The sequence below is a fragment of the Stenella coeruleoalba genome (assembly GCF_951394435.1).
Source record: "Stenella coeruleoalba genome assembly, chromosome: 9".
Lineage (NCBI taxonomy): Eukaryota > Metazoa > Chordata > Mammalia > Artiodactyla > Delphinidae > Stenella > Stenella coeruleoalba.
This window is the reverse complement of record NC_137155.1, coordinates 42,090,510-42,162,598: the sequence shown is the minus strand read 5'-3', so window position 1 is coordinate 42,162,598 and position 72,089 is coordinate 42,090,510.

Below are 72,089 nucleotides of genomic sequence, written 5' to 3'. Positions count from 1 at the left end.
GAGTTCCGCATGTACATGTACTAGGCCATTTCCAGACTCAGTATTCAGTTCATAGAAAATATCCTTTAAGTCATGCTTTAATATATTTCTAAAATCCTATGAATTGCTAATGCATTCTTCAGTGAGACCTCTTGTATGTGCCAACACCATATTCCAGTCTGCTCAATGACTCCACAAGCACATCATGAAAGCTTGTTAAACCAATGAGTCCAAAATTGAATTCATCTATTTCCCAATAGCTGCTTGAATATGGTTCCTTATCTCAATTAGCGGACAGTTGTTCCTATTCAAAATATTCATTGGACCAAATGTCCTGCAAGGCCTTATCTCTGTAGAGTTCACCATAATGCCATCCAGTTTCACAAAGGATCCCACACCACGCTGGCCACCTTCCTCTCATTCAACCTCATTGGAAAATTCAACATCAAAGCATTTGGTTTCACCTCCTGAATGTATTTTAGATTTATCCAATTCTCTTCATTTCTTCCACCAATTTAGGCCAAGTCACTATTATCTTTCACCTGAACTCTTCCATACCTTTCTGACTGACCTGTCTCTTTCAGTTTTCTTCTTCTTCCAAATAATTCTTCATGCCACATACCAGAGTGAGATCAGCCTCCTCTAAGACTCTCACGTTACTTTAAGGGAAATACCAAAATTCTTAACTTGGCCTGTATGGCTCTGTGTGGTCCATTTACTGCCACTCTCTACTATTTTGTCTTAAACTGTGTGCCCATACTATCTGTTGTAGCTACATTAGCCTTTAATCAGTGCTTAAACAACCCACATAGCTTCCATTGCACGGCCATTGACTCAGTTAGGTTTTCTCCAAATTCTTGTCTAGGAGTTTTACAGTTTTGGGTTTACATTTAGGTCTATGATCCATTTTGAGTTAGTTTTTGTAAAATGCTAATTTTACCAAAGGAATAGAGAAAAAGAACTTCACAATAAATGATGTGGCAAAAAAATGAACTGAATATTAATAAAGAGAAAATAGACCTATTAAACACACAGAAAGATATTCAATATAATAAAAACTTTACGAAAAAAACATATAACATTTTTTACCTATGAAATTATTATAATGTCAGAAAAATCAGAAAACCCCATGTTGATGGACGTATGATGAAAGGAGCACTCTGTTACTACTATTTGGAAAGTCAGTTTTCAGTACAATGGAGAAAAGAGAACCTCTTCAATAAGTGGTGCTGGGAAAACTGGACAGCTACCTGTAAAAGAATGAAATTAGAACACTCCCTAACACCATATACAAAAATAAACTCAAAATGGATTAAAGACCTAAGTGTAAGGCCAGACACTATGAAACTCTTAGAGGAAAACATAGGCAGAACACTCTATGACATAAATCACAGCAAGATCTTTTTTGACCCACCTCCTAGAGAAACGGAAATAAAACAAAAAAAACCAAATGGGACCTAATGAAACTTCAAAGCTTTGGCACAGCAAAGGAAACCATAAACAAGACGAAAAGACAACCCTCAGAATGGGAGAAAAAATTTGCACATGAGGCAACTGACAAACGATTAATCTCCAAAATTCACAAGCAGCTCATGTAGCTCAATATCAAAAAAACAAACAACCCAATGCAAAAATGGGCAGAAGATCTAAATGGAAATTTCTCCAAAGAAGATATACAGATTGCCAACAAACACATGAAAGGATGCTCAACATCACTAATCATTAGAGAAATACGCATCAGAACTACAATGAGGTATCACCTCACATCAGTCAGAATGGCCATCATCAAAAAATCTACAAACAATAAATGCTGGAGAGGGTGTGGAGAAAAGGGAACTCTCTTGCACTGTTGGTGGGAATGCAAATTGATACAACCACTATGGAGAACAGTATGGAGGTTCCTTATAAAACTAAAATCAGAACTACCATATGACCCAGCAATCCCACTACTGGGCATATACCCTGAGAAAACCATAATTCAAAAAGAGTCATGTGCCGCAATGTTCATTGCAGCTCTATTTAAAATAGCCAGGAGATGGAAGCAACCTAAGTGTCCATCGACAGATGAATGGATAAAGAAGATGTGGCACATATATACAATGGAATATTACTCAGCCATAAAAAGAAACGAAATTGAGTTACTTGTAGTGAGGTGGATGGACCTAGAGTCTGTCATACAGAGTGAAGTTAAGTCAGAAAGAGAAAAACAAATATCGTATGCTAACACATATATATGGAATCTAAAAAAAAAAAAAAAAAAAAAAAATGGTTCCGAAGAACCTAGGGGCAGGACAGGAATAAAGATGCAGACGTAGAGAATGAACTTGAGGACACGGGGAGTGGGAAGGGTAAGCTGGGACGAAGTGAGAGAGTGGAATGGACATATATACCCTACCAAATGTAAAATAGATATCTAATGGGAAGCAGCCGCATGGCACAGGGAGATCAGCTCAGTGCTTTGTGTCCACCTAGAGGGGTGGGATAGGGAGGGTTGGAGGGAAGAGTTATGGGGATATATGTATATGTATAGCTAATTCACTTTGTTATAAAGCAGAAACTAACACACCATTGTAAAGCAATTATACTCCAATAAAGATGTTAAAAAAAAAATCTTAAAATATACACTCCCATTCATTCAACAATTCCAGTTCTGGAAATCCCTCCTGAATGATTCTATATACTGAAATAGATAAATGCTTGAATTTATTTTTCAAAGCGGTATTTAAAATACAGAATTTGGAAACAACTTAGATACTCAATAATAGGGAACTGACTTATTAAATTATCACATATTCTAACAGGGAAGTGACAAGTTATGACATAGTCATATAATAAATACATATTTTAAAATAAATAAAAATTTAGTCTTTATTTTCAAGTAATAAATAGGAGAAATTCCTACATTTAATCTAAATGCAAAAGCAGAATGAAAAATTATTAAATCATATGATTGCTTCTATTTAAGCCATCATCACTAAATCCACCACCCATATGAACATCTTTATGCCATACATTCTTTTTTTTTTTTTTTCTTTTTGCCGTACACGGGCCTCTCACTGCTGTGGCCTCTCCCGTTGCGAAGCACAGGCTCCGGACGCGCAGGATCAGCGGCCATAGCTCACGGGCCCAGCCGCTCCGTGGCATGTGGGATCTTCCCGGACCGGGGAACGAACCCGTGTCCCCTGCATTGGCAGGCGGACTCTCAACCACTGCGCCACCAGGGAAGCCCCATACATTCTTTAAGTATAACAAAACTGCTAGTGTTTGCATTGGATTCAATAATTAGATGTGGTTTTATTTTTATTTATACAAATTCCAGAAAAGGGAGAGGCATTTCCTCTCTTTCTCATGGAAAACAGTATATTCTGGATCATCATGTACTTGAATTTAGTATGTGGCAAGTATTTCTAAGATTCTATCCAAAAAAGTCTTTCAGTTTGTAAAAATATAAAAGGACATCACTTTAGTTTGTATCAGTTAGAAAGTGGTCTCACATGAGAAAATAATTTTAATTTCAACTTAGTAATGAAAGATCTAGGACCATTTATCATAATTTATAGATAATAATATTAACAGCTAAAATGTGTTGAGACAACTGTGTTACGTTCCTTACATGCATTTCTTCATTGAATCTGCATACAACCACAAGAGATAAAATACTATTATAATCCCCCTATTATTAGTGAGGTCACTGAGTCACAGAGAAATTAGGTAATGTATACAGGTCACAAAAATGGCTATTGAAATAAACACCCATGACACATTGAAAGCTTCAGTTTTCAGAACTAATATGTCTCTAAACATTTTAGTTTATATTTCTTCATAAATGATGTACTAACAATTATCAACATCCCCTTTGAACAGATGAATATTCTTCGATGTATTTCTGCACTGAGTGCCAAAACTGGGACTGCAAACAGATTTCCTGACTCCTGGTCCTGTAGTTTACTCACTAGGCTCTGATGAGCTGGATAAGCTCTCTTGCAAACTAAGATGAATCCTGCTACGTTGCACAGCTGGTACTCAAAAATGTCACTGTTGATTAGATATTTTTAGTCATTTAATTTTTGCTCTATAAGCTAGATTTCACTTCTTCTTCATGACTGACACATATTGTTTCTTTTTCTTCTGTCCATATTTTTCTTTAGGGGATTCATTATAAGAAACACAACATGTTATTTTTAATAATACATCATCTGCAGACGGAAAGCAGTGAGAATAAAGGCAGAGTCTTACCCACTAAAAATATTGCTTTAGTTAACTTATCCCAAATTGAGTTAATTTTGTAAAATTTTTGCTCCAAGCTTAAAAAAAAGAAAAGCCCTAAATCTGAAGTCTAAGTAGCAATGTAGAATAAAAGCATTATAACTTAATAGATTCATATAGGAAAATGTGAAGAAAACTCTAAAAACTTACAAGGGAATATTCTGTTTTTTCAACAAATATCTGGACACTTATTATGTGCCAAAAGTCATAGCTGAGAGTTTCACTTGTGGGAATATATGATGCTTTGTGTAAGAAGCGGGCACAATTTGGATTCATATATCAATTTTATTAAAAAGGAAGAAAATAGTCATTTCAATTCCATAATGCTAAACTCAATATGCATCATACTATGAAACAGGATATGTTTTATAAGTAAATATGACTAAAGAAGTTGAAATAAATTGAATAAAATTTAAATTCTCTTGATTTGAATCTCACTTTTTCATGCAATGTACATTTTCAATGTACATTTCAATGTACATTGTTTGGTAGGAAATAATTAATAATAACCAGTAAATTTTCAGAAAATATTTGTAACTGTCAGAAACACTACTCTCAGCTAATCATTTTCATTTTTATATATAACCTTAGTCACTTTTACGATTTAAAAGAATGCTCACTGTAAACAAGTCAAATAATATATAAACCTTTAATATGAAAACCATATCTTGATACCAGAGTAAAATCACTTTATATACTATCACATGCATATGTATGTTTATTTCCATGAATAACATATATATATGCACATAAACATTTATAGTATATGACAGACACTGAACTAAGGATTTACATTTATTATCTAATTTAATCTTCACAATATTACAAAAACCCTGTGAGCTAGGAAACTTTGACAATATCCACAGAGTTCTCCACAATCTTTAAAAATTTAACAGAAAAAAAGGGATAACTGAGGCAATGTAACCTCATAATTTTATAGCTTATTTAACAAAGTAGTCTATTCAATTTATATATATATGTATATATATATATATATACATATGAAGGTTTTGATAACTAAAATCTCAATTTAAAAAGGCTAGGGAATCTATAGATGAGGGTCATCCCTCAACACCCTTTAGTTCAACTCACAAATTATATGAAACACTTCAATGAACTTTATTATACTGCTGTACTGAGCAGGTAAAAATGGAAAAATGCTTATGCTTTATTAGATAAAAAGAAACTTTTGTTGCATCTTCCTAACTCTTTCAATATGATTTGTAATCCTTGATATTCATCTGATACTTCTGTCCTCAGGATAATCATAAGCAAAAAGTAAATGACAGTGCTTGTTTTAGCTGCTGAAATTTCAGTATGAAGCAGCGGAATGATGTGGAACTAGATATCCTAACATTCCTCAATGAAACACCTGAATTTGTGTTTCCATTTATATCAGGTAAGTACCTTTTCACGGAGAGCACTGGCTCTTCCAGCTCCACCCCTACCAAGTCACCTACACCACATTAAATATGTGTGAAGTCTTCCCTTTTAAATCGAAATGAAACCAAGCTAGATCCCATGGCTATTACTCTTTAACTCAAGTAATTATATACTTTCATTGGCCTCTGACTAGTGCTGGACCCAGGGCAGTTCAAAGTGGAAATTAGTCTCATTAATTCCCATTTCTATGGTTTGCTCCAAAAACTGTGGGATGGCAACATTTTCCCCCCCGCTATTAACTAAAACAAATCATACAGAGACTCCAATCTATTTTGCCATTTAAATGATCTACTATTGCCAGAATAAATGGATTAGAGAAACATTAATCAATTATATTCAGCACCACCACCTAATCTTGCTACACACCCCAGACAAATGGATTCTTATTCCCTCTGGCTGGGTAGCAGAACAATCCTCAACAGTTGGGACCATTGCTACTCAGTCCTGCTTTTAGTCTCATTTCACTTTGCATTGAACATTTAGTACTTAAGAATTAGGTCCTCTGAGCTACTGTTGCCAGAGAAATGTTTCATGATGTTACATAGGAAGTGTTAAGTTTGATTCATTTTATCTCACTGCATGTTATATATCGCATTGACCAGTAGAAGTATATGAACTACGTATGTAATTTTCCATTTCCTAGTAGCCGCATTAAAGAAAATAAAAGGGAAGAGGTGAAATTAATTTTAATAATTTTTATTTAACCCAGTGTATCCAAAATATTAACATTTCAACATGTAATCAATATAAAAACTGTTAATGAGATATTTATATTCATTTTTATACTGTCTTTGAAATCTGATACTTATTTTTCACTTACAGCACTTCTCAATTCAGACCAGTCACATTTCAAATATTCAAAAGCCACATATGGCTAGTGGCTGTCATGTTAGACAATGTGTCTGTCTGTCTATCTATCTATCTACCTATCATCTATATCACCTTAAGTCCTCTCTAGAACAGGATAAAACAACTATTTAAAGTATAAAAAAAAAAAAGAAACAATAGCTAATATTTGTGTGGCAGGTAACAGTTTGCTAAATATTCTAATACATACAAATATATTTGATTTGCAAATTAGCACCATTGTTTTTTGGCTATATCATAGCAATTCCTAAGGTAGAAAGTGTGATATATGTATACAAGAGAAAATTAAAATTTATTTAGACCTAAAATTGACAGTAGCTATTTCTCCATTGAAAGATGAATTACATTATACATAATTTATATAATTAGAAGGTAAATAAGTCTTTATCCCAGCTTCACCCCTTAGAAAGACATAAAAATATAATTCCAAAAAACTACTAGAGCTCAACAATGAATTTGGTGAAGTTGCAGGACACAAAATTAATATACAGAAATTTGTTGCATTCTATACATGAACAACAAACTATCAGAGAAACTAAGGAAACAATCCCATTTAAAATCACACCAAAAAGGATAAAATATCTAGGAATAAACCTACCGAAGAAGGTAAAAGACCTGTACTTAGAAAACTATAAGATGCTGATGAAAGAAATCAAAGATGACACAAACAGATGGAAAGATATACTATGTTCTTGGATTGGAAGAATCAATATTGTCAAAAGGACTATACTATCCAATGCAAGCTACAGAGTCAATACAATCTCTATCAAAATACCAAGCAGATTTTTCACAGAACTAGAACAAATAATTTTAAAATTTGTATGGAAACACAAAATACTCTGAATAGCCAAAACAATCTTGAGAAAGAAGAACAGAAGTGGAGAAATCATGCTGCCTAACTTCAGACTATACTACAAAGCTACAGTCATCAAAGCAATATGGTACTGGCATAAAATCAGACACATAGATCAATGGAACAGAATACAGAGCACAGAAATAAACACATGCACTTATGGTCAATTAATCTACAACAAAGGATGCAAATGTATAAAATGGGGGAAAGACAGTATCTTCAATAACTGGTGTTGGGAAAACTGAACAGCTACATGTAAAAAAATGGAATTAGAACATTCTCTAACAACATATACAAAAATAAACTCAAAATTGATTAAAGAATTAAATGTAAGACTAGTAATCATAAACCTAACCATAAAACTCCTAGAAGAAAACAGACAGAGTTATCCTAGAAGAACACCCTCTGACATAAATTGTAGCAGTATTTTTTTGTATCTCTCTCTTAAGCAAAGGAAATAAAGCAAAGATAAACAAATGGGACCTAATTAAACTTAAAAGCTTTTGCACAGCAAAGGAAACCATCAACAAACAAAACGACAACTTGATGAATAGGAGAAAATATCTGCAAATGATATGACCGATAAGGGGTTAATATCCAAAACATATAAACAGTTCATACAACTCAACATCAAAAAAAAAAAAAAATTAAAAATGGCAGAAGACCTGAATAGACATTTTTCCAAGGAAGACATACAGATGGCCAACTGGCACATGAGCAGATGCTCAACATCATTAATCATCAAAGAAATGCAAATTAAAACCACAATGAGATATATCACCTCACACCTGTCAGAATGGCTAAAAAGGGAACACTCATGAACTGTTGCTGGGAATGTAAATTGGTGCAGCCACTGTGGAAAACAGTATGGAGGTTTCTCAAAAAACTAAAAATAGAATTATCATATAACCCAGCAATTCCACTCCTGGGTATATATCTGAGAAAAATGATAACACTAAATTGAGAAGATACACAAACCCTGATGTTCCTAACAGCATTATTTACAATTGCCAAGATATGGAAGCAACTAAGTGTCCATCAACAGATGAATGGAGAAAAAGGTGGTATGTATATGTGTGTGTGTGTGTGTGTGTGTGTGTGTGTGTGTGTGTGTGTGTGTATAAAATAGAATACTATTCAGCCATAAAAAAGAATGAAATTTTGCCATTTGCAAAACATGAATGGAATGGACTTGGAGGGTATTATGCTAAGTGAAATAAGTTAGCAAAAGACAAATACTGCATGATAGCACTTACATGTGGAACCTAAAAAAGTAAAACCAACTAATGAAATATAACAAAAAAGAAACAAGACTCACAGATATAGAAAACAAACTAGTGGTTACCAGTAGGGGGAGGGGGAGGGGAGTAAGAGGTACAAAATACTATATATAAAATAAATAAGCTACAAGGATATAATGTAAAACACAGGGAATATAGCCAATATTTTATAATAACTATAAATGGAATATAACCTTTAAAAATTGTGCATTACTGGGCTTCACTGGTGGTGCAGTTGTTGAGAGTCCACCTGCTGATGCAGGGGACACAGGTTCGTGCCCCGATCCGGGAAGATCCCACATGCTGCAGAGCGGCTGGGCCCATGAGCCATGGCTTCTGAGCCTGTGCGTCCAGAGCCTGTGCTCCGCAACGGGAGAGGCCACAACAGTGAGAGGCCCGTGTATCGCAAAAAAAAAAAAAAAAAAAAAAAAAAAAATCGTGCACTACTATGTTGTACACCTGAAATTTATACAATATTGTACGTCAACTAAATCTCAATAAAAAATAATAATAATTACAAAAAATTACAATTCCAAGTTGATGCCTCTTTGTTTACCAAGGCATAGAAAGAAGTTCTGGATCATGCCCATAAACCCAGCTAAGTCTGTAGACTGGAGTTGGAGAGGAATGGCTTGTTCTACATCAGAATGTGTGTTGTGGTTAGTTTGCTTGATTGATGGTGGGTGTTATTGCTCAGTAGAAGGGGCAGGTGCCATAGGCATGAGCAGAGGGCAAAGCTCATTTTGGCAAAAATATCCAAGGGGATTCTCAGAACCAGACCTCTTAGTCTTCTGTTCCTTGCCTTATTAATAAAAATAACTTCTCTCACTACTTTCACAAGAACTAACAAGTCCATATTGTTTCATTTTTTAAAATTCTCAATTCTTATTAGAATATCTCTGTATATTACTTGCCACATATCTTTCTGCCTTTTTCCTCACCCATTTTTCTGGCGTTATTTTTTAATTGTTTTCTTTAGTCAAAGAGAACTCTGGTGTTAATAGGCTTCACTAATGATTGCCCACTATTACATTGTTTAAAATTATAATCTATTACATGAACTGCTGTAAGTTTTATTTGGTTTGGTTGTTGTTTTAAGTATCCAACCTCGGAGCAATTCTTCATCTAAACAAAAATAGAATATTTTCATAAAAAACAGCAATAAGTGTATAGTTGCTCAACTCCTAGGAAATAGAATATTTTCATTAAAAAAACAGCAATAAGTGTATAGGTGCTACCAGTCTCATAAAAGTCTCACTAATATGCTTACTTCATCCTTTCCTTTTATTTATTTTTAATTCTAGCTCTCTGTTATCACTGCCTTGAGCTCTGCTTTCAATATGGGAACTACAGAGATGCAATAGAGAACTACAGAGATCCAAAACAAAACAAAAAAAGTTGCCATTTGCTATTTCTACAGCCTGGGTTCCTCATTCTCATTTCCCTGTGGTTATTTAGCAACCACAAGACAGGTCTTTGAGAGCAGGCAAGGGTGGCAAGCTCTATAAAGGAACAGGTAGATTTCAGAATGATCTTGTGGGGTTTTATACCACATTAGAGCTGACCAGGATTGGAGTCTTCTCCCTGGTACCTTATTTTTGAAGGTATGGTGGCATGTAGGATTCCACTTGGTTATTGATCGACCTCTTGAGAAACCATGCTAATTGTAGCAAAAACACAGCTGTTGGCAAAGAAACACATACTGGCTCTGTGGGATTAGGACATAATTTTAGATTAGAACCTAAAGTGGAGGCCACACTTTCCAGGGATGAAACAAAGCACCCTCTTGGGGGAAATAAAAAGAATATTAAAACTTAAGATTTAAAAAAAATCTAAAATTAAAACAAGACTGATGTATTTAATATAAAAGATGACATATTGTATATATTTAATTTATTAACAAATATAAATATATTAAGGATGCCAGTTCAAAAATGTTCAACTGATGGGTTCGTGACCCATCAAAAATCTTGGAAACCACTGGTTTTAAAGCTTATCCTTCTAACTGGATTGTGTTAATACCCACCATAAAAACTGCTGAATTTTTAGTAGTTGGGAAAATTCAAGGCCAGTCCAATGGAATAGAGAAAATGCACCCAAATTTTCGAAGAGGTGAACAAGTAAATGGAAATACTCTTTAGGACTGTCTCTAGTTTGGGATAAATGCTTCATTTAGCTATTTATTACTTTCCTATAAACATATGACTGAGCTGTCTAAATCATTAGCAATTCTTTGGCTTCACAAAATTAAGTCAAAATAAAACTTGGAGCAATATTTAAAGAAACACAAAGAGCCAGGGCTGATAATCCAGTCTCAATTAAATCAACTATTAATCTTTGACTCATTATACTTTGCTTTTTTTTCCCTGTACTTCGGAAATCTTTTCTTTCTCTCACTGCTAAGCTTTTGAAACACTCTAGACTATTACTTTCCTCACAGTTTCCTAAAAGGCATTTTGTTTCTGATTAAAGAAGGTTCTTATAATTCCTTCTACTTCCATTATTAGATAAAAGTTATTGATGTCATAATTAAGGTGAACTGGTGTCTTCATCAATAAGCAGATCTTCTCCTGCTGTGGTGATGTTTTGCTAATCTCTTGGGTGACAATACGCTAACTACCTTTGTAAGAAATAGATTCCTTGATCTTTCTTCTTCGAGATCCAGGAACTAGAAAAGATAATTGGCTCAAATCACCCTATGTCATGAAAAACTAATATAATTTGTGATAAAATTCTAGTCCTGAAGAAGAATATTAAGCTACCAAAACACTTCTTTGTTTTTATTAAAGAAAATCACATATGTGACAATTCAATAGTATACAAAGACTTATAGTGAAACACTGGTTTGATGGTTTTTAAGTTTTATAATGTTAATGATATCATACTATGTGTACGATGTTTTCAACTAACCATTAGGTTTCTAAGATTCATCCTGGTTGACGTGTGAAGCTGTTGTTCATTCTTTCGCTGATGAATAGTATTTCATTGTGTTAGAATACAACAATTTATTTGGCTATTCTTCCTGTCAATGGGTATTTTAGTGGTTTACAGGTTGTTTGTTTTGCTATTAATAGCAATGTATCATGAACATTTCTTCCTGTGTTTTTCATTCACACATGGAACCGTTTCCCTAGGCAGTGTAGTAACCTTCAAACCTTTTAGACCACAATACAGTACAGTTTACATTTTAACACAGACTGTATATATGGGCATGCATACAAATAAAACTGAAGCAAGTTTCTACAAATAAGCTTACTACTTAAAAGGCATTCTAATATCTTCTATTATATTTCCATATTATATTATATATATATAATTCTATATATTACTTTATAGTCTATTTTTGTTCTATTTAATTTAAAAATGCTTGTAAGATCACTGAAATCAAGACCCACAGTTTAAAAATATAGCACCAGGTTATATACCTGGTAGTAAAAATGCTCAGTTTTAAAATACTCACTTCTTCAATCTTATAAGATGACAACAATAATTTTCAAAATATGATTGAATCAAATCCAAATTCACTACTACCATGAAACAGTTCATACTGTTCCACATCCTGGAGACACCTGATACTATAAGACTCTTTTTTTTAAACCAGTATAGATGACATGAAATAGTATCTCATTGATATTTTTATTTTCATTCTCCTGATTAATGAGAAGTTGAACATCATTTCCTCTTTTCATCTTCTTTGAAATGCTATTTGAATTTTTAATGTGATTTCTAGTAGCTCTGCTTTATATAGTGATTTGTGAGAAGGTCTGAGACATACTTGGTACTAATTCTATCCTAATTATATACATGTTCCATGTCTTACCTCAGTTTGGGTCCATGCTTGTTCAAAATCCCCTACCTCTTCTCTGTCAAGTTGAATTCAACCTTTCTTAATATGATGCCACAGTTCTATTTCAGTTTAGAATATTAAAGAAAAAAAAAAGACTACCTGGACCCTCTCAAACTGAAAGCATTTCTCTAAAACTGTATATCAAAAGACTCCAAACTTTCTATATTTCACTTTTTTAGTTGCACCTCCTTTAAAATACTTGAACTATAAAATATCTCTATGACTATTAAATTTGATGACATGATAAAATACAATTTAAATACTGATTTACCATACCATAGCACATAAAAATATGAATGAGAGCTGGTCCCCTCTAAACAAGATTTTATGATGATACAATGAAAGTATCTGTGGTCCTTTAATCACTTCATACTATATTTTAGGACATTTTTGCTGATCTCTGAAACTCACTTCCTTTCCAGGTGCAGAATAATGAACTCAAGAAGTTACACTACTGCTATTTAAACTTCCACTGAGCTGGACATAATAGAATATAATTTTCTTTCAAATCTCAATTATAAATCCCCCAGAATATCCCCAATAATCAGCTAAAGCTAAGATAAGGAAATGCTAAGAACATTTATCTCATAAATTTGAGCTTCAAAGGGTTATCTTGAACTCTTTCACTGTCACAGAAGTATCCAAGCAAAGGTCAGGCTCTCATTAAAGCTTATCTGAAGCCAGAGTTATATGTTATGGTTTATTGCCTCAAGTACCAATTAATACAGGATTAAAGAAATGAAAAATCAGTGATTCATACCTTTGCAGGCAAATCCTCATACTTCAGCATAAAGCTGAAATATTAATTGTCATTTTAGTCATGTAGTATTTTATTAGGCACTTAATTCTGTAAGTTTTATCAAAAGATATATAACATTTATTTTTAACAAAATGCAGAGGAGATTTGGGCAACATTTACTCAAAATCTAATAAAGAAAAATCTTAGAGGTATTTTCTAACCAGCAGCTTAAACGTGGACATCAATTATTAATGAGGTTGAAATGCTTAATAATAGCAGAGTAGAAAGAGGCTATAAAGTATTGCTGAAATATCACCATGATATCAAGGGTGATTATCTTCTTAGGAGGCATACAGAAAACAATAAAAAGCATAATTGCACACTACAGCATTAACGAATTTTGCCTGCAAGGCTGTTGATGGTGGGAAGAAGTGAAAGAGTGAATGATTAAAGACCAGGGGAGTTTGTAGAGAGGTGTTCTCCCCCCTTTTCATTACCGTTATTTTATGTAACCTGGACACTTTCTCACCCTTCTTGTAGATAAATGGTAAACCATTATTACTAATAATCTCCTTCAAACACTCTCAGGTGCCTTTTACATGTATACTGGTTTCATGATCAGCATTTGCTCCATATTACCAAGGACCCTGAACAAGTGCCCTCCAGCAGGTTAAACTCCTGATGCCTTTGCTCCTGGAAATCCCTAACCTCTGCATCCTCCTCTCATCATTATCTGTCACACTTGGAACTAAAAGCATACACACCATGTCTGCTTCTAGAAAATGAACACTGTCCCTCCAAATATTTAACATCGTTATAGCAACTGAGTCTGCACATGAATTCAGAGGTAAAATTAAAAGAAAAATTCCCTGTGAACAGCAAGCAAACAAGGTTTTAGGAAGAAAATTATCCTTGATAAATTGAGTCTCCTTGAGATGTGCATAGATAAAGATGGGTTCTCACGCTATTACAGTCATTGAAGAGGTAGCTAAACTCATAAGCCTCTGAGGCCTTTTTGTGACTGAGATACTACTGCCCATTTTTGGAAATCCAGTTTTGTAAAGACCTTTGCATTGGTACTAGCTTAAAATCTAGTGTACTTTGTCTGTTTTAATAAGGAATGTATAGTTGAAAGTTGACGTCTTCTCTCTATTGCTTTACACAAAAGAAACATTTGCCACAATAATTTGTCCATGTGTGATTGTATTGCTCAGCTGCCTCTTACTCTCAGTCTTTCCTTTTCCATCACCCTTTGCAGGCAAGCACAATGAACCCATCCTGGGCTAAAATAAGATAAATAAGGTAACCCAAAAAGTATCTAATATCTTTTCTGTAGGGATTAACAAACTCATTTCCTCAGTGTTCAGACCACATAATTTTTCTGAACACATAGGGACACACACTAACTGTTAAGAATTTCATGGACCCGGTAAAAATCAAACATTTTATATATCTTATCAATTTACCTCTAAATTCTCTGAGGATATTAAGTCTCTCTGGTTTGAAATAGAAAGGCTGATTTTTGCTGACATTTTCAAGTTGGAGATGAGTGAAACAGCACTATAGCTTAAATAGATAGCCATGGTGTAAATATAAATAATGTAAAGAACACTAAGCTTTGATCCAAAAGTCTGGAATTCAAGTTCTGCCTTTAATACTTATCAATTCTAGGTCCAATAACCTTACTTCCTTTTTTTCTCATCTACAAGACGGGAATAATAGTGTCTGCCAACATAACAAATGTTATTAGAATTACGTGAAGACATTTAAAAAGATTAAGAATGGTGCTCACAGTGATGATGATGATGATGATTTGTTCCACTGAATCACTGCCTGAACAGAGTACTGTGTGTTGCTGTTGTTGTTGCCATTGTTCTTTTTTTTCCACACTAATTTCTTGATGGAAAAGAAAAAATAGTTTTCAGGGCAAAGATTGGGTTTGGTTGGATTAATCTGAAAACTAAAAATGCTGCCACCAATGTCTCCTCCCACTTTGGGGTTACACTGATTTCCAGCATTCTATCCTCATTTCCTCTCCAACTTCAAATTTAGAAAATTCCTGCTTTCTAACCACAACTTTCTCTACTTCATCCTCACTCTCACTTTCATTCTCACAAAACTTATTGTTGGGTCTCTTTAAAATCTATCAATCCTTGGGTTTCTAAAATTGCTATTCCATAGTATCACTCTCTGGATTCACTGGCACCTGCATCTATTGAAAACACTACCTTACTCCCTTGACCTGCCACTACTCAGTCAGCTAGTCACATTGCCTTGTCAAACCAACTTCTGTTTTGTGTTTGTTTGGTTTTGGTTTTCTGATTCTGGTTACTGCAGGAGAAATTGCTCAGAGGTGCTGACTGACTGTTACCAATTTAGGTTTTCTAGACTTCTTTGTGTCTTTAAAGTCATCTGATAGTAATCCTTTGGGGTTTGGGTCATTTCTATCAGCCATCACATACATTCAGTACAGAATTATTCCAAACTTTTACCATTCTCTTAAGGTCTCTTTGATCAACTCCAACCCATTGCCTTGAGCAAATGATCTAGCTTCTTATTACATCATGAACATGGAGGAACCAAATAGAAATATTCTCTAATGTCTTTCCTTCCCACTCTCAATAAAGGGTCTCAGTTCTTTTCTCCTGCCTTAGAAGTAAAGAAACCAACCTCTTTGAAGTGTGGGCTTTTCAGCCACGCTCATTATAACAATCCTTTCTTCACTCTCTAGCTCCGTGGTCTGTCAAGTTTTCCTCTTCCTGTGTCTCTAACTTCTTTCTTTTTACTGGTTCCCACTTCTCAGCCAAAAATTTTGTTTAAATAAATGTTAGCGCAACCTTGCCTCCCATCAAACTACTAACTGCTTACTTTTTTTTCTTCATTAACATCCTGAGAGAGAATGTGTTATAACTGGAAATTTGGGAGTGTCTGTAGAGACTGTTTCACTTTTAATGTTGCTTCGTTACCCACCCTAGTCTCATCTTCTTCTCAGGGCTCACTTATTCTTTCCCATAGTCTCAAATACAAAATATACATACAAATAGTTTTAATCTCTTGACACTGTTTATGTCTATTACAATTTTCTTCAATTTTACCTGTTTTGCTGTAAGCATCTCAAATTCAGAATGTCCCAGAGTAAAATTTTGGATGTTCTTTCTCGACTCTACCTCTTCCATACAATTTTATTTGCCACTGCTCTTAAATTAAGCGTCCTTCTTTTTCATCTGAACCCTCTAATTGCTGAACTCCTAAAGGTGCTTCAAGATACAACTCTAATGTCACTTCTTCATTAATCAATTCATTCATCCCATTATTACATTTAGTGACTCAATTACTCAATTTTTATACTGAACTCCTGACATGGAATATGAACTGTTACTGAACACTGGAAACATTAGAGTGAAGCAAATAGATACATTCCCCTGGCCTAATGGAGCTTTGCTGAAATCTACCTTGACCTTTCTTTCATGAATAAATACTTCCCACTTTAGCATTTTCATGGTGTTGCGCAGTCCCATATTATAACTTATCACATTTTAAAAATTTGCATGGTTATTTTTATGGCTTCCATATATCAGCTGGGCTCCTTGAGGACAAGAACTTGTTTTGTATAAGTGTGTCTGAATACATGTGTGGTACTGTTGCTTTTATTTTTTTTCTAGTACATGAATCTTACGGTTACTTCTTTAATGTTTGTTGTTGCCTAAGTAAAGTAAATGTGGAGTCTGAGGTGCCAACATACAGTTACGGACTCAAATGTTTAAGAGTACTTGCTCGGAAGAACTGTGTTTCCAGACATTGGTTCCCTTGTGAAAAGTTACCCTTTCTGGAATTTGATAAACCTGTTTAATAATTCTGCTTAATATATAAGGGTTGGTAAAGAGGAAAATAAACAAGTCAAATTTTTTTCTTTAACTTAAGGTTACTAAATTACAAGGTCTTGGTCAATATACTGTGGTCATCAAATTATACATCATTTGATGAACCCAATACCTTGAAAATTTCTTAACATTTTTTACTTTACTTTTGGGCATAACCTGAGGGAAAAAAATGAAACTGCATTTGATTTAACTCTAGAGTACAATTTAAAAAATTAGCTTTGGGCTGTGGAGACACAACAAACACCAAGAAATTACATCAGAACTTAATGTTAAAAAGAAAGCTCTTATTGGGGGTATAGGCGACATTGTGATTTGGAAAGAAGAGGCAGAGACAAAGACAATAAAAGACCTTATCAGTGACAGTTATTGAAAAAAAGGTGAATAAAATATACCTGTTTACTGAAAAATGTTAAGCCCATTGTAACTGAAATTTCCCATCTTTAATATGGTGGATGCAGCTCACCCAATTACCAACAGCATCTTAATATAGTGCTCAGTGATAGTAAATAATAAAATATTCATTAACTATTTTAATGATTTTAATCATTCTTCTTTGTTTTCTACTTTTTCTATGAGAAGTAAATAAAACAAAACTGTATTATAGAATATAAAATATAAATATTGTCTTCATAGAAACTTTTTTCCAATTGCTGATACCCAAATCATAATATTTTCCAATCAAAATGTAGTGAAATTCTAAATTATTAAAATCTTAAATGTTTGAATTAAATCTACCACCTCTCAATTGAATAAATATTCATGTTTTGCAATCAAATGATTGAAACAGAAAACAAACACAGGTATAACTGTATAATCTGTTTATATGATCACGATGGCATATATTTAATAGTCTATATTGGAGAAAAATGAAAAACTGAGTGATGTTAAGATAGAATGACTTATCTCATTAAAAATAATGCATTAGATTTGTGCCCTTTACTTTGTAATATTTAATCCCTCAAATCACAGTAAGCAAGACAGAACTTGAATGGTAGTAAATGTATAACCCCAGGGCAGTAGCTACTTAGAGCTTAAATAGACTGTATCATGTATGGTGAGTGGATTTGTCTTAGCTTTCCTTGTTGAATATCAAATTAGAACTTTTTTTTTTTTTACCGTCTACATTAAAAAAAAAGGAGGAGAAGGAAGATAAAAGAGGAAGAAGGAGAAAGAGTGAGAAAGGGAGGAGAGGAAGAAGGCCACTTGTCTCTTCCAAATAGTAGTTCTCCAAGAATTTACAGCCTCTTGAGTCTTATTTCTCTAATTTTCTTCACCTTTTCATATTCTAAGTCTCTTCATAGTCTCTTAAACTTATTCCAACAGTCCATATTTTTCTTAAAGCATGATACTTATAACTAAATGTAGGGGAACGAAATTTGCCATCCCAAAATGTCTCTTTGGCATCCAAATTATTTCAAGCCGAAACAATAAAGGCCTAAAAGACTCAGGAAGAAACTTTGACCTTTCCTTTAACTGCCTGAAGAATGTAGATAGAGGACCTGTTCCAGGAAGGAAGTTATAACTACAGATACTACAGTAGAACTAAGTGTGTAGACAGGGAGAAACCTAGCAAAGTCTGTTTATTAAAATTCCCCTCTGTGTCCCATTGTCTCTGTCTGGCCCAGCAAATACTTTGCCAAACATTAGCTTTTCCATATCCATGTAAATTGCTTTCCTCCCCTTTTAAGTCCTAAACCACTACTCCCAACACCCTCTTTTGTCTTTAGTTGAAGATGGCATTTAAGGTGAGAGTTTCAGCCATTTGAGTTACTCAGGTTTCCTGGATCTCTCCCATGCCTACGTGTTATTTTATTTAATTATCTTCTGTTAATCTGTGTTATGTCAATTTAATTTTTAGACCAGCCAGAAGAACCTTGAAGGGTAGAGGAAAATTTCTTCCTCCCCAACATAAAAGATTTGACGAATCTCTTTAAACCTTTAAATGTTTACCATCTCTCTTTTTTTAATGTTGGGATTCCTCGAGTTTCTGCCCTTAGTTTCTTCTCTTCTCACAATACTTTCTTTTCCATGGAAATTGCACCCATTTCCATGATTACATTTGTGCTGATAACTCCAAAATTTATATCAGCTGTACTGATATCTCTCTTCTGCTCAAGACTTTGATTTCAGGTCCTCTGACAGTGCAAACACTGAAATTAAACTAAACACATCGTATGTCCTTCAAAGCATTTTCTCTTCCTTTGGTTCCAGTTTCTCATGATACAAAGACAGTCAACATCTTAAGCTCTTCTTACTTTGCATAGTCAAGCACAGTGGTCAATAGTTTCCATCTCTGTGCTGGATCTTTCTTATTTACTCATCTGTAATCTATTATTAGAGCCTCCTAACTAGATTCCATGCCTCCACCTCAAATTTTATACTGCTTGAATCAATCTTATAAAACTGCTTTTATAACATCACAGCCTCCTTCAAAATATCACAGCGATAAATGAAAGGCATCTTTCTATCTAAGTGACACAATTGTGCTGACAAATATCATATAAGGAAACATTCTTTTTTTTCACAAGGATTGACTAATTGTGGCTCATTATTTTATTATCCTGAGAAATAGTCTAAAATCTTCTCCTTTCAACGGGAAGGAAGAGGGCAATTTTAAAATGCAATAATGGAGTTCCTGCCACTTCTTTTCCTCCACAGGAAGAAAACCATGCCAAATCCTGCTCTCCTGAAAGTACTGTCATGAAGGGCTGGCAAATCAGAGCTCCCTCAGAAACAGAAACACAGCTGCAAGTACTGTGTTTGACCAAGTCCTTCTTTTTTTCTGTTGCTGTTTCCTACATTCAGTTTCCTTCTTCTTAATAGTGGTAAATTAGCACGGGGAGGCCACATCCTGGATTTGGGGCATGTGCCTTCAGGGCTTGGAACTATGGCCTTCAGGAGTCATGCTGTGTGGGCCATTAAACAAATGGCAAAGAAAGAAGAAAACAGTCCTCCTTAGCATAAATATCCAATGATCGATGATAATCTTCTTTATTTCTGCCCAGAGTGTTTGTAAGTCTACTCAAAAAGTCAAATACTGGCTATAATACAAATCCCCAGGAAAAGATTTCATATTTCACACAATAGTTAAGTCAGTTCTTTGAAGTGTATTTTCTTCTCTCTTGTGCATAAAGACGTTGCTTGCCTGCTAACCCCAGCATTATCCTTTGCTTATTTTGACGGCTGCATTAATTTTAGCTATTAAGCCAAAATCTATCCTCTCACGCTTATTTTCTAAATAATTTAATAGATTGAATAAGTGACATGATCTAGTAATATAAAGAAAGAGAGGTATTTGTTCAGAATTCAGTGCCAGCATCTTACCGTTTTTTCCCTTTTTGGTAAATCATGGGGATTAATTTATGATGGATGGCAGCTCAATATGCATGGGACATTTTACTTCCTCCAAAAAAACACAAAAGCCTCTCCAGCAAGCAGTAGTTTATAAGGTCTGGAGGTCTGCCCGCCCCCACTGTAGTATCAGCAAAATTGTGTTCCTGTTCCCCTTCTTCTCTAATTTCCAGCACATTCAGTGGATTACATACTGTTTATGCATCATGCAGCCTCCCTGAGCCCTGTTTCTTTACAGTACTTACTCCTGCTGCTAAAAGGAAAATAGGCTCTGACAATCCTCTTTGGCTGCCAAAGCTGCTGCCTCTGAATGAGTCAAGCTGATCCTGTGATCCCTGAATCCAACAGGAGTTCAAAAGAATTCTGTGCGCCTCAAAGGGCAAAAATTGCTATTCGTTTAGGATTTACAGACAAACCAGAGCTTCGCCACGGAAGAGCTGATGCTATCCTGCCTCCTGATTCTACCGCTGCTGCTGAACCAGCTCAAACTGCAGATGAACCGGAAGGCCCCAATCTGCCTCTGACTCTGGATCTCCTCCTGCGTGACACAGTTCAGTTCAGACACAATAATGAGGCCATTGAATTTCCCTCTGCAGCTGGGAGCTGAATGTAAATGCTAAAGTTAAGTTGCTGAAATGACTGTGTCAAGGGACTTGCAAATGAATATACTGTCATTCCAACATAACCCAATTTACCCTGTTCATAGTGAATGGTTTCAGACACTTAGTTTAAAGCCCTACTAAGATGTTCTGCAAAACCATCTTTAGAACACTCTCCCAGAGGAAAACTGACAACTAAGATGACAGCCTAGAAAGGGATGGAAGAATCACAATGGTATAGTATATTTTATGACACTTTTCATAGGAGGATTTAAAGATGTTTAAAAGTGAATGATTTAACCATATTCACAAGACATAGGTAGTAGATATCCTTCAACTTAAAACATAATAATGAAATAATTATTGCAATGTTTTACTACTCTATAATTCTCTTATTAAATACAAAGGAAGAAAATGTCCCACTATGAGCAAATGATAAAAATCAGTTTTTATAAAGTTTATGTCTGTTTATTTGAACAAATGGGCACCATTCTAGGGCTAGCAACCAAAATGAATACAGTGTATTTGCTGTATTCCACTTAGAAATATCGTAAATAGATTTGAAGGCCCCATTAAAATTATTTAACATATATTCTGATACATTAAAAAAATTGTTAGAAACATATACCTTGAGCATAGTATTTATAAAATAGTTTCAACAAAATTTTTATAAGTTTCTAGGCCAAATTCTTGGTCTTATATGTTTTAATCATAGTAAAAGTATATTTGTATAAGGGTTTCATGATAGATGATATAAATATAGGTAGTTGATTATATCTTCTTCAAGGTAATATATGAGATCTAGGCTTTCTCCTTCACTCTGTGTCAACAGGGCAGCTTGAAAGCTGGGGGCTAGAATTATCTGAACACTTGTTCCCTCCCATTTATGGTGACTGATGCTGGCTATTTGCTAAGACCTTACTTAGCCTATTCTCTACTTCCTTACAGCAAAGTGGCTGGGTTCTAAGGATGAGTGTCCTGAGTCTGTGAAAATCACGTAGAAGACATATCACCTTTCATGATCTAACTTTGGAAGTAAGTCATGCAGCATAAATTTCAGCAATTCTATATGTAAAGGCACTCACAGAGGCCCAAGTTCAAAGTGAAGGTGGATTCTACCTCTTAATGGAGAATTGCAAAATTCTAGAAAAGCATGTGGTAACCAAAAAAAGTTGTTGTGGCCATTTTTGGAAAAATGCCAGTATCCAATACTATACAAATATATACCTTAAGTATAGTGATATTAAATACTAAATAAATATACTAGATTACTGAATATTTATATTAGGTCTTTAGCTTATTTAATGATGAATTTACTCTTGCATTTTTGCATGCTATACTCTGATTTCTATTAGTGGTAACCAAAAAAAAAAAGGTCTCTTCAGTATATGGTGCTGGGGAAACTGGACAGCTATATGTGAAAGAATGAACTTAGAGCCTTCTCTAACATCTTATATAAAAATAAACTCAAAATGGAGTAAAGACCTAAATGTAAGGCCGGATAATATAAAACTCCTAGAGGAAAACATAGGTGAACACTCTTTGACATAAATTATAGCAATATTTTTTGGATCCATCTCTTAAAGTAATGGAAACAAAAGCAAAAATAAACAAATGAGACCTAATTAAACTTAAAAGCTTTTACACAGCAAAGGAAACAAAGCAAAACAAAAAGACAACCTACTGAATGAGAAAAAATATTTGCAAATGAAATGACTGATAAAGGGTTAATATCCAACATATATAAACAGTTCATGCAACTCAACATCAAAAAAAAAAAGCAAACAGCCTGATTTTAAAAATGGGCAGAAGAACTGAATAGACATTTTTCCAAAGAGGAAATGCAGATGGTCAATAGGCATATGAAAAGATGTTCAATATCACTAATCATCAGGGAAATGCAAATCAAAACCACAATGAGATAAAACCTCACACCTTTCAAGGAACACAGATAGCAAATGTCGGCAAGGATGTGGAGAAAGGGAACCCTCGTACTCTGCTGGAGGAAATGTAAGTTGGTTCAGTCACTATGGAAAACAGTACTGGAGGTTTCTCAAAAAACTAAAAATATAACTACCACATGACCTAGCAATTCCACTCCTGGATATATATCTGAGAAAAATAACACTAATTTGAAAAGATACATTCACCCCTATGTTCACTGAAGCATTATTTACAAATACCAAGATATGGAAGCAACCTAACTGTCCATCAACAGATGAATGGAGAAAGCTGTGTTGTACATATACAGTGGCATACTACTCAGCCACAAAAAAGCATGAAATTTTGCCATTTGCAGCACCACAGATGGACCTGGAGGGCCTATGCTAAGTGAAATAAGTCCAACAGAGAAAGACAAATACTGTGGGATATCACTTACATGTGGAGTCTAAAAAAAACAACAACAAAAAAACCTAGTGAATATAACAAAACAAACCAGTGGTTCCAAGTATGGAGAGGTAAGGGGAGGGGCAATATAGATGTAGCAGAGTAAGAGGTACAAATTATTAGGTATAAAATAAGCTACAGGGATATACTGTACAATACAGGGAATAGAGTCAATATTTTATAATAACAATAAGTGGAATATAACCTTTAAAAATTGTGAATCACTATATTGTACACCTGGGACATATAACATTGTACAGCAAATATACTTCAGTAATAAATAACTAAATAAATAAAATTAGAGGAAGTAAAGAAGGAAGAAAGAAAGTGGGAAAGAAGTCAAGCAAGCACTCACTGGACATTCTATAACCCAGGCTGCCTTCTAGCACTTGGAGTTTTTGGCATAATTTCTAGGCCATTCAAACACTTTATTTCTCCTTTGTTTCTCTAAGGCTCGCTTTAGATCATTGTATTGCACTAACGAATGGGTAAAGAATGAGATAAAAATCATAACACAGATGTTAAAATGTATTTTGATGACTTGAGACATTTCTGATTCTGGTCATAAACAGTAATCCAGAATTTTGAATAGCAGACTTTTAATTCCTGGAGTTGGTGGTAGTGGTAGTGGGGGGGGAGTGGGAAGGAATACTGATAATGTCTATTTTTTTAATTAAGAAATTTGATTTTTTTTTCCTTCGAAATAGAACCAATTACAAATTTAGAATCCACGTAATGCATATCAAGTGATCACAGCTGGCATTTCTGAAGATCAGGTGGATCTGCAAGGACCTGTGCCCTCAGCTGGCTTCTCACACAGATGGACCTGAGCAGCATTAGATCGTATAGGTATTTTCACTGTAACATCTATTTAAACATCTACTTAAAAGACTTCCAATTTTTAACTTGGTCAAATACTATTGTTTAACTTATGACACATAGGTTATTGTTTATAACATAAAGAATAGTGATGTTAGAAAACAAGTTAAAGAGAAACGTAAAATTGTAAGTTTTCTGCAAACTTATCTCAAGATAACCTCAATCAGGTTATAAATTGTGTTTTGTAGTCAAAATTCTATGGCACATCAAATTGTCTGTAATATCTCATAAACAAAGATGGATAAAGAAGTTATGATTACATCCAATTTGTTATTTTTTTAATATATAAGGTACAAGACTGTCCATATTTGCAATGTGTTATTTGAAAAGCACTTACAAAGAATTAAAACTTAAATGTGAAAATCATTTCAGAATAAAATATTAGAATTCTAAAAGTTAAGATTTTGATATCAGTATATCTTATTTTGTATAGGTATTCAAATATCAACCTATATTTAATTCCCAAATTAAACCTGAAATAAATGCAATTTTTAGCATCTATGTTTACAAGTCAGTTTTCCTTACAATCATTAAATAAATAAAGCAATTTTTATCAAAGCTGTCAAATGAGAGAAAAGTTAAAATTATCTTTATATATGTTCACTATTAAAGATGGAATTAAAATAAAATTTACATAAAATAACATGCTTACCTAAAACTATGTTGCCTGCAATTATTTCTCTTAATTTTACTATGTTTCATCCATGAAAACTGCAAAATATTTTATTCAATTTTCTAAAAATTAACAGAATTATCTGCAGTGTTAAAGGGCTTCCCCCAAAAACAATATTTGGAAATTACTTGAGAACAAATAGTAAAAATCATGTTACATAAAAGGAATACTTCTGCAAATGCATTGATATGTTAATTTAGTAAATGTCTGCAAACTACATAAACAAGAAATTTTTCCTTCTCTATCTGAAATACTTGGTCCCAGCCAACACTGCCTTGGAGGAATGAGAATCCAGTGTTGCCATCAGCTTTTTTTAAGTAATGCAAAACATCCAGATAAACAGGTAAAAGTTCCTAAATGTGCACGACAAACAAACAACCACAAACTTGCTTATAAACTATCCACACAGGTACTGGTTTGAGACCTCTGCTGTAAGTTTTTAGTGGAAAGAAATAACATCTGGATATGAAACCCTGAAGCATGAGATTTGCCCACTAAATTTCTTTTCAGTCAACCATGTCTTTCATTTATAGTTAAAGCAAAATATTCATTGCACAGATATGAAAAGACAAGAATAATGCTGCAGTATCTACTATAATGTTATACAGATTATCTGACCTACACCACTGAAAAACCATGGCAAAACAAAGTATTTTGCAAGTTTTAACGCACTGTGATCTTAAAACTCTTTTCAATTTGTGTCCATTCATTTTACCTCTTATAATAATAGCTTTTGATAATCAATTGACTCACATACAGACTGTACATAATGAACTATCCCAAATAGTTTTTGTCTTAGCATTCAAAAAAGGTACTTTATATTGATTTCCTTTTTGTAATTTGAATGTGTGCACATTATGTATTTGAAGTATCATTAAAGTAGAAACAAACTTACAATGTACAGTGGCCTTAATGTAAGAAAAGAGGATATATATTTTCAATTCCTTTGTTCATTTTTTCCACTTTCCTTCTAGAAATTGTTTCTGTCAATTTTAATTTTCATTGAGTTGAGTGTGAAAGGGATATAAGGAGACAGTTGCCTCCAATTGCCAATAGCAGTAGAAGATTAGTAAATGTTTTCAGCAGTTCCAAGTTTCATTGAGTCTGTCTTGAATGATATGGGGCCAAATAAAATATGCATTTCTGTAAAAGCAGTAAGAAACATCATGGTGCTTTAAGTTTAGGAACTGAAAACAAACTCAAAAAAAGACCCCCAAAATTGCAGGATGAAGGAGGTACAAAGGAATTGCCATAAATAGGAAGAATCTAAGACTCTACAGAGCACAAAGGTGTGAGGCCAAGAGTACCTTTTATAAAAAAAGGAAAGCTAATATAATATCGGTCCAATATCACAGTGCATTTTAATGGTTATCTTTGTAATGGCACACATTTGTGGTGCCACTATAGCAATTTCTCCAAGGTTCCTATATCTTCAGCAGTTTTGAGCAAATCATTAATATCTTCAAAGCTTCTGTTTTTGCTTTAGAGGTCATTCCATTTGGTAATTAAAAACAGAGCAAAATAGAACAATGAATTTACCAAAGAACCAAAGAGTCACAAAAATGTAATTTCTTAAGTCAACTGTAGAAATGATATGGAATGAGGTAAGAAGAACCTCTTTGAATAAAGTAATAAAGTCATGTGCCCCAAATCCAATGGAATATATACATTTTTAAAGAGAAGTCAAAAGCAGTCTGTCAACTTCTCTTAACTTCCACCGACCTTAGCACATCTTGACTTCAAATCTGTTACAGAAACTCTGGTAGTTACACACATGTTCTCTGTACAGGGACTGTCTGAACACTGTAGAAATGGATTTTGGTAATCCTATACCACAGCCCATTCATAGCAGATCTGAGGGTTTGCTGTGTTCAAGTGGCAGAATCAGACTGAGGACAAGTTAGCTAAGTATTTAGATGAAAATACATTGACCCCAATGCTAGAGATGCCTCCTGGCAGAGCTGAATGTATAATGGTCATCAATGATTTTTTTTCATCTCAGAAATAGATTAACCCACAATTTAGTTGATTCTAGACTTTTAGTGTCCACAAATGTGAAAATGTATTAGATGAAACATAATATCTCCTCTCTGAAAAGAATATCAGACTAGATAAAATACTTCAGGATGCATTGGTGGGAAAATTAGTAAAAGTGATATTTCTGCTATACAAATGAAAACGAACCCCTGATGTTGTTTTTGATGGCCTGTAACATATATCTCTTGTAGGAAATGGTGTTTGCCATTCTATGGAAAGCCACAGCAATAGAAAATATGAACTGTATTGCTATATTCACAGGTGGGATGGCGCTTTTTAGAGAAAAACATTATTGCCATCAACAGAAAGAGTATTTTGTTCACTGACTATATGCTGGGTATTCTAATAGGATAGCAGTAAGTCCCCAAAGTAACAGAACAATGACAAAAATAGGTTGGTTGAGCAGAAATAGTTTTTACGAGAGGTCTGAGTATAGGATGACAAGTAGCCTTTTTAGTCACTCTTGTGATGTTGTTTTTAGAATGTGTGTGTATGTGTGAATGTAAATGTATGTTTGTAGGTATATATAGTGAATGTGTGTGTATATATATATATATATATATATACACTCACTATATTGTGTATGTATGTGGTTATGTATAGTGAATATATATATACACACTCACAATATCTATATCTATCTATATATATGGAAAGTATGATCAATGACATTTATGATTTTACTTTTTAAGAAAGTTGTCAATATATTAAATTCTAAATAGACATAAATTGATACCAAACATATAATTTAAAAAATCTTATTCTAGTTTCCACTATAAAAAGTGGGTAAATGTGATAAAAATGATGCTTCCCAAAAATATTGACAGAAAAGTGAAATTAATTTAATTGATCTTTTATTTAAAAGGTTTTACGTCATAAATCCTGGAAAGGCTGTTATTCAAATCAATAGCTTATGTCTAAAACAATATCAACATGGCCATGCACAATATGCACTCTTTTAAAATTTCCTTCCTCTTCTTTGAAAATAAGTGTGATATTCATATAGCAAAGGCTATAACTATTTCCTGAATATAAATGTTTGTCTATTACATGTAAAACTTCTAGAAGACTTAGCCCTTGACTGAAGCTAAATTTCAAACATTAATAGGAAGAAGCATAAAGCCAAATGTTTTCTTAGCTGCAAACAAAATTAAAATATTTTCATTTGGATTTACCATAAATTACACAAGATCTGTAAAACAAAGGTAGCTGAGGGAGCATTTTGTTTAAAACTCCAGACATATGGGAAAACATCTGAGATACTGAATAAACCCAAAATACGGCCAAGTTCATCCATCCCTGAAAGTAATTAAGATATAGTTTCAATCCCTTTATTTGAATTAATATCTTATTGAGCTTGAGCTATATATATTTCCTCTTTGCCAAAAAATTCATGAAAGTCCTCATGATGGTAAATGAAACATACATAATTGTATTTTTTCTTCCTTATTTGCCTTTCATCATAAGCAGGGGCAGCCTTGGATTCCAATTTTAAGGGCATCCAGTTGACGGTCTAGTAAGCCTTACACTACTGTCAGTCCGCTCAGTCTAGCAGAACACTGACTTTTGAATAGGGAGCCTTGAAGAAAATAATCCAATATTCTATTAGATGATGAACACTGGCAGTCAAATAAGTAGGAAGGAGTCCTTCACTCCATTTTAATGTATATTTGTGAAGAAGGAGCTTTTCTGTTCCTGTTAGAATGTTTGCCTGTGGATGTATTTAAGGGGTGAATCATAGGGGAATCTTGTATTTATGGGGAAAAGGGGAGAGAGGTAGAAAAGAGAAATCAAGGGAGGATAAATCGCATAAAAGAAATGGTTAAGTGGCATTGGAGTTTTGTTGTTTTTAATTAAAAAATTCTTGCTTGGCTCAGTAAGTCTGTCCTCACCAGTTCAGCTAGCCAACAAAGGCCAGAAAATTGAAGTTCATCAGAACTCCATAAATGCTCTGGCTCCTCAAATCAGACTAGCTCACAGGAATAGGTTTGCCTACCATATCCCGGGGTGTGCCTTTTTTAAAAACTGACTCTTAAGGGAATAATGTTCAGCTATCCCCTGGAATCTTCACAGTGTTTCAACTCAGACCCAGGGAATGCAGAAGGAAAGTAATCAGGTGAACATTTATCAAGGAATAAAGTGATTTAGATTTAGAAAAGGAATGGGCCAAGTTTTTCACTCTAAAAGATACAGGCTATTTATATTATTAAAAAACACAATTCAACTGAGTAAATTTTAAAGATCTTATTGGTTTTTCTCAGCTATTCATTAATTGGGCAACATCCCATCTAGCAGATAGAAAGAAACTCCAAGGACCTATACAAAATGAAAGACTTTTATAAGCAATAGGGAGCAGGAACAAGAAAGTTATACCAGGCAAAAAAGCAGGTTGCTTTTTGCAAAGTTAGTTTCCTTTAGGGGATGGCAGAGGTCTACCAGGCAACTTACCTAACTAGAGTGATCACGCAATTTCTGACTGACCAACTTAAGATTCCATTTCTGGGAATGGCAGAAATAATAAAGTCTTTGGTGATGTGGGGCTTAGCATAAGTGATTCCCTTTTGGGTCTGTTACCTTGTTTTTAACAATGTAAATGCAGATTGCAAGCATGGATGATATAATAAGCAAGGAATGAACTAAAGCTATGTTATGACAGGCATCTATAAAGTCTAACTTAAAAAGTCACGATACTTAGTTACAAAAGAAATTATGTATGCAACATTTCCTTGGAACCCAAATCTCTTTTTTCACTCTTGAAAAGCTCAGAGGATGGGTAAGGATATATAAGAGTTCAGTCTCTGGCTGTCTATTGGTCAGACTTCTAGACTCAGCTGATCTCACAGGAATGCTTTCGATTTTTGCTGGAAAAGTATAAAAAAGGTAAGTTGAATCACCACACAGCCTTCTGTATATTCTATGTATACAGATGGGGTTAAGTCTACCAAAGAACAAGATATTTCAATTATGTTAAAAAATTGGGGGAAGGAGCTTCAAGATGGTGGAGATCACCTTCCTCCCCACAGATACATCAGAAATACATCTACATGTGGAACAACTCCTACACAACACCTACTGAAACCTGGCAGAAGACCTCAGACCTCCCAAAAGGCAAGAAAGTCCCCACGTACCTGGGTAGGGCAAAAGGAAAAAGAATAAGCAGAGACAAAATAATAGGGACGAGACCTGCACCAGTGGGAGGGAGCTGTGAAGGAGGAAAGGTTTCCACACACTAGGAAGCCCCTTCGCGGGCGGAGACTGCGGGTGGCAGAGGGGGGACTTTCGGAGCCGCGGAGGAGAGCGCAGCAACAGGGGTGCGAAGGGCAAAGAAGGGAGATTCCCGCACAGAGGATTGGTGCCGACCGGCACTCACCAGCCCGAGAGGCTTGTCTGCTCACCCGCCGGGGTGGGCGGGGGCTGGGAGCTGAGGCTCGGGCTTCAGTCGGATCCCAAGGAGAGGACTGGGGTTCGCTGTGTGAACACAGCCTGAAGGGGCTAGTGCACGACAGCTAGCCGGAAGGGAGTCTGGGAAAAGGCCTGGAGCTGCCGAAGAGCAAGAGACTTTTTCTTGCCTCTTTGTTTCTTGGTGCGCAAGGAGAGGGGATTAAGAGTGCTGCTAAAAGGAACTCCAGAGATGGGCGCGAGCTGCGGCTATCAGCGCGGACCCCAGAGACGGGCATGAGACGCTAAGGCTGCTGCAGCCGCCACCAAGAAGCCTGTGTGCGAGCACAGGTCACTCTCCACACCTCCCCTCCTGGGAGCCTGTGCCGCCCACCACTGCCAGGGTCTCGGGATTCATGGACAACTTCCACAGGAGAACACACGGCGCACCTCAGGCTGTTGCAATGTCATGCTGCCCTCTGCCGCCGCAGGCTCGCCCCGCATCTTACCCCTCCCTCCCTCCGGCCTAAGTCAGCCATAGCCCCCGAATCAGCTGCTCCTTTAACCCCGTCCTGTCTGAGCGGGAACAGATGCCCTCAGGCAACCTACACGCAGAGGCGGGGCCAAATCCAAAGCTGAACCCCAGGAGTTGTGCAAACAAAGAAGAGAAAGGGAAATCTCTCCCAGCAGCCTCAGGGGCAGCAGATTAAATCTACACAATCAACTTGATGTACCCTGCATCTGTGGAATACCTGAATAGACAAAGAATCATCCCAAATTGAGGTGGACTTTGGGAGCAATGATAAATATACTTTTTTCCCTTTTTCTCTTTTTGTGAGTGTGTATGTGTATGCTTCTGTGTGTGATGTTGTCTGTATAGATTTGCTTTTACCATTTATCCTAGGGTTTGGCCTGTCCGTTTTTGTTTTATACTTTAAAAAATTTTTTTCTTGATAATTATTTCTTATTTTTTATCTTAATACTTTTATTTTATTTTATCTTCTTTCTTTCTTTTTTCCCTTTTACTGTGAGCCGTGCAGATGACAGGGTCTTGGTGCTCCAGCCAGGCACCATGACTGTGCCTCTTAGGTGGGAGAGCCAACCTCAGGACACTGGTCCACAAGAGACCTCCCAGCTCCATGTAATATCAAATGGCTAAAATCTCCCATAGATCTCCATCTCAACACCAAGACCCAGCTCCACTCAACACCAGCAAGCTACACTGCTGAACACCCTATGCCAAATAACTAGCAGGACAGGAATACAACCCCATCCATTAGCAGAGAGGCTGCCTAAAATCATAATAAGGCCACAGACACCCCAGAACCCACCACCAGACATGGACCTGCCCACCAGAAAGACAAGATCCAGCCTCATCCACCAGAACACAGGCACTAGTAACCTCCACTAGGAAGCCTACCAAACCCACTGAGCCAATTTAGCCACTGTGGACAGAAACCGAAAACAACAGGAACTAGAAACCTGCAGCCTGCAAAAAGGAGACCCCAAACACAGTACGTTAAGCAAAATAAGAAGACAGAGAAACACACAGCAGATGAAGGAGCAAGGTAAAAACCCACCAGACTTAACAAATGAAGAGGAAATAGGCAGTCTACCTGAAAAGGAATTCAGAATAATGATAGTACAGATGATCCAAAATCTTGGCAACAGAATGGAGAAAATACAAGAATCGTTTAACAAGTACCTAGAACAACTAAAGAGCAAACAAACACTGATGAACAACACAATAAATGAAATAAAAATTCTCTAGACGGTATCAATTGCAGAATAACTGAGGCAGAAGAATGGATAAGTGACCTGGAAGATAAAATAGTGGAAATAACTACTGAAGAACAGAATAAAGAAAAAAGAATGAAAAGAATTGAGGACAGTCTCAGAGAACTCTCGGACAACATTAAATGCACCAACATTTGAATTATAACGGTCCCAGAAGAAGAAGAGAAAAAGACAGGGATGAGAAAATATTTGAAGAGATTATAGTTGAAAACGTCCCTAATATGGGAAAAGAAATAGTTAATCAAGTACAGGAAGCACAGAGAGTCCCATACAGGATAAATCCAATGAGACACATGCCAAGACACATATTAATCAAACTATCAAAAATTAAATATAAACAAAAAATATTAAAAGCAGAAAGGGAAAAACAACAAATAACACACAAGTGAATCTCCATAAGGTTCACAGCTGATCTTTCAGTAGAAACTGCAAGCTAGAAGGAAATGGCAGGACAATTTAAAGTGATGAAGGAGAAAAACGTACCACCAAGATTACTCTACCCAGCAAGGATCTCATTCACATTTGATGGAGAAATTAAAACCTTTACAAACAAGCAAAAGCAAAGAGAATTCAGCACCACCAAACCAGCTTTACAACAAATGCTAAAGGAACTTCTCTAGGCAGGAAACACAAGAGAAGGAAAAGACCTACAATAACTAACACAAAACAATTAAGAAAATGGTAATAGGAATATACATATTGATAATTACCTTAAATATAAATTGATTAAATGCTCCAACCAAAAGACATAGACTGGCTGAATGGATAAAAAAACAAGACCTGTATATATGTTGCCTACAAGAGACCCACTTCAGACCTAGGGACACATACAGACTGAAAGTGAGGGGATGGAAAAAGAGATTCCATGCAAATGGAAATTGAAAGCTGGAGTAGCAATTCTCATACCAGACAAAATAGACTTTAAAATAAAAACTGTTACAAGAGACAAAAAGAACACTACATAATGATCGAGGGATCAATCCAAGAACAAGATATAACAATTGTAAATATTTATGCACCCAACAGGGGAATGCCTCAATACATAAGGCAAATGCTGACAGCCATAAAAGGGGAAATCGATAAAACAGCAATAGTAGGGGACCTTAAAACCCCACTTTTGCCAACCTACAGATCATCCAAAATGAAAATAAATAAGGAAATACAATCTTTAAATGATACATTAAACAAGATAGACTTAATTGATGTTTATAGGACATTCCATCCAAAAACAACAGAATACACATTTTTCTCAAGTGATCATGGAACATTCTCCAGGATAGATCATATCTTGGGTCACAAATCAAGACTTGGTAAATTTAAGATAATTGAAATCTTATCAAGTATCCTTCCAACCACAATGTTATGAGACTAGATATCCATTACAAGAAAAAATCTGTAAAAAATACAAACACATGGAGGGTAAACAACACACTACTTAATAACCAAGAGGCCACTGAAGAAATCAAAGAGGAAATCAAAAAATACCTAGAAACAAATGACAATGAACACAGGATGACCCAAAACCTATGGGATGCAGCAAAAGCAGTTCTAAGAGGGAAGTTTATAGCAATACAATCCTACCTTAAGAAACAAGAAACATCTCAAATAAACAACCTAACCTTACACCTAAAGCAATTAGACAAAGAAGAAGAAAAAAAAACCCAAAGTTAGCAGAAGGAAATAAATCCTAAAGATCAGATAAGAAATAAATGAAAAAGAAATGAAGGAAACAATAGCAAACATCAATAAAACTAAAAGCTGGTTCTTTGAGAAGATACACAAAATTGATAAACCATTAGCCAGACTCATGAAGAAAAAAAGGGAGAAGACTCAAATCAATAGAATTAGAAATGAAAAAGGAGAAGTAACCACTGACACTGCAGAAATACAAAGGATCATTAGAGATTACTACAAGTAACTCTATGCCAATAAAATGGACAACCTGGAAGAAATGGACAAATTCTTAGACATGCACAGCCTTCCGAGACTGAACCAGGAAGAAATAGAAAATATGAACTGACCAATCACAAGCACTGAAATTGAAACTGTGATTAAAAATCTTCCAACAAACAAAAGCCCAGGACCAGATGGCTTCACAGGCAAATTCTATCAAACATTTAGAGAAGAGCTAACACCTATACTTCTCAAACTCTTCAAAAATATAGCAGAGGAAGGAACACCCCCAAACTCATTCTATGAGGCCACCATCACCCTGATACCAAAACCGGACAAAGATGTCACAAAGAAAGAAAACTACAGGCCAATATCACTGATGAACACAGATGCAAAAATCCTCAACAAAATACTAGCAAACAGAATCCAATAGCACATTAAAAGGATCATACACCATGATCAAGTGGGGTTTATGCCAGGAATGCAAGGATTCTTCAACATACGAAAATCAATCAATGTGATACACCATATTAACAAACTGTAGGAGAAAAACCATATGATCATCTCAATAAATGCAGAGAAAGCTTTTGACAAAATTCAGAACCCATTTATGATAAAAACCCTCCAGAAAGTAGGCATAGAGGGAAATTTCCTCAACATAATAAAGGCCATAGATGACAAACCCACAGCAAACATCATCCTCAATGGTGAAAAACTGAAACCATTTCCACTAAGATCAGGAAGAAGACAAGGTTGCCCACTCTCACCACTATTATTCAACATAGTTTTGGAAGTTTTAGCCACAGCAATCAGAGAAGAAAAAGAAATTAAAGGAATCCAAATTGGAAAAGAAGAAGTAAAGCTATCACTACTTGCAGATGACGTGATACTATATACAGAGAATCCTAAATATGCTATGAGAAAACTACTAGAGCCAATCAGTGAATTTGGTAAATTAGCAGGATACAAAATTAATGCACAGAAATCTTTTGCATTCCTATACACTAATGATGAAAAATCTGAAAAGGAAATTAAGAAAACACTCCCATTTACTAAGGCAACCAAGAGAATAAAATATCTAGGAATAAACCTACCCAAGGAGGCAAAAGACCTGTATGCAGAAAATTATAAGACACTGATAAAAGAAATTAAAGATGATACAAATAGATGGAGAGATATACCATGTTCTGGATTGGAAGAATGAACATTGTGATAATGACTCTATTACCCAAAGCAATCTACAGATTCAATGCAATCCCTATCAAACTACCACTGGCATTTTTCACAGAACTAGAACAAAAAAATTTCACAATTTGTATGGAAACACAAAAGACCCCGAATAGCCAAAGCAATCTTGAGAAAGAAAAACAGAGCTGGAGGAATCAGCCTCCCTGACTTCAGACTATACTACAAAGCTACAGTAATCAAGACAGTACGGTACTGGCACAAAAACAAAAATATAGATCAATGGAACAGGATAGAAAGCCCAGAGATAAACCCACACACATATAGTCACCTTATCTTTGATAAAGGAGGCAAGAATATACAGTGGAGAAAAGACAGCCTCTTCAATAAGTGGTGCTGGGAAAACTGGACAGCTACATGTAAAGGAATGAAATTAGAACACTCCTTAACACCATACCCAAAAAGAAACTCAAACGTTTTAAAGACCTAAATGTAAGGCCAGACACTATAAAACTCTTAGAGGAAAACATAGGCAGAACACTCTTTGACCTAAATCACAGCAAGATCCTTTTTGACCCACCTCCTAGAGAAATGGAAATAAAACAAAAATAAACAAATGGAACCTAGTGATACTTAAAAGCTTTTGCACAGCAAAGGAAACCATAAACAAGATGAAAAGACAGCCCTCAGAACTGGAGGAAATATTTGCAAATGAAGCAACTGACAAAGGATTAATCTCCAAAATTTACAAGCAGTTCATGCAGCTCAGTAACAAAAAAAACAAATAACCCAATCCAAAAATGGGCAGAAGACCTAAATAGACATTTCTCCAAAGAAGGTATACAGAATGCCAACAAATACATGAAAGAATGCTCAACATCATTAATCATTAGAGAAATGCAAATCAAAAGTACAAGGAGATGTTATTTTACACCGCTCAGAATGGCCATCATCAAAAATTCCACAAACAATAAATGCTGGAGAGGGTGTGGAGAAAAGTGAGCCCTCTTGAACTGCTGGTGGGAACGAAAATTGATACAGCCACTATGGAGAACAGTATGGAGGTTCCTTAAAATACTAAAATTAGAACTACCATACGACCCAGCAATTCCACTACTGGGCATATACCCTGAGATAACCATAATTCAAAAACAGCCATGTACCAAAATATTCATTGTAGCTCTACTTACAATAGCCAGGACATGGAAGCAACCTAAGTGTCCATCAACAGATGAATGGGTAAAGAAGATGTGGCACATATATACAATGGAATATTACTTAGGCATAAAATGAAATGAAATTGAGTTATTTGTAGTGAGGTGGAGGCACCTAGAGACTTTCGTACAGAGTGAAGTAAGTCAGAAGGAGAAAAATAAATACCGTATGTTAACACATATGTATGGAATCTAAAAATAAATGGTCATGAAGAACCTAGGGGCAAGACGGGAATAAAGACACAGACCTACTAGAGAATCAACTTGAGCATACGCGGAGGGGGAAGGGTAAGCTGGGACAAAGTGAGATAGTGGCATGGACATATATACACTATCAAATGTAACATAGATAGCTAGTGGGAAGCAGCCGCATGGCACAGGGAGATCAGCTCGGTGCCTTGTGACGCCCTAGAGGGGCGGGATAGGCAGGGTGGGAGGGTGGGAGACGCAAGAGGGAAGAGATATGGGGACATATGTATATGTATAACTGATTCGCTTTGTTATAAAGCAGAAACTAACACACTATTATAAAGCAGTTTTACTCCAATAAAGATGTTTAAAAAACTCGTTTACCTATATATTTGAAATAGTAAATATCTTGTAGGCAAACAATCATCTCAAGATATACTGTTCATCACCTAGTGTTTCTATCAATAAGTTCAACATTAGTAAGTGAAAAAGTGTTTCAAATATCTAACATATAAAAATTAGATTAGGGCTTCCCTGGTGGCACAGTGGTTGAGAATCTGCCTGCCAATGCAGGGGATACGGGTTTGAGCCCTGGTCTGGGAAGAACCCATAGGCCGCGGAACAACTAGGCCCGTGAGCCACAACTACTGAACCTGCGCCTCTGGAGCCTGTGCGCCGCAACAAGAGAGGCCGCGACAGTGAAAGGCCCGCGCACCGTGATGAAGAGTGGCCCCTGCTTGCCACAACTAGAGAAAGCCCTCGCACAGAAACGAAGACCCAACAGCCAAAAATAAATAAATAAATTTATTTTTTAAAAAAATAGATTAGGTGAAAAAGGAATGAAACATAGTATAAGAAGGCGCATCACTTCATTTCTGTAGACTTTTACTTCCTATATTGAAAATTACAGTATTGGATTACAAACACTAAAGTCACTCCTAGATTTTCTAGACTATGTTGATATTACAGGTAAGTCCAAACCAAGGTGTCCAATACATATTGTTTTACACTTGCCAAACCATATACAGAGATTGCCATTGTCTATGTAGTGGTTAGAGTACAGGTTCAAGAGTTAGCTCAATTTAGGTTCAATAAATAAGGTTTTAATCTTATAGTATTCACAAACCTTGGAGAAATTATTTAATCTTCTGAAATTTTAGTTCCTCATCTACAAAACTGAAAAAATAATGATAGCTACCACCAAGGCTTATATTCACATGGCAACCACCTTTTCCGTCCTTTGAGTTGTAAATGGTCAAAATCAATTGTGGTTGGTTAGTACCTCTACTCTGCCTGTTGTTAAGTATTTTGAATATTAACTCTTAGAATAATCTTGGTAGTTCTTCATAAATATTTGTTCTCAATCAACTGTAGTAGCAGTAGCAGTACAGATATACTGATTTCCTCACTATTTTATATGTCGGAAGGAATAAAATATTATTTCTGTGCTTTCTTTAGCACCTTCAATTCTGAATATATTCCAGTATTCTTTACATTGAACAATTAATACAGTATGGCAAATACAATTTTAGAAATTGATTTAACATGATATGTGAAAGTTTCAAGACCTTTTTTTGCTGGATAATTACTGAACGAGTGGCGTTTTACTGTAGGAATCCTAACTCAAGATCTGGCTTAAAATGTTATTTCTTACTCTGATAAAACCTGCTGAAGTATAGACACATCTTCACTCTCCAAAGGAAAATTAGAATGGTGTTAAAATTCATTAGCACATAAGTGAAAGCTCTTTACATATATATAACAGATTAGATTAAAACTTAATTTTAATATTCTGTTTTGAACTAATACTTAAAAACTCGTTGAATTATAAGAAACTCAAAACCTATTGCTAAGAAAAAGATAAATAGTAAAATAATTTTTTATCTGTAGGAATCCTCGGAATATAGTGTCAGATCATACTGAGGGTTTCCTTCTCAACAATAGACTGTGACCAGACATACGATATCCACAACAAAGAATTCGGACAGTGAAGGTCTTGACTGGCATGGCAAAACTGGAGAGGTGGTACCATTAAACAAAAATAATGGGAACCCCTTAGGTTATACCAACTTTAACCCATGATTACAAATGTGCAACAATGGATTGATATCACTTCAATCTCCCTTCGCAATTTAATATATTCTTCTCTTTCCAGCTATTTTAGAATTTGCTGACCGGCTACTTCCAAACACAGCTAGCCAACAGGTGCAGGTTCGTATCACAAAGTGAACTCATTTGCACTCGCTTAGGGCTCTGCACAGAGTATAGTAATTGTGTCAGTAGTGCTTCTGCTTATCAAATTTACATTTCAAAGTGGCTAAATTGTTTTGAAAGTGTATCCCAGTGTGGAATCTTTTGCAATCTCAGCTTGATGTTTAAAATGCCTGGTATCTACAGGAAAAAAAAAAAACAAAAAACAAAAAACCCATGTATTCTTGACATTCAACAAAGCACAAAGAAAAAATAAAATTGCTCCCAAATAGTGCAAGTTTACAAGTAGTTTTTTCTATAGATACAAGTGGCTTATATCACCATTAATATTCAGAATAAAATTTAGTTAAATGCTAGATGTTGAAGGAATTTAAATGCATCTACATCAGTGCATCCTTCTCATTTCACAAATGAAAATACTGCATTCCAGAGAGCTTATAACATTAGTAAAATAATATAGTTTGGAGTTGGATATGTCTCAGTTTGATCCCTGACTCTGTCACTTAAGCTGTGGGAATGCTAAGCCTCAGTTTCATGATCTGCTAAAGATTAAATAAACTAACTTAAATTATCAGTTATGATTAAACTAAGGAAGAAAATCCAGTGGGAAGGACCTGAAAGACCACAGAGAAGGTATGAAATAACAGGATGGTTATAGGCCTCACAGAAGGAGGTGGGGACATACAACATGAAATATTTTAGTATCTATAACCATATCTATCTGTCAGCCTGGTCTTTTATTGGCCATGAAAATGGTGCTGGATGTTTTTGTTTGATCTCCAGTTCATTCCTCTCCTTTCTCCACTCTTTTCTATGTCCTAGGGTGCTGGTTGGCTGGCATCAACCACATCATCATGTTCCTGCATCTTCTAGTTTCCTGTTGGGTCCTGGTAAGGACTTTATACCTTTGTTATCTCAACGCAGGGCTGGTAAACAGATAGGCTGTACTATCTGCTGTGGTTCCCCTATTCTCATACCTTTGTAAATAATCTCTTTGAGTAAATAAATCTTCCTTGAATTATCCAATTTCAAAAGTCTGTGTTTCTGGCCTGGATGCTGGCTGATACAATATTTGATCACTTAGTCCCACGGCAATTTCCTGGAAGTACAAAGTAGCTCAAATGACATGACTCCAAATTGACCCTCTGGTTTTTATTCAGACAAATTGCTATAGGATATACCCATTCTGGTTATACTATACATTTGAATTAGGTTCTTGGGGCAGCTTTCTGAAAACCTGGACTAGTTGCAGGGTCGTAGGGCCAGACATACTGGATTTCTGGAATGCAGGAACTGTGTCAATTTTGAGAGTCTGAAGTCTGAAAAAATTATTTGTAAGCATGAATGAAATAAATGGAACATTTATTTAGTGCTAACATGAGCTTCTTAAGAAGCTCTTAGACTCTGAAAGTCTTAGACTCTGAAAATCTCAAAATCTTTGGATTCTACTGAAAAATGCACATAGTCAGATACAGACAAAAAATAAACAGCACAGTATGCTCCCTGTCAAACTGCTCAATCTATCTTCCCCTTGGAGTTAGAAAACTAACTAATCAAATCAAATTTCATTCAAATCTAATCAAATTTACATAAAGATAAACACTGGAAAAAGTATGTTTCATCAGAATTTGAGCAAGTCTCAAATCTACTAAATTAGTATATTTTCCAAAATAATGCTACATATGAAAAAGCAATGTTCCTTTTAGGTAAACAATAAATAAGGTTGTACATAGATATACACTCTCTCCTTAGCATTCTTCTCACAACATAGTTCACGCTAGCAAGAATATCTTTGCCATTAGCAAAGAACTAAACAAAGTACTTTTCCCCCCAGAAACAATCGTGTGGCATAATGTCAAGAATCACTCTTTGAGTCTTCTTCTCCTCTGTTCTCCTTTTTCCCTCCCATGGACAAATCTACCTTTGCCCCTCTGAGGGAAATACAGATTTGGGGGAAAGAGGAAACTATTAGTTTAAGCATACAACCAATGATACTATTTAGTGGCTAAAACCTTGAACATCAAACAGAACAGGAAGAATGAAAAAAGATGAGTGGGAAGGATAACCTTGTTGATACACAATCCCCTTTCTCTCATGGATTAGAAACCTTTAGCTCAGAGAGTTTTAATTTCTCAAAGTCTAATGCTGAACCTTGAGTTCAACCCTAAATATAATGGAATTGATTATGCGCTATAATGCTATAATATGTTTAGTTTTTCTTATGGAGATCTTCCTCTTTATATGCTCTCAGAAGAAATCATATCTTGGACTGTTTTCCGGTAGAAGCTATGCCTTTATTCTGACACATCAAGATATCTACCCAGAATCCACAGTGACCAATAACACCCATTCAAAGGATGACTGACTCAGAAAATGAGTCCTGTTTTCAATTCATTAATAGAGCTCAGATAACTAAAATTCAAACCTCATAAAAGTGACTCTTAGGCACTGTCTTCTAAGCAACTGAACTAACCAATCACAGATTTTATGAATCTACATGTGGTCTTTCCAAACCTGAGTAAGAGCATTCGAGTTCATTCTAGGACTTTTTTTTTTTTTGCGGTATGAGGGCCTCTCACTGTTGTGGCCTCTCCTGTTGTGGAGCACAGGCTCCAGATGCACAGGCTCAGCAGCCATGGCTCACGGGCCCAGCCACTCCGTGGCATGTGGGATCCTCCTAGACCAGGGCACGAACCCGTGTCCCCTGCATCGGCAGGTGGACTGTGAACCACTGCGCCACCAGGGAAGCCCCTAGGACATTTTATATCCAAAGACCTAAATTAGTGGTAGCCAGAATCTTTGTATGCACTTGCAAATTGAACAGTTAAAAAATTGGCATCTTATATATAGATAACTGAGAATTCATAAAGAGCAAAGCAGAGATATTGAGAAAGTTTTGGTGAACAGAGATAAGTGAGTAATATGCTACATTAATTTTTAAGATTCTGCATATTAATTTCCTCAAACAATTGCACCTCTCATGCCTGCCTTAGTTTTGAACATATTTTGATAAAGCATCTTTATTTAATAATATTTGATCACTCAAAATTAAACACATTTAGCTTTTACTTTTCCTGGTAATAGAATAATGCTCACTTAAGATTTATTTTTTTCCTCAAGATAGTTTCAAAAGCCGATGGGTCTAGATTGCTGAACACATATTTAAAAACTACAAACCAGAGGGAAATCTCCTAAATATTGCTGAATCAAGTTATTTCTCAATTTGAAACTCTATTGATCCATTCTGAGATGCTTTCTTATAACTTCAATGGTCTAAGCAGAAATAATAGTCACCAAATCATATTCTTGATCACACAGAATCACTTAAAAACTGAAAAACCAGGTTTATTTCAGGTGATTCAAGAAAAGTGATTGCCTTTAAAATAAAAAAATAAATAAAACAGAGTAAGAGAAACAAAAGTAACAGCATATATTTATTTTAATCTAATTAGTATAAATTACATAAACTCTTTATGGTTTCTCATTACTCGTCTACTTATCTATCGCCTTTGTCTTTCACTTTCCAGCAGTCAACCTCCAGACCTATCAAACTGCTTGTCATTTTCTAAAAATGCTATGCTATTTTTTTTCCCTGGATGCTTTTGCAGTCTTCCCCAGAATTCTTCTGTATAAAGCATCCCTCAGGACCACAATCAAGTATTTCTCATTGAAATATTTTGTGACACTTCTCAAAGTCATAAAACTCTTCATGTTGCTTTTTGTATAACTCCATCAGTATTTATTGCACTGTGTTGAGATCAGAGATTCTATTATTTGTATCTTTTAGTAGATGTGAGCTTCTTTAGCAAAAAGACTTTGTCTGGTTGATCCAACATTGACTACCATAGGCCTGGAATAGAAGTTGCATAATTGAATAAATGAGTGAATAAACAAATGAAGAAACAGGGCTACAAATTTTGGTGACTACTGTACACACTGCCATATAACAGCTGAACTCCAAAGAACGTATACATAGTGACCTAAAAAGGAAATCCCTAAGCAAATAACCTGGTCAATCAATTCAAATTCATTTAGCTGTTATCATTGCCATTATATTGCACACCAATCATTTTGGTTATTGTCATGGTCAAATCAGTTTAATCACTCATTCAGTTACTCCGTATTCCAGCCCCTACTCTGGGGTCAAGACTGGCCAGGAAACTTGGAGTTTCCTCCTGAGAGTTGAAATTAACCCTGCATAAGGCACAGATTAACCAACCATTAAAAAATATCTTTAGCAAGTAGGCAGAGCAGTTGCCTCTTAGCAATAAGATGTAGTGTAAAGAGTGTGGGTTTCAGAGCCAGACAGATATGGTTTCAGTTCCAGAAAACTTTACCTTCTAAATATATGACACTGAGTAAGATATCTTAGCCCTGTGCTTATTTATTTTTATTTTTGAAAGTTGAATACTAATATCAAAATTATGAGTGGGGGTGCAGGAATAGCAGGAGGCCAGTGAGATAACAGGATGAAAAATGCCTCGTTCCATATCTGACACACAGTTATTAATAAATATTAGTTTCTTACTTTTACTACCACTTTTTCTTTCTAACACTCTTCACTGATCTTTACCTCGCCTTGACAAACCTTCTGAATGCTGGTGCTATTTGATGGAGAATCACAGTTGCCACCAAAGACTTCCTTAGTGCTTAGAATGCAGCAGAAGTTGAACTAGTATAAGAGTACTGAGCATAAGAATTATTTCCCTCCCTCCCTCTCTTCCTTCTTTTCTACCTTCCTTCCTTTCTTCTTTCTCTCTTCTACTTCTTCCTCCTCCTTCTCCTGCTCTTCCTCTTTATTTCTCTCTCTCTCTATGTATCTGAGCAAATCTAAGAATTACAAAGACATTTATAGGTTAAAAGTTCATCTTTATAAAACTTTTATCAAGTAGTTGCTCTCATTTCATCTAAAGGTAGTCAATCATCTCTAATCTTTATTTCTGTACAGATTATCTTCTAGATTCATTTTTTTTCCAGGTTCATAATAAAGTGTTTAAAACTCACCACAAGCTGATTAAAATATGCTTTGTTCTCTTTTCATCAAAGATGTACTTATGCTTTGTTTTTACAAGCCTGCTGTTTTTTTATTCAACTTAGTAAAGAAAACAGTATTAGGTAATTTGTTTAATTTTATGGAAAAAAACAACCAACTGATTGATGAATCATTCACTTTAAAGCTCATTGTCTGAACATTAGGTAAGTAGATACAAATTAAATTCCACTGGAGCAGGCATGATAGGGAGGCATTTTTTAGCACTGGTAGAGATTATAGCTGCTGAGATACACTTTTAAGGTATTGGACAAGCATTTGGTGGAGAATGGTTAATAAACACTAATTAAGTCAGCTACAAAAAAAAAAAAACAAACACCCTTGGGGGAAGATCAATATTATTAGGTGTTTAAACTAGCTTTTCACATTTACTGAATCTATATGCAACTGGGCAAGCTGAGATTCTTTCTTTGCTCTTCTACTTTTTCCTCCCCTTTCATTTAAACTGAAAGTTGGCTTGTAAATCACATTCCTAATCATCTCTTACTCTCTAAAGGCACTTATTTAAGTTGCCACATATATACTGTATATTGCATAAGCTTGCCTAACTCTGAGTTAACTGAGTGTGGTTGGTATGTAAAGCTGATGAATCTGCTAGGATTGAGAATGAATATTAACAAGGCAAAAAGAAAGGCTCCCACTTGCTTCTTCCAAGGTAGAGCTCCAGGGTAAAACTCCAAGGTAAAGTTGTACTTGATTGACTGTGGAAGTAAGACTAATCCTATATATATCCTAAGATATACATAACAAAATCCCATAAGGATGTTTATTGCATCATTATTTGTGACAGTGAGGAGTCACAGGTGTCTATCACAGGAGGATCAAATAGATAAAATGTGGTAGAAGACTAACATGAGGTGTCACGCAACAGTTAGAAGCAAATATGTGCATGTGTGCACATGCATCTGCATGGATAAATCTAAAAATACTACAGAGAATGGGATAAAATATTTTCAAATCATATATCTGATAAGGGACTTATGTCCAGAATATACATGGAAATTTATAGCTCAATAATAATAAGACAAATAATCCAGTTAAAAATGAGCTAAGGATTGAGTAATATTCTCCAAAGAAGACATATAAATGGCAATGAGCACATGGAAATATGCTCAACTTCATTAGTCAATAGGGAAATGCAAATCAAAACCACAATGGCATGCCACCTCCCACCCTCTAGAATGTATATAACAAAAAGACATGAAAGAACAAGTGTTGGTGAAAGAAGCTGAAACTCTCATACATTGTAAACTGGTGCAGCAGTGTTGGAAAACAGTTTGGCATTTCCTTAATATGTTAAACATAGAGTTACCATGGGACCCAGAAATTCTACTCCTAGGTATACACCCAACTAAAAACATATATCCATACAAAACCCAAATATTTATAGCAGCATTACTCAAAACAGCCAAAAGTAGAAACAACCAAATATCAACTGAAGGTAAATAAAAAGTGCTATAGCCATAAAATGGAATATTATTCATCTTAAAAAAAAATTAAGTACTGATACACACTTCTACAACATGGATAAACCTTGAAAACAGTATTCTATGTACAGGAGCCCAGTCAAAAAAACCACACATTGTATGATCCGATTCACATGATATTCCGTACTAGGGAAATCTACAGAGAAAGAAAATAGATCACTGGTTTTGGAGGGCTGGAGGGATCAGTGCAGAGAATAGGGAGTTACAGTGAATGGATATGGGATTTCTTTTAGGGAAATGAAATATTCTAAAATTTTTTCTGGTGATGGTTGCACAGCCCTGTGAATATATTTAAAAAACATTGACTTGTACATGTTACATGGGTGAAGTGAATAGTATGAATTATAAATAAACATTTCTTCAATACACTGTTTAAAAAAAAACACATGGTACTAAATGATGTAAATAAAATGGCAGAATGAGCAGCTCCAAGCTACCATCACTTATCAAAATATTGAAAAATAAGAAATTGTAAGAACCAAATCTGTCAGAACCCTGGGAAAGGTTTACAACAGCTAACTGAATGCTGAATCAAGAAAAAGTCAACTTTAAAATGGTAGAAAAGTTTTGTGGCTTTTTTTTCTGCCCTTGTCCCATTCCTTCCCTGATTCAGTGGCAGTCTTGAAGAAGACAGCCAGTATTTCCAGCATGGGACTCTGGTCCCTTCTTTTGATTCCAATGTCTCTGTTCTGAGCAGTTTGGAACTCATCTTGTCCAGAGAAGCAGCAGATGACTGGGCAAAAGATTAAGGTGCAAAATAGAACACCAAAGGCCTGGGAGAAAACGCCAAGGAGAGCTTCTTTGGGAAATTAAGGCATTCAGAGTTAACTTTATACACAAACCTTCACAAACCTTCAACAATGACTCCTCTCTCTTTACTCCTGGTAGATAATCTCAGCTAAATTGTTAATTATCCCCTCCATGTTTTTTACCTATCATTTGATAATGGTCCTTTCTCATCAACATTTTAACGTAGTCAAATATTTTCCAACCCTAACAAATGTCCCTACCCATATCCAAGTATCCCTGCCTTTCAATTTATCCCACATTTTACAAGTGCAAGTTTCTTCAATGGACTACCCTAAACTGTCTCCATTTCCTCACTCCCTAACATCTCCTTAATGCAATAATTATGGTTTTCCCTTCTGGACACCCAAAATCTGTTCTTTCCAATGTGATCGCTGAACTACAAATGGCTAAATCCAACAGACAGTCCACACATACTACATTACTTAATTGTCTTAAGTATTTGCACTATTTACCAGTTCCACTTTGAAATACTCTATCCTTGGCATCTATGATACCCAAATGCTACTGGTGTTCTCAAAAACTCTTCTTGGTTTTTCTTTCCAACTCCTAAATGTCAAGGTAAACCTCACTCCTTCCCCACTATAATATAATTCCTTCTAAAAAATTAGTTCTGTTTTTAGGGGAGATACTTTATAACTACATTTACCCATTCTATCCTGTATGAAACTCAGGTTGCACAGTCCTCTCACATGAATTTAAATCAATTTTTTAAAGCAGCAGTTTTTCTCTAATTTTTTAATTGAGATAAGATTTTCCTCTAATTAAATAATTATGTTAATAAAGCATCATTTTAAGATAAATCTTACAGATTTAATATTTATGTATTAAGAATAAATTAGATTTGACTTTAAAATAAATCAGGAAGAGTTTCTTGAAACAATAATCATGGTTAGCATGTAGATTGGAGAATTGGGTAGAAAATATTTAATCTTTCTGTGGCATGTCTATTATCAAATTAAATATCTGCTCAAATCAACTGCATCTACACTAGTTTAAAAATTCTACAGGTAGATAATCAAGTCTTCCTGAAAGAATTATCCTTTTGTTTCCAGCCTTGTCTCCCATACAATTTATTAAACAAACAAACAAAAACAGCCTTGTTTTCCAACCAGGCAAATATATTATATAATTATCATCTAAATATATCTTCTCATTTTCAGCCCCATGATTTTATTTATTATATTGTTTCTTTTCTTGGAAGGATCATCTTACTCTTCTTTATCTACTTCAAGCCACTTACACTTCCAAACTTTGACAAAGTACATTCTCTTCAAGAAAAGTTTTTTACTGAGCAATCAGCCCATTGTGATCTATGTCTTCCTAGAGTCTCTTGCATGTAATAGTATAAATAATGTAATATAGAAAATGTGCTATACCCAAGCATACATGTTTTCTAACCGTTTATATTTGGAAGATGTCACCACTGTTATTATTGTCATTTTGACTATTCCCATCATAGCACCGGCCGGTTTTTTCTGTTATTTAACCTCTCATGTTTTTCAATGTTTCCCCAACTAGTTCATAGTATTTATTACCTAGGAACCATAGCTTTACTTCTTCACATTGAACATAGCTACCAATATACAATATATGTTCAATGAATAATTGAAGAAATAAAAGCTGAAGAAAACAGAAGGGAGGAGGGAAAATGGAAGGCAGGAGGGAAAGGTAGAAGCAAACGAATTATGAAACATGGAACAAGTAAAATGACCCTCATTGATCACTAACCCCCAAATCATTTTATAAACACACTTTCAAAACAGCCTGAAGCTTGAGGTTGGTGAATTAATATTTGCAAAATTGCTTAAATATTATACAATGCTATACAGATGCAGGCATTGAAAACTAATCTAAATCTGAAACCAGAATAACTTCTGCTCTGAATAGTGCTGAATTGTCTTTTGAACCTGTCCCACACAACTCTGTCCCTTTGTAAATTTACTGAAAATTGTGCAATACTTGTGGGATTTAGAATGGTACAAGTGAATTCTAATGAAATTCTGTGAGGAGTCAGTCATCCTATTACTAAAAGATACTTGTCTTTTTTTCCCGAGAGACAACTTAAAAGCCTTTAACTGCAGACAAGAGATTTGCTACACAGCCAGAATGCTAAAAACTCATTTCAAATCTTCTTACCATTTTAAATATACATTTAAGAAAGCAAGCTATGACTGCTAAAGGGGTTGTTTGATTTGTAGACTACTAAAAAGTCCCCATTACATGTTCCACAATAGTTATTTTACAAATATATAAACAGGTATTTACACAGCATATGAGGTCCCTTACAAATATGCTTTTAAAATCTAGTATAAATTTGAGCAAGTCTTCTATTGCCAATCCTTCTATTGTTACCATAAAAATAAACAAACCACAGAGTTGCTATTGCTCCTTAGATTTGTTTCAAGTAATGCCATATATGTGACAAAAAGAATATGAAAAAATAATTCATTTCAAGACAAGACACATTCAATTAGCTAAAAGGGGACACATTTAAATAGAAGAAAGTTGATACGTCTATGTTTTCAGACGTATGCAACATCATTTTATATTCATACATAAAGGCTTAAATTCCCTTCTATTACCTTTTGAATGCTGTCCTCAATTTGAAGTGCCTCCTTTTTGCATTTCCTGGCTGATAGCTTTTCTATTTGAAACACTATTATTTATTTATCTATTTATTTTTTGCCCATGCCGGGCGGCTTGTGGGATTTTAGTTCCCCGACCAGGCATCCAACCTAGACCCTCGGCAGTGAAAGTGCAGAGTCCTAACCACTGGACTATCAGGGAAGTCCCTGAAATACTGTAATTTACTTTAGGGGACATTTAAATTTAAATATTGTAGCAAAGGTACTAATTTGGAAGTACCCTTTGCAATAATAATGCTAAAATAAGGTAGGTTAAAGAAAGTACAGATCAGAGAAAGACAAATACTATATGGTATCACTTATATGTGGAATCTAAAAAATACAACAAATTAGTGAATATAACAAAAAAGCAGACTCACAGATATAGAGAACAAACTAGTGGTTAGCACGGGGGAGAGGGAAGGAAGGAGGGGCAATATAAGGGTAGGGGATTAAGAGGTACAAACTACCAGGTATAAAAGAAGCTGCAAGGATATATTGTACAACACAGGGAATACAGCAAATATTTTTAACTATAAATGAAGCATAACCTTTAAAAATTGTGAATCACTGTATTGTACACCTGTAATGTATAATATTATACATCAACTATACTTCAAATAAAAAAACTTATATAAATATATGCAAATTTATAAATTAAGTATGATATGTAATCTGTAACATAGTAAATGTACATATAATGTATAAAATATAAATATGTGCAATCTTCAAAAAAAGTAATAAATCATGCTGATAGTATGTGCACTTTTTAATCAATCAATTATTTTATTTATTATTCAAGTATAACTGGCTTAATATTAGTTTTAGGTATACAACATAGGGATTTGAAGTTTTTACACATTACAAAGTGATCATCACAATAAGTCTAGTTACCATCTGTCACTACACAAAGTTATTACTATATTATTAACTACATTCCCTATAGTGTACATTACAATCCTGTGACTTATGTATTTTAAAACTAAAAGTTTGTACTTATTAATGCCCTTCACCTATTTTGCCCATCTCCACATCCCTCTCCCATCTGGCAACAACCAGTTTGTTTTCTGTATCTATGAGTTTCTATTTTGTTATGTTTGTTCATTTTTTTGTTTTTAGATTCCACATATAAGTGAAATCATATGCTATTTGTCCTTCTCTGTCTGACTTATTTCATTCAGCATAATACCCTCCAGATTCATATATATATATATATATATATATATATATATATATATATATATATATATATCACATCCTCTTTATCCATTCATCTATAGATGGACACTTAGGTTGCTTCCATATCCTGGCTATTGTAAATAATGCTGCAATGAACATTGCATTTGTTATGAAGTGGTAAAATGTCACTTTAACTCTGTGGTATTCCTCCCAAAATATGTATAACTCCAGTCTAACCACAAGATGAACATCAGACAAATAACAATAGAGGGACCTTCTATAAAAAATCTGACCAGGGGATTCCCTGGTGGCGCAGTGGTTGAGAGTCTGCCTGCCGATGCTGGGGACACAGGTTCGTGCCCTGGTCCGGGAGGATCCCGCATGCCGCGAAGCGGCTGGGCCCGTGAGCCATGGCCGCTGAGCCTGCACAGCTGGAGCCTGTGCTCCGCAATGAGAGAGACACAGCAGTGAAAGGCCCACATACTGCAAAAAAAAAAAAATTCTGACCAGTACTCCACAAAATTGTCAAGGACATAAAAGATATAGAAAGTGTGAGAAACTCACACACAAGTGATGCCTAAGAAGATATAATGACTAAATATAATGTGGGATTCTGAATGGAACCCTGGAACAGTAAAAGGACACTAGGTAAAAACTAAATATTTGAATGAAGTATGGACTTAAGTTAATAACGTATTAATATTGGGATACTAATTGAAACAAATGTAACACACGTGAGATATTAATAATAGTGAAAACTGGTGTGATGTATATGGGAACTCTCTGTATTATCTTTGTAATTTTTTTGGTAATTCTAAACCTATCTAAAATAAAAAGTTTATTTACAAAAATCAAGTTTAGAAACATGTAGATCACAGGAAACTATAAAAAATAATAGAATTATTTAAAATTAAACAGAGCTTCTAGAAATGAAGACGTATATAAATTAAAGCACAATATTAATGTAAGGTATCAGCTGCATTAATAGAGGAAACTAAAGGGAGAGTTAATAAACTGGAAGATTTGTCAAAAGAAATTACAAAGAACAGCACAAAGAGACAAAAGATGAAAAAGTGAAAGAAAAGTGTTTTGATCATCACTATTAGAACAGTTTTCTGTTTCATTAATTTGTGTTTTTCATTTTCTTCCTTCTACTTTGAGTTTAGGCTCTTGTCCTACTTTCAACTACATAAGTTAGTTCCTTAAGTCAATACATTTTGGCCTTTCTTTTATTTTAATATAAGAGTACAAAGTTACAATTTTCTTCAAAATACCACTTTTGTTGCATCCTACAAATACATATACATACCTTTTCATTGTTATTTTTACTAATTTTAATATCCATTTTATTTCTTAATTGACAATTTATCTAGATATGTTTTTATATTCCACACAAGAGGATTTTTTAATTTATATTTTTGTTACTAATGCACCTCTTCATTATTTTGTTTACAGAGAATGTGATATAAATGATGAGGCTGAGATTTGTTTTTTTGTTAAGTAAGTAGTTGTTTTTTAAAAAGATTCTACACATGCTTGACAAAACTGAATATTCTCAAATTTGGGTTGAAGAATAATATAAATATTACTTTAAATTATCTGGATACTTAATATTTTTATAATAAAAGAAATATTTTTACATTCTAATAGATTTTTGTTTACACACAGGAGTATAATACATTTTTACACACTGATTTTATATCACTAAACCTCACTAAAACCTTATTTTTAATTCCAATTATTCATATCCAGATTCTTTGGAATTTTCTATGTATATATTAATAATACCTATGAAATATCTATGAACACTTACTTTTATTTCATCTTTCCCAATTCATATATCTTTTTTATCCTCTTCTTAGTTTACTAAGAACAGTGAATGTTGAAAAAGGAAGTGGTGATATTGAGTATCTCTGCATTGTTTATCATTTCAGAGACAAAGCTTTCTTCACATCATTATTAAGTATGGTATTTGCTCTGGTTTTCTTATACCTATCTTTTTCCATATTAAAGAAATTCCCTTCTATACTAGTTTGGGACTGCTATTATGAATCAATATTGATTTTGCATCAGGTGCTTTTTCTGCATCTATCTGTGTGATTGTGTAATTTTTTTCTTTAATCTCTTAATGTGACAAGTACATTAATTTTCTAATATTTAACCAATCTTGCATTCCTTAGGCAAAATTGATTTGCAAAATACACATCTATTATCCTTATTATGGGCCTACCTTAATGATCCTAAGATTACTTAACTTGATCATCTGAAAAGACCCTATTTTCAACTAAAGTTTTATTCACAGGTACGAGACATTGGAATATCAGTATCTTCACAGGGGGTGAGGTGGCGAGGGTGGCAGAGGAGGGTTGGACAATTCAACCTACAACACCATGTAAAAATATTAATGTAGTGTTGTGGAATTATCTGCCTGTGATTAATTTCAATATCTCCTAAATATACACTGTTATCTATTAAAACTCAATATATTTATAAATAGTTTACATTTATTAATGTGATAATAGGCTATATACTTTAAGATAGACTTCTAAATGGAAAAACAAGAAGAAAAATAAAAAAAAAACTGCAATGAGAAATGAATTACTACATTTTCATTTTGCAGAGCTGTGATATATATTGTCTTTTTTTATCATTTTTACTTTGTCATTTAATTAACACAGATTCATAAGAGATGTCACCCTAAATGGGATATCTCTAAATCTGGTGTAGAAAAAGGTCACACTTAATCATAGCAGATCAGATGATTCACCAAGTCTTGGTCCTGGCCATAATGTAGTATCATAAGTTTCAAACTGAATTTATATTGTGTACACATTTTTTGTAAGTCAGTTAAATGCTGTATATTTAAGGGTAACATAATTTCTAAACCTCACATGTCAGAAGCCTGAAAGTTAAGAGAAAAACCCCTCCTCACATATTCACATATACATGCAAAGTCTGAAACAATGAGCAGCTTTTATAGTCTTAGAGATTTCTAATAATTCAGATTCCAAAAAAAAATGCTATCTTTGTTAGGAGTAAGTGATACTTTCAAGAAATATGCCAGAAAGTAGTATCTTCAGGGAAATACAAGTTTCAGTCAAAATCATGATATATAATTAGTGTCATCAATAGGTTAAGGCTCTGTGGGAGTTTGTTTGCCATGAAACAAGATTTCCAGAAAGCACAATGGAAGGGTGGAACCAGAGCCAGAGAAGTCATATTCAAAATCCAGATGCATAAAAAGGTGAGAATTAAAGAATAGATTTTAACCAAAGGACCTATATTTTAAATCATAAGATAAGTCAGGTTGGGATTAGTAGGCTTAAGGTCCATGGCAATGGGGAGAGTGTTGTCTCAGGTCTCTTTTAGGACTATATATTTTATATTTTCCCTTGAAAGTGTAGGCTTCTTATATTACTATGAACATTTGAGTCTAACTACATTTTCTTCATTCACTCTGAATTTTAAGAAGTACACTGATTATAACTAAAAATAATGAAGTGGTTCTCAGACATTAGTTTTCTAAAGTAGGAATGCAGACAGGCTAAGAAAGATCCTTTTATTCCTTCATACTATTTTAATGTTTCTCATTTCTCAAAGAGCACCCTCAGGCAAAGTCTTGTATCTGTTACAGAGACTCTAAAAAAGAAATCTCAGTTCCTGTAAGACATTTGCACATTTAGAAAAGAGTCTTCTCTGAATTTCATTAGTATCATCAAGAAAGAGGATGGCAGAAAAGATATAGTAATTAATGTATATTAAATGCATATTTTACTTGATTCTGTACTTAAAGATGGGAAGATTAAGCTAAACATTTCTACTTTTATTTCTCTTGCTTCATGTATGAAACGATAAGTGAATGTTATAGCTCTAATGTTTTGGTTAAAAAACTTTTTCATGCTAACGAGCCCATAGGAAATAACACTGACAAAATTTAGAACATAATTCTAACTCTTCAACTTTATCAACTACCTTATTTTACATAATTCATACCACTGTAACTTAATTATTTGAACAAAAAATGCTCTGTTTTTAACCTATGATTTTTTATGTTTCCTTAAAAAAAAAAAATTGTGACTGCTTCTGAAGTGAATCCCTCATGTGCTTACCAATTTTTATTTGTCCACCTCTTTGCCTGTTGCCAGAGAAATGAGGACCCTGAGCAAGCCACAGCTGGGATAACCAAATGGTATGACCATCATGTATCAAGCAGGGCAGACTATTTTCACAAAGGTTGTGGGCACTTTACTTTGAAAGGAATGATTATTTCAACCTCTAAATTAGAACATAAGCTCAAACATGGGACTACCTTGAGGAGGAAGGTAGATTCTATCCTGGGTATGAAGGAAAGGCTAAAAGGTTAGGGGCCTCCACCCCTATTTCAATCATAGGTTAGTTTCTATTTGTTTCACATATTATAAAAAATACCAAAATTGGGTTGAAGTAGGGTCTTTAGATTATCTAAGTTAAATTTGAGTCATTTTATTAGCAAAAATTAATTTCATAGGAGAAAACCAGCCTTAAATAAAGTCAACTTAGGAGGCTTTGCTAGACTAAGAATGAGGAAAGAGTACAGTACAAATGTTGCTAGGGTAGGAAGTCCCATTATACCATTAAAAATATTGATAGACAATTATCAGTATAGCAGCTCTGAGAGGGTACGATGAAAAGGCTAAGATGATCTTGACCTTCTTTGCAAACAAGATGAAGGTTTTCACTTAAACACTGAAATTTCTTGTTTTGTTTTGTTTGTTTGTTGTTTTTTTTAACATCTTTATTGGAGTACAATTGCTTTACAATGGTGTGTTAGTTTCTGCTTTATAAAAAAGTGGATCAGTTATACATATACATATGTCCCCAAATCTCTTTCCTCTTGTGTCTCCCTCCCTCCCACCCTCCCTATCCCACCCCTCTAGGTGGTCACAAAACACCAAGCTGATCTCCCTGTGCTATGCAGCTGCTTCCCACCAGCTATCTATTTTACGTTTGGTACTGTATATATGTCCATGCCACTCTCTCACTTTGTACCAGCTTACCCTTCCCCCTCCCCATTTCCTCAAGTCCATTCTCTAGTAGGTCTGTGCCTTTTTTCTCGTCTTGCCCCTAGGTTCTTCATGACCATTTTTTTAGATTCCATATATATGTGTTAGCATACGGTATTTAGTTTTCTCTTTCTGACTTACTTCACTCTGTATGAAAGTCTCCAGGTCCATCCACCTCACTACAAATAACTCAATTTCGTTTCTTTTTATGGCAGAGTAATATTCCATTGAATATATGTGCCATATCTTCTTTATGCATTCACCTGTTGATGGACACTTAGGTTGCGTCCATGTCCTGGCTATTGTAAATAGAGCTGCAATGAACATTGTGGTACATGACTGTTTTTGAATTACGGTTTTCTCAGGGTATATGCCCAGTAGTGGGATTGCTGGGTCGTATGGTAGTTCTATTTTTAGTTTTTTAAGGAACCTCCATACTGTTCTCCATAGTGGCTGTATCAATTTACATTCCCCCCAACAGTGCAAGAGGGTTCCCTTTTCTCCACACCCTCTCCAGCATTTATTGTTTGTGAATTTTTTGATGATGGCCATTCTGACTGGTGTGAGATGATATCTCATTGTAGTTTTGATTTGCATTTCTCTAATGATTAATGATGTTGAGCATTCTTTCATGTATTTGTTGTCAATCTGTATATCTTCTTTGGAGAAATGTGTATTTAGGTCTTCTGCCCATTTTTGGCATGGGTTGTTTGTTTTTTCGATATTGAGCTGCATGTGCTGCTTGTAAATTTTGGAGATTAATCCTTTGTCAGTTGCTTCATTAGCAAATATTTTCTCCCATTCTAAGGGTTGTCTTTTGGTCTTGTTTATGGTTTCCTTTGCTGTGCAAAAGCTTTGAAGTTTCATTAGGTCCCATTTGTTTATTTTTATATTTATTTTTATTTCCATTTCTCTAGGAGGTGGGTCAAAAAGGATCTTGCTGTGATTTAGGTCAAAGAGTGTTCTGCCTATGTTTTCCTCTAAGAGTTTTATAGTGTCTGGCCTTACATTTAGGTCTTTAAAACGTTTGAGTTTCTTTTTGGGTATGGTGTTAAGGAGTGTTCTAATTTCATTCCTTTACATGTAGCTGTCCAGTTTTCCCAGCACCACTTATTGAAGAGGCTGTCTTTTCTCCACTGTATATTCTTGCCTCCTTTATCAAAGATAAGGTGACCATATGTGCGTGGGTTTATCTCTGGGCTTTCTATCTTTTTCCATTGATCTATATTTCTGTTTTTGTGCCAGTACCATACTGTCTTGTTTACTGTCACTTTGTAGTATAGTCTGAAATCAGGGAGCCTGATTCCTCCCGCTTGGTTTTTCTTTCTCAAGATTGCTTTGGCTATTTGGGGTCTTTTTAAACACTGAAATTTAATTCAATCAAAAAGGCTGAATTTGTGCACCATTTGCAATGTCAGAAATGCTATACATCAATCATAAATAAGAGGCAACCCCTGTTCTCAAGAATCTTTTCTGAGTTTTGATGTTGTGAGGTGTTGACTCACTCATTTTATTTTCCCCAGTGGATGTTCCAATGCAGACAATATCCAGAGTGGGACTTCCCTGGAGGTCCAGTGATTAAGACTTCGCCTTCCAATGCAGGGGGTGTGGGTTCAATCCCTGTTGGGGAGCTAAGATCCCACATGCCTCATGGCCAAAAAACCAAAAATACATGAAACAGAAGGAATATTGTAACAAATTCAATAAAGCTTTTTAAAAAATGGTCCACATCAAAAAAAAAAAAAAAAGAACAAAAACAAAACAATATCCAGAGTGACTTTCTAGATGTTAGAGGGGAAAAAAAATAAGAGAAACTCTACTTTTCACTATAATGGATTCACTTATATCAGACAAATATCTTGCTGAGAGAATTTAGTAAAACTTGATACTATGTAAAATAAATTGCTTTGAAGTCATGGGAGAGCTACTAAGTCACCAAAATTTGACATACCAAGATCTCTAAGAACTGGAAATGCATTCCAGTTAGCCTAGCAGTTTGGGGCAGTTTTTGCCTTGAAAGAAAAGGTAAACCCAACATACAGCCTTTCTACAATTCAGGAGAGAGAAAAATTAGAGTTGAGGGTTGAGACTCTCTAATTCTCTAGGACTTAGTGTAAATAGACAAAGTTTTAAAAGTTCTGTAACTCAGCTTGAAACTGCTCACTTTCTAATTAAATTAAGAAAATAAGTGTTTTCTCTACCAGTCAGAAACAAATGTTAACCTTCTCTGAATGAAGAAAACATTATCCAGCGATTACTATTGTTCCTAAATTATGACTATATTCAATCAAAAATTGCTAGACATACAAGTAGACAGAATCAAAAGAAAAATGATAATAACTGTTCTAGAGTTCATTCAGACATTGGAGATATAAGAAATCAGTTTTTAAATAATTGTTCTTAATAAGCTGAAGAAAAGAGATGAGAAGATAAAAAATACATCAAAAAAACTAGAATCTACAAAAATAGAGTCAAAGAGAAATCTAGAGCGAAATTACACAGCAACTAAAATTAGGAGCAGAATAGATAGATTTAACATATAATTAGATAGAGCAAGAGAGAGAATTAATAAATAAATAAGAGCAGTAGAAAATATGAGAATTGAAAAAAAAAGAATTGACAATACCAAAAAAGTATGAGGAATAATACAGATAAGACAGTACGATAGTGTGTGTGTATATATATATATATATATATATATATATATATATATATACTTGACCCTTATACAACACAGGTTTGAACTGCATGGGTCCACTTATACAAGAATTTTTTTTTTTAATTCAATAGTAAATACTGTACTACATGATTTGAGATGGGTTGAATCCACAGACGCAAACCTCAAGTACAGAGGACTGATTCTCTCTTACGGTTTCAGGAAGAGGTTTTTTTAATTTTTTTTCAGTCTATTAAGCTTTTTACTTGTTGTTAGGGTCGAGTGGAGATTTCCAAATTCCTTACGTGAGGAACTGGAAATGGGAAGTCTGTTGGAAACTTATTTTTTCTTAAGGTAGGACATGAATTGCATGGATTAGATTATTTTCATTTTACATGCCTTAAATATTCCATTAAAATATTAAAAATAAGAATGTATGCAATAGCAGTAAGGACTTGAGAATTATAAAAGGAATTAAAATAATACCTTGTTTTAAGGTGATTTTATCAAGAAATTGCTTAGGTGGAAAGGAAATCAATTGCATGCAGCATAAAGGTTCTATTATTTCTGAGATAGTCATAAAGGGCATGTTAAAAATGTATTGAGTGGTTATAATTTTTATTTCTAGAATTTATTTTAAATTATCAAAAAGTAATAGACATGAGAAAATTTATAACTTAGGTTAACAACTGAGCAACTGTTCTGCTCTAAGATTTGCGGTATGTGGGCCTGTCACTGTTGTGGCCTCTCCCGTTGCGGAGAACAGGCTCCAGACACGCAGGCCCAGCAGCCATGGCTCACGAGCCCAGCCACTCTGCGGCATGTGGGATCCTCCCGGACCAGGGCACGAACCCACGTCCCCTGCATCACCAGGCAGACTCTCAACCACTGCGCCACCAGGGAAGTCCCTAAGAACCTTTGATTTATTTGTTTTATTTGTAGCATTACTGTTGCATCTCTTTCTAATGGACTTGCTTTAGTATTAAAAACATGTGGTGTTCAATTTGTCTTCCCCAGCAGTCCATGACTCTGTAGACTACATGATACTGGCAGTATTTTATTCCAATATACATCTTAAGCTGACTAATGCCCCCTTGACAGAACTGTAAAGTGTGAGTACACTTTCAGTCAACTTTAAGAACTACTGGAAAAATAAAACTAATCTTAATAATAATTAATTTCCTTATTAGAAAGGACCTGTATGTTCATTATAGAATAACTGAAAAATAAATTAAAAATTGAAAAAAGGTAAAGCACTTGTAAGGCTCCTACTTAGAACTAGTCAGTGCTAACATTTTGGTTTCACTTCTTTTTTCAGTACATAAGCTTTTATATGATTGCAATCTTTCTTTTTTTTTTTTTTTAAGATGTTGGGGGTAGGAGTTTATTAATTAATTAATTAATTTTTGGCTGTGTTGGGTCTTCGTTTCTGTGCGAGGGCTTTCTCTAGTTGAGGCAAGCAGGGGCCACTCTTCATCGCAGTACGTGGGCCTCTCACTATCGTGGCCTCTCTTGTTGCAGAGTACAGGTTCCAGGCGCGCAGACTCAGTAGTTGTGGCTCACGGGCCTAGTTGCTCTGCGGCATGTGGGATCCTCCCAGACCAGGGCTCGAACCCCTGTCCCCTGCATTAGCAGGCAGATTCTCAACCACTGCGCCACCAGGGAAGCCCATGATTGCGATCTTTCAGTCTTTAAAGATATGGTTATCAATTTAATACTCAATAATTATAAAAGTGACATATATATTGTAGAACCAAAACACAATATAAAACACCTTGAAGAACAAAATGTAAATGCCCTTTCAGCAGATATTGCTGGCTGCCAATCCAGTACCCATTTTCCCCTACTTTTTATGATTTGGCTCAAGTTAGTGCAGGCACTTTCTCCCAACTACCTGCCTTTGATATTCTTAACTGGGCAAAATGTGGAAACTACATTCATTCATTCATTTATTCATTCTTATTTGTTGCCAAAATTTGGAGGAATTTCTACTGAATTTCATGAAAATGAAATAGAGCCAAGAATATAATTGTTTGGCTATTAATGATTTTCTCCCTAAAAATAGAATGAGTCTACCCATATCAGAGTATTTACAAAACACTTCATTCCTCCAACAATCACTGAATCCAAAGATAATATAAATCAGAAAATAAAAAGTATATAAGTACGTGTTTACTGTGCTAAAGCTAGACTTTGAAACTTACAGAAGGACAAGGGTGATAGGAAAAACTATGTCCAGCGAGAAAAATTGATATTCTCTAACCTTTCTGCTAGCCAGACGCAATTTTAAACAAGAAGCCCTTGTTTTTAACAATCTTTCCAATTTTCCTTTGTTTTATAAAGAATAAAGCCAGATGGAAGAGAGTGAAGGCATTTTCTGATTGCTTTTTAGTTTTCCATTAAGCTTCTTAGCACAGATTAGAATTAGATATATAACAGGATATGGAGTGAACTTTTAGTGTTGTACCAGAATTATCAGTGTGGCTCAGAGCTAAAAACAATAATACTCCACAAATTATCGATTGCTGACAAGAATTGAGAACAGGCACATTTTATCACAGTTTACTAAAAGTTAAAGAAATCTTCTCACCCCCACTACAACTTTCTTTATAAGAGTGGGAGGATACTGGAGGAAAGAGTCATCAGGTTTACAGACAGAGCCATGCAGGGTGCTTCCTAAAGGATAAATTGCTTAACTTAATACCATGTTTATGAGAAAGAGAGAGGAGGAGGCTTCGTTTCTATCTCAAAACAGCAGAGTGCAGAGAAAAGAAAATCACTTGTAGAGCAAAGAGTATAAGACTGCCTGAAATCAGGGGGATAATCATTTCAGTCCTCACCTGGATGTCTGATAGGCATGCAAACTCTACACTTGTCTGAGCAGGGTATAAGAGAATTGAAGAGAGGTAGTAGTGACAGAGAAAGGATGATGGGAGAGCTGTTCATACCCTGCAATGTGGTATATAGAAAGGAATGCATGAGTTTCTCTGAAAAAGCTAAGTGGACATCACAAAACCCTGTACTATCTTGCTGGTATTTCGTCCAAGAGTGCTGCCTGCAAATGGGAAGACTGCAGCAAGAGCAGATGTGCTGAGGGAAAGAGCCGAGTACAGCCTTGCAAGGAGTTGAGCCAGAACTGGACCTTCTAAAATAGAGAAGTATCAAGTTGAGAGACTCCACAGAATCTCCAGAGAACTCAGTGGGGTGTTCATCGGAGAACCATCCTCTGGACACCTTTCAAAAAGAGTGCATCAATATTTCATCAGAGTAAGTATAAGAAACAGTTACTCTCAATGGAGGGAGCAGTACAACTGTGACTAATCCTCATTCTTCTCCCCACATCATCGACAATGGAGAACCCAAGCTTCAAAGGGAAGGGGGAAGAACCCAAGTCTTTGCTACAGATTGAGAAATAGATGGGTTTGAAACCAAGATTATGCTTTAAATTATAAAGTACACTATGTTTTAATGACCGAAGTATCTGGAATGTTTTTAGAATCCGCTTGAGATTTCATTAAAGGACAGGAAAGAAAAATATATCAAAGCTCTGGGGAAAGTGATGATTGTAGAAAAATAACTATTTCTGATTTATATTTCACTGATTTGAAACTCCTTAAAAAGTTGGTAACAGATATGAAACAGGGACAAGACCAAGGAAAATGCCTCTCAGCATCTTTTACTATTACAACCCACAGAGCAAAAGATTAAAATAATGTACTACTTTTGCTTTAGCTTAACTAGTCTACTTCTAACAATTTCCAATTAAAGTAGCTTGACAGTTATTTGAAAAGCTGGCAGAGAGGAAAGAAACCAAGTGAAGAAGAAAAAACGCCAGAACGCAGGTGCTATACAAAAAAAAAAAATCAGCCAACATGCTTTCCCATCATCCTTTGTACAGCTACCTTTCTACCCACTCGCATTTCATTAGCAATTTAGTGTTTAGCATGTTGGTTACAGTAGCTAAGTGTTAATTGGCTATTTGGCATGTTATGCCACGATGAACCTGATTAATTAAAAAAGGAAGCACCATCCTTTGAGCAACATAACTTGGGCACTGACGTTGATGCCTCAGGTTGAGTGTATAATGAGACTTGTAGCTTCAGGCAAAGGGATGCTGCATGCTTTCAGACTCTGGCAGAGCACCGAATTAAGTATTAGCTCTGTAGTGGACCCCTGCTTATCAGCAACCTTGCTATTACTCTCCTGACCCTGATGTGCATAAGCAATATTTTCATCCTCTTCCCAAGAGATTTATCTGGCTGTTGAAGTAGAAAATGAATATTTTACAGTTCACTTGTCTGATCAATTACCTACAAGCTGCTGCAGTATTTTATAGCCAGTGGGAGAGCTGTGTAGGTGATGATAGAGAAATCTGGAGGGAATCTCTTAGCCAACTACACAAAAGGGAATAAGACTGTGAATGAGCCATCAGTAACAGTTCTTTGTTCATATGGGTCTAGCCAGAAATTACAGTGTAACCAATTAATGTACTTAAATGATAATCAGCAGAATGTGAATTCTAGAGGTAAAGAAACTTGACTGCTTGATTAGAGGATAATGAACTACCCAATGGTTCAAAGCCAACCCTTCTCAAGGCAACAGCTCCCTTAGTCCTGCCATTTTTGTCTTCAGTAACTGGATGAAAATCTTTTTCCAGTGACACTTTGGAAATTAAAAAAATAAAAGTAAGTAAAATGTGCATATCCGAAGAAATGCTGTGCTCACAGTCTTATAGAGAAGAATATTATCATTGTTGACTTTCAAGAAAACTTGTCTTTAAATGAATATCTGATTTCTATAATTTTTATAATTAAATATTATTTTATATGATCTTGATTGAACAGTTTAAAATTACCTTCTCAAGAGAATTACTATCAAAAAAAGGACTTATTTCACCCCCTAAAGGAAATATTCTAAAAGACTCTCAGATGCATTAAAGTTAGCTTAATTCTTAATGTTTGGGGATTTTTTTTCTTTTTTAATATTCATAAATCATGTTACTGGAATGACATTTTTAAACATAATTTGTCTCAAGCTTCACATAAATATGTAGCTGAAATATGATGAGAAATATTAAATCATACAATGGCTGGGATCTGCCATCTATATAACAAAGTCCACTGTTCTCTTCAAAATATAAAACTGGCTTTGACAAGCAGACTGAAAGTTATGCACTGCTCAGTAAATTCTAAGAAAAATGAACCAAGATTTTACTTTGCTTAACAAACAGAAATGAGAGTAGGTTTTATTTAGATACAGTGATGATACAGCCATTTTTCAGTGACTAAATGAAAAGATGATCTTAAAGGAATAAACAAAGTGTTTTATTACGTATACATTAGTTTGGAAATGTTTCATTTGTATTTGAAAAAACTACATTTTTAAATTTTCATAATGAAATTTTACTTTACCCACCAACTAAATATTTCACTAAGTGATAACTTCAAATTGAAAAATAAAGAAAATAAGGTTTATATAAGAAAGATTAAGGTATATGGAGAATTAACATCTTCTTCCTCATTCCATCAGTTTCCTGTTTGTTTTGATTTTTTCCATCACAGTGATTGAATGACAAATCTAACCAAGGAGGAGAAATTTTAATCACTTTTTGATATATCAAAAGTGATCTTGTGTCATGTACTTAAAATTTAAGATGCATTTTTAAATGTTTTTTTTTTTTTTTTTTTTTTTTTTTGCGGTATGTGGACCTCTCACTGTTGTGGCCTCTCCCGTTGCGGAGCACAGGCTCCGGACGCGCAGGCCCAGCAGCCATGGCTCACGGGCCCAGCTGCTCCGCGGCATGTGGGATCTTCCCGGACCAGGGCATGAACCCGTGTCCCCTGCATCGGCAGGCGGACTCTCAACCGCTGTGCCACCAGGGAAGCCCTTTAAATGCTCTTTATCTGTAGTTGTACTAAATTTTCTTGCATTATGTAGGGCTCAGAATATGAAATTCCCTTATAATGAAATTTTAATTACTAAGATTAATCTACAACACAGATTGCCAAGTGTTTGAAAATAATATGAATTGATGAAAGATGTGTGAAAAATATACATCAAAACTATCTGAAGCCCTTGATATAAGAACCTAACTCAAAAGTATTAGAGCAACTATAACATTTATGGAGATTTTTATTTCACTATATAATATCAAAACAATTCTATCAGTTAGCTGATGTCTTTTGGTCTTATTTTTAATCTATCTACTCACTTATTTCTTTTAGCAAAAAACAAAAATAGAGTCCATCAATCTTTGCTTTACTGATTTTGTAACTAGGTCATTTTACCTCGTTAGTTTTGGCTGCCTTTTGAGTTATTTTTTTTCCTGCATATTTTAAGTCCTTCTATTTCCTCCTTATTTATTTTGTTTTTCCTTCTCTGTTTTTTTCTCTTCTCAATAACAGAATGATGATGAGATTTTCATAGAATAACTATTGCTTCTCCCATAGAAGTATGCTATGATGACATGAAGCCCTCAATCTTAGACTTTTCAAGGCTATTCTGGCATTTAATTGATAATAAAATACATCAAGAAATTAATATCTGGTAGGTTGGTTATGTTCCTTAGATTTCAAGTCACATGTTATTAGACATAGATACTTTCCTAAATTAAAATATTTCTCTTTCATTAAAGGGCTATTTGAGAGGCAAATTCATAACATGGGGGTCAAGAGTTCAGCCCTAGAGACCCAATACCTGGTACAAAACCATGGCTCTTGGCTTTATCAGCTCTGAGCCACAGCAAGATACATAACTTCTCCAACTACTGCAAGAGGATTAAGATGATAATAAGTAGTAGCTACCTTATAGATTGTTATAAGGATAAATAAATCAGCACATGAAAAACACAGAAAATTGGCACATAGTAAGTATACATGAAGATTAGCAATTAAAGAATAAGGTGAATACATTTTCAACTTCAAAAGAATGCTCTATGGTATACAATTATTATTTAAATGGGTCCCTAGTTAATGTTTCTTTCGGCAGATTGACTCTTTTCGTGATTGGCCAAGGTAGAGTGTGTGGAACTACATTGATCCTGTTGATCCTGCTGCCAAAATGGCCTTTGCCTCTGGCTTTCCCTTCATTTTGGTCTGTCTCTTCGCATGAAGTTCATAGATAACTGATAGTAGAGTCATCCAAGAAGTTTGCTTATTAAACTACACAGACTTTTGGAACTTAATCCAACATAATAAAGCAGAACTTCTGAAGATAAGATTCAGAAATTTATTTTAAATGAATTAAATTTAAAATAATATTTTAAATAAGAATTCAGATAATTGTTTTAGATGACACTGACCACACAGGCATAACCTCCCTTCCTTGTTTACTTTCTTTTACCTCAATATCACCTTCCTGATATGTTTGACCTTCCATCAGATCTTGTGAGATATTGAGGCAAATTATTACTTTGTCTAGAGAGATTTATTTCTATGTGCATTACATTAATAGTGAAATAAAAATTTCTGTTTATTTAGACATAGGCAAATGTGGGGTCCTTCACCTGAGTCTCTACATGATCTCACTACAGCCAATTGCCTTATTTGTTAAAGTCCTACCCCAGGGTCCAATGGCCCAGCTGATAGAGTGTTCTTAAATGATATCCACTTATTTCAACTTCATGGAGCTGAACTGGTTCTCCAAAACGGAGCAGTAGTGATCTAGACTGTATCTAATCAACAGGACACAACATCAGAATTTAAAGATCAGATTCATAATTTTAGTTCTACTTTTAACATTGCATAGCTCTGAATAAAGCTTTGGCATTTATCCACTTAAATATAAAATAAGAAAATCCCTAATCCATGGAAAACATGTTTCTGTAGATTTCATAAAACACTTTTTGAAGAAAATAGTTTCTAGGACATTCACATCACAGATGCTTCTGAGTATTACAGCTTTATCTTTACCCTGGTGAACTAATAGTATGATTCTTTAAGTAACTCATATTGTTTCCCTTTTTGCCTTGGTTGCTAGGATGCACGGAATTACATTTTGTTCTCAATTACAATATTATTTCTAAATCTATATTTTGGGCCAAAACTCTTTATCTGACTTTTATCTTAATTTCACTCTAATGGAAAAGTACAATGCTTTCAATATACTACCGTTTTGTAAGTAAGGACGATCGAATAATAATAAATAAATGCTTAGATGATCAGAAGAAGGGAACACTATTTTTTTCCTTCTTCAAAATGGTGATGAAAAAGCTAATGAATTATTTCTAAAACAATTTCAGAAAAGAAAATACTATATAAACCCAAAATTATGTTAGATATAGGATGATGATATGAATTTTCCAGTACTTTTTGCTTACTACCAGTGAAAATTCACCTACATAAAAAGGAGACTTTATTACAAACTAGAACAATATTAAGAAATACTAATTACTTTATTACTATTTATGACTAGTGGTTTCTCACATAATTTAACTCTTTAGTATGGTTTTATAATAGCATCTTGACTTGGTTGACAAGAACATCATAGAGCTACATAAATTCAGTTTTATTTTATGTCTTTTTATAAAGCTAATTGTAGAAGCTTTTTAGAAACTAGTATCAGCAGAAGAATTGATAGTAGTGCCACCATGTGGGTAACAATTTGAAAAAAGGAAAGCTTTTTTAAAAAAATATGGTCTCTCTTTATCCAAAAAGACAAAAACGCTTTTATTTCACTTTTCTGTTAACCATTGTACGTAAGGGAAGATAACATTTTTTAAAAGTAGGCAAAGTACAGAAAGCCTTAAGGGAAGCAAAAGAGCTTTCACTAGGATGTTACAATTACTATTTTCACATATTTTCTTTGGAAGTCAGATCCCACTTTTCGTGCTCTGATGCACTTGGGCACAAAGAAAACTTGCAAAGCTAGGTGGGATTTTAAAATTATGGTTTCATTGTTCAAAAATTTCTTATTTTACAGTACAGCCCATTGTGTTATGAGGCAAACAGCATTCCTATGAAACAAAGTCCTACTAGGTCTCTACTTCACCTTATAGCTTCTAGCAACTCAATTGAGTTTTGGAGGAAGTAGAAATTTCTGCAAGTAAAAAAAAATAGGTATACACACACACACACACACACACACACACACACACACACACACACACACACACACACACCCCTACAGACATACTATTACATGTTTGGAATATGAGCACTGCTTTCTCTAAGAGGCAGACTACTGCTATATCACTTCTCCGGACTGGCCTACTTTGAATAGAAAGAAGGCTTTCTTGCCCCCAACACTTAGTGTTTTATACGTGAGGTGTAACTTGTGTAGAGTGCTTATTGCCTAATTTTTTTCTTTCTTATTAGGCTTCTTCTTTCCTTATCCTTTGGCTTAAGAGAGCAGGCTGGTGGCGGCTAGGGAGGGGAATCTTTTTTGTCTGTGCCGACTGGCGTCTCAAGGGTTACTGGCTTCTTTACCTCCATGTCCAGGATATATATAAAAGAAACCTACTGTGTCATTCTTTTGGTTCTTAGGTCCTTAATCACTCTACCTTCCTCTCTGAACATGTCAGAGTGTTCTTGTGTTTGTTTTATATATAAAACCCAGGGTTTTTAGTTAAACTTAGCAGAAGGAGGGAAAAGCACATCTACTCCATCTTCCTTGAAGTGGACTCCTGGTTTTCTGCATGATTTGAGGTTACTGGCATGAAACGTCACAGAATTACTTTCTGTCTTGTACCTCTGACAGATTTTCTTTTGAGAGTCCTTCAGCAACACAATTTTCTTCTAATGGACTTTTTCACTAAAAGGAGAACATGTCATATTGGGTCAAGTAAGAGTTTTATCCTCTTCCATATTCTAAGGCTTACAATAGCTCAAAGGGGATTTGATGGTTGCCCTCCTTATGATATTACAAAAGTTAAATATACTGCCCTGCAGCAATAATTGCCCTATCATTTATTAATCCACATTCCATACATTTATGAAAACATTTACCCATCTGTTTCTGATTGGAGACATCAATATCTTTTTAATGCAATGGATTTAATAGCAGCAATTATACTACCACTACTAATAAATGACCACCTACTTTGTCCTAGATACTGTACTATGTGGAAACAAAGATGAATATTTTTTAAATTAATTTACACTCCAATGGAGGAGACAAAAGGCAAACAAGTAACTATAATGCTAGAATATACAAAATATAACTGAACAATCTCGTAAACAAATTAGGGAATTAAACTTTCACAGGTAATAAGAAATCTGGAAGTACGGCGTCTTAGGAATCCAGATCCCTTATGTATTTTTATCCCACCGTTCTTAGCATATAGTCTTGTTTCATAGTCACAGGGGTAAAGGCAAAGGACAAACAAAGGTCCTAGAAGTCTCACAAATGACTTCCACTTATATCTCATTGTCTATTCTGGGTCACCTCTAATTGTAAGGGATTCTGGGTAATGTCTTTTTTTTCTTAAGATGGGCACATGGCTACTACAGAAAAAGTGGAGTCCTATGAGTAGGAAAAAGCAGAGAATAAACATTGCTATAGGAGGACGTAAAGCTGGTAATGGAGATGAAGATTGAGGGAACATTACTTTCCTGACACAATACAATTTGAGTGAGGTGTAAAGTCTAATTGGGAGTAAAGGTTTCTGCTAGAGGAAATGGCATATCCAAAATTTCAAGGAGCTTTTGGAAAATAACGAGTATTCCTGAATAAAATAAACAGTAGGTGAGGAGAGAGAATATGACTACAAACATAATTACAACCTTATGCCAGAGCTTGATGGTCGTGGACTCTAGATGCCACGTTAAAGAAAGTAGACTTTATCGTATAGGGATTAGAAAGTCACTAAAAGTTTTAATAGATGACTGATATTAGATTTGCACTTTGAAAAGAGAACACTAGTGATAGATCAGAAAATGAATTAGAGAACAGAAAATGAAAAAGAGAACACTAGTGATAGATCAGAAAATGAATTAGAGACAAGCCTGAAAACCCATCAGTCCATCTTAATCTGACACTAGAATCTAAAGAAGCCCATCTTTTATCATTTCGTAGAAACTGCTCTGTTTAATTATTTAAAAGCATTCTTCTGTAGCTCTGTCACACTTCCTTGAGGCAAAGAGGTCACAATTATATACGATATTCCAAGTGAGGCTTCCTACTGTTTCATATAAGGTGGGCTACTGCTTTCTGACTTGTTTCCTATAGTCTTGCTTGTGCTGCCAAGTAGTTTCCTCAGTGTCCTTGGCTCTGATTCTACAATGACCCTATTGAAATTTGCTGGATCTCTGAAAATTGTAGAGTTGATCAATGTTTTTCTCTCACTCAGTCTATACTATTTTTTTTTCCTATTTGTTTACGAGGTTGATCAGGTTGTACAGGCCAGCAGTTCATGGATCATTTTGTCCTTCATTCTATTCAGGAAAATGTAGGAAACAAAAGTTTCAAAGTTTTGATTGAGCTTCAAGTATTCTACAAATATATGATTTGCATTTTTAAAACATATAGTTGAGTATTTTAAAACTTTATAAGTAAACTACACACACACGCAAATGTCAGTATTAACGTCTGCTAACACACTGACTATTGTTAACTTTATATGGCAGTTCAACTCATTTTGTATAACCCAGACCAATTTTTCTTATCATCTCTGAGCATATATTTATTTTTTAATGTAAACCGTTGAGTAAGAAGTTTGTAGTTTTGCACGCATCATTCTTTGAACTTGGCCCTGACCATGACTCCTCATAATAATTCTTTTTGCAAGCCATTATCCTTTTATGGCAGATATGAAATTGGCTTAATTAAATGCCAGGCAAACCTCAATACATATTCTTGGGAATTATAACAAGTGAACATATAATTTACATTACCCTAATAATGTTGCATTACGTATAATAAATTGTTTGGGAGCTTTTTGTACTTTTAGAATACCTAAATTTTAAGATTTTAATAAACTTAAAATTCTATCTAAATTTATGCTTATAAATGTTATTTGTTTTCAAGTGAGGTACAATAATTATCCAATTATCCTTAAAAGAAGAACTCTATAATTCTTAAAAGAGCACTATCACCCAATAAAAGCAGGAAATTAAACTTTGATAATGACTAATGACTTGACAGGATCAAGCAGACTTAAAATCCAAGGACAATTTTAACTATACTCTCAATGACTGTTTCTTGAACCAATATCACACTGACAATAGTATGAAAACTAAAGGGGTAACCTGAAATTTTTCATAGGAATTCACTCAAAAACAAGAAAGTATAATAAGTTGTCTTGTGTGTTTTACATATATGCAGATAAATACTTCCCAAATTCTAAAAGAATTTTATGTTGTACACTTTTACATAATAATATTTTGGGCTCCGCAAAGTTACATATAATTTTAAAACATAGGATAAAGAATGTAAACATTTAGAACAGCCCCTTCTTTTTAGCATATTGTGAACCGCTTAATATTACTAAAAGGAGATAAAGTAACAGATAAGGTGAGTTAAACTCATCATATTTGAAAGAGAGGCAGATACGAATGGAAAAAAAAAAGATATTTAAATCCTGGATGGCTAACATCACAACAAATATGTGATATGGATTAACTGGGAGGAAAATACAATTAGTGCCATAGTCAGATAATCTAAAGCAGAAAGGACCCCAAGATGGATCACCCAACAAGACTGATACATATGTCCAAAGTCTTACACGCCTTTTACTTTCTACTTTTATTTCAGATTTTTTCCTCTTTTCCCACAGTCAGCCCTGCACTGACAATGGAAGAGTGGGAGACGGTGGAAAAAGATAAAAAGGCTGTTATGTCTACATTGGTCTTTCTTATGACCATGCCTCCCTTTGCACTCTCAGCTCCAATTATACTGGCCATTTTGCTATTCTTAAATGAGCCAAGTCCAGGCTACATCAAGGCCACTGCACTTACTAATTTTTTTTCCAAATTGTTTGTTTCATTCATGCATCTGTTCAAGTATCGCTTTTACAAAGAGCTTATCTCCATCTGCTCCTCATATTGCTCTATCTTCATAGAAATTTGCATTATCAAAGACCATAATTAATATTTGTTAAATTGTTTATTTTTAATTATTTCCCATAAGAATGTTACTTTCATGAGGGGAGAGACTGTCTTTTTGCTTACTGCCAAATAGCCAGTGAAGTGTAGTTGGCATTTGGTAGGTTTAAATACTTGTTGACCAAGTGGATGAATATTTCAGAAATCATAGCTCTTACAAAACTTAGATTTTTTTTTTTCTTAAGAAACAGACAGAAAAAAATAAGCTGCTCTGTTCCTAAAGTTTAAAAAAATGGCTATCCCAGGCAGGAAGGAAAGAAATAAATAAGAAATGATGGGAGCGGAGAATAAGTGAAGAGAGGGATGCTGAGCCCTAACACCTGTGGTGAGTTCTGGTGAGTCAGGAAGACATCTGAGAAGGGAATGTCTATTGGGAACTGTGTCTTGGTGTGTAAGATGAGATCCCCATGTGCCGATTCCTATGCCCTAGCATATCAGGTCACAGGACATGAAAAAAGAAGTGAAATATTTTAGTAGTTACTAATGGAGCTCAAACATCAAGTACTGGCTTGGTGGTTCTAATCCCTGATACTAGATAAGCTCCCTGGAACCTTGAGATACTTCTGCGGATGGGAAAAAATACTCAAATAACTGGTTAAGCTACTTCCACTCTAGTAAATGGGGACTTCTAGTACAATCGTTAGATTAAGTATTTGTTTCTTGTGCACTTGAATTTATGTGCTGAGATTCATAACTGCCACACTTACAGTTCAACTGAGTGAGAGTACATGTATTTCTGATTTCCATTTGCTTCTTTTCTACTGTACATGCAGGTGAATGTGAGGAGGGTGCATTAATTTAAACACTTGACACTTAGACAACAGGGGAATTTTTTTGCTAGTGTTTGGATCAGTTTTTAACACACTATAAAGAATGTTGGCAAAAATGTAGTGACATCTGTACTGACAGTGTGAAAGCACTGAGGTCAACAACTGCCACGATGGCAAGTATGAATCTATTGCCCAAATGTGTTCAAGTCAGCACCACATGTTGCAAAGAAATTACAGAAGCCAGCATCTTTCAAAAACAGTTTTGAGAAATGTCACATAATTGTCAAATGTATTAGCTATCTTATTAAATAGGAGACTTTTCCAGAATTATCTCTCATGGTCTAGAATCAAGGTGGAGGCTTGAATATGTCACATGAGACAAACTCATTATTTTTGCTGATGAAAATAATCTCAAACACACCACCTCTCTCAAACATGTTTATACAATATGTTTGGAATGGTATGGATTTTTTTTATTTTTT